Source organism: Suncus etruscus, chromosome 8 (assembly GCF_024139225.1).
Source record: "Suncus etruscus isolate mSunEtr1 chromosome 8, mSunEtr1.pri.cur, whole genome shotgun sequence".
Lineage (NCBI taxonomy): Eukaryota > Metazoa > Chordata > Mammalia > Eulipotyphla > Soricidae > Suncus > Suncus etruscus.
The window spans coordinates 104,898,356-104,970,444 of record NC_064855.1 but is presented as its reverse complement, the minus strand read 5'-3'; the positions used below and the strand labels follow the sequence as shown (position 1 = coordinate 104,970,444).

The 72,089-nt window shown below is 32.9% G+C and overlaps 1 non-coding gene across 1 annotated transcript; it reads left to right on the top strand.

Annotated features, from left to right (window-relative positions):
- The first annotated feature begins 42,206 nt into the window (after positions 1 to 42,206).
- LOC126016554 (small nucleolar RNA SNORA51) lies at positions 42,207 to 42,339 on the top strand. Its single transcript, XR_007498348.1, has one exon. It is a non-coding gene; the product is annotated as a small nucleolar RNA SNORA51 (small nucleolar RNA).
- Positions 42,340 to 72,089: the final 29,750 nt, after the last annotated feature.

Here is a 72,089-nt window from a genome sequence, read left to right as displayed (position 1 = left end):
AGGTAGTCTGTAAAATTTCTATCCTCTTTTCTCTATGGAGATATGTTTTATGGGCCAGCATGTGGTCTATTCTGAAGAATGAACATTGTGCATTGGATAAGAATGTGTATACAGTTTTCTGGGTTTAGAGTGCCCTATATATATATATCTACTAGTCCATTTTCTTACATTTCTCTTTTTAGTGTTAGTATATTCTTGTTGGGTTTATACCTAGTTGACCTATCAAGGGGTGACAGGGCAATGTTGAAGTTTCCCACTATTATTGTGTTGCTATTAATATCTTCTTTCAGATTTGTCAACAATTGTATGAAATATTTTGCTGGTACCTCATTGGGTTCATATTTGTTTAGGAGTGTGATTTCCTCTTGTTGTATATATATACATATATATGTTTATAATATATATATATATATACACTTTGATTAGTATTAAATGACCATCTTTCTCTTTTCTAACTTTTCTGAGTCTAAAGTTTCTGTCATCTGATATTATTATGACCACTCCAACTTTTTAAAGGGATTATTTCTGGATCTACATTCAGAAATTGCTCCCGGCATGATCTGGGTACCATATGGGATGCCTGATTTGAAACACCATCCTTCTGCATGCAAGGCAAGTGCCTTAACTCCATGCTATCTCTCTGGCCTTGCATTTAGATTTCTTAATTCATTTACCAGCAATAGTAAATTAGGTGCATATGTGAATTTTGTTGCTTGAAAATTATATATACATATATATATGTATGTATGCCATGGATGCAAAAAATGTTTTTATCTAAATTCATCCATATGAATTCTGATTTTTTTGTCTATATTAAAGTAGCATGGCCTTTCAGTAACATGTTGAAAAAAGAATACAAAAGTACAAAGCCTTGCCTTGTTTCTGATTTTATTAGGAAGTCACTTAACTTGTTTCACTCATTATGTTTGATGTTTTCTCTACAAAATATATGCATTTCTTTAATTAAGTAAAATTATGGTCAAATCCTAATATCAAAAAAAATATTGTATCCTTTTTCTCAAATTCCCTGATGAAGAAGTATGGGCATTTGTTCTGCATAATTTAATTTTTGAAATGCTTTATTTTGTATGTCATCATTGCAATGAATGTATTTTGAATATTGAAAAGGTCCTATATTACTTGAGTACAATTCATAATGACATATTGCTTGACTAATTCTTTATAGATTTAACTTTTAATATGCTTGATATTGTCCTAATAGACACAACCTGAAAATATTAGTTTGCTATTACTTTTTGCCATCCATTTTTAATATTTTTATTTTAGTTATAGAGTTACACACAGCTTCTAGCCTGTACATATTTCTTGCTAGAAAAATACTTGTAACCTTTGCATTATATCTTAGGCCTTTAAAATTTTTTAGTAAATCATTAACCTCTTCAAATTTTATCAAATGATTTGCTATTCCAGTTACAGATTGTTAGTTTTGATAGCATATAGTTTTAAAGAAGTTGGAAATTGTTTCTTTCATTTCTTTTTTTTTTTTTTTGACCACACCCAGTGGTTCTCAGCTGTTGGTTACTCCTGGGTCTAGGTAAGATCACTCCTGGCAGTCTAGAAAGACAAAATAGGATGCTGGGGGTCAAACCCTGGTGGGGTGTGTGCCAGGAAAACTCTCTACCTACTGACTATATCTCTACTTCTTTATTTTAAAAAACATTGTGCTTTGATCAATAATATAACTATACCCATATTGTAAGTGTCATTTCTTTATTGCATTTGCTTCTAGTCTCCACATTTTGCACTGTTTTTATTAAGAATGTATTGAAATAATAAAATATCACATAATGCATAGTTTTAAATTTTATAATTTTACTATTTTAAGCTGTCTATATATTATAAAAAACTTAATATTTGGGGGGTAGAGATGTAGCACACTTACAAAGGTGCTTGCCTGCACATGTTTGACATGGATATCTTTGATACCCAGCACATATAAGGTCCCCTGAGATTTGCCAAGAGTGATCTGTTAATGCAGAGCCAGTAGTGATGTTTGAGCACAGGAAGTTTAATGACACTAAAAAAGTGGTAAATTGTGAAGAAAATAACATTTAAAAAATGTTAAATCACTTAAAGTAGCAGTTGCCTCTCACATAATAAGCATGCCCATTTCCCCTTGCATACCCTGAGCCCTATCTGTGATAATTCCTGAAAAGAATAGCCTGAAAGGAATTATCCCCTAGCACTGTTAAATATAATTCCAAAACTGAGAAAAAACTTATAAAACAAAATTTAATATTTGTGAAAAGCCTAATACATGGACACATTATTTTATGTATTTTAGCAACAGTGCATTTTTTTAAATTTTTATTGTGACCAAAGTGAATTACAAATCTTTCACAGTAATATTTAAGAAACATAATGACAATGAATGAGGGGCATTCCCACCACCAGTGTTGTCCTCTCTCCATTCCTGTACATGTTTTAATGTGCATTATTGAAGATAGTTATGTAGATAGATGCATTCTTCTGAGCTTTCGAATTAGAGTCTGTAGATGCTTCCTAATAGCATTTAAAATGTTGTCTATAATTATTTTTCTGTTTTGTAATTTTGTTGTTGTTGTTGTTTGGTATTTTTGCTTTTTAGTTTGATTTCTGTGTCAAGCAGGAAATTTATAGAGGTTACACCTGGATTTTTATTAAGGAATTCCTCCTGTTGTGCTTGGGGGACTGTATTGGATTATAGGAACAGGATGCAAGTCAGCTGCTTGCAAGGCAATTGCCCTTCACACTGTACTATTGCTCAAGCAATACTAAGATAATTTTAACTACATATATTTTATTTTAATTTCTGTTGCTCTTGCTAAATTTCTATATTTTTTGGAGGGTTGGATATCACACCCAACAGTTCCCAGTGTTTATTACTGACCACCATGCACATGTACTCAGAGATCACTAATTTGGGTTTCAGATATCAAAATGAGGTACATGGAATAAAGCCCAGATTAGAATGTGAAAAGCAAAGACCACACTCTCTCCTACTTTGAGAATTTTATCATTTTTATGCAATTTTCTTAATTATTTACTTTTTAACTTACATATGTTCTTTGTTTATTACATTATGCCTTCTTTCTCTTTGGGCCTAATGGAATTAAAAAAAATTAGTTTCTAGGATAATACAGTTTCATCAGAGCTCTTTCATTTTGGTATGCGTTCAGTGCTATGCATTTTTCTTGGTATGTATTTAGTTGTGTTTCTCTTTTGTGGCTTGTTGTATTTTCATCCTTTTCCTTATATATTTTTAAAAATTTCCTTTGAGAAAACATCTTCGATCCATAGCTATTTAGAACCATGTTGTTTACTTTCTAATTGCTTAGAAACTTTCCTGCAGTCTGTTTGATATTGATTTCTACTTTGATTCTATTGTTTGCTGCTGTATAATTTTAATTCACTTAAATGTATTTATTATTTTATGGAAAAAAAGCAGTGTCTATTTTGGGTGAGTGTTTCGTGAGCTCTTAAAAATATTCAGTACCTAGGGAAAAGGAAAGAAAAAGGAAGAAATAAAGTAACATAGATGGCTGGTTCAAGGACCTAATTTGACCTCTGAAACTTTATGCCCCCTACCCAGTGCCACAAGGTGTTGTTCCTATTTAAAAACAAATGAATTATAGTGCACATCAACTACCATGTAAGCATTTCTCAGCTTCACAGCTTAATGAGTAATTTCAGAAGAGATTCATTAAGAGTTACTTAAATTCATGGGCACAATTTTATTTGGGCTGAAACTCTGGGGGAACTCACAAATGGAGACAGCCCAACCGACATCCTAGCAGCTTCACCCACCTTTACAGATGCAGCCATGCAAGCAGTTCATTCTAACTACTTTAAAACGGATCTCTACAAAGATGCTAAGTTTATGAAAATTACAGGTACACTGGTTTTGGATTTGAAACATTCAGGATTTCTCTGAGTGGTGGGTGGGAAGCACCTACCCTCCAATTTTGTCTTGCCAGAAGACCCAGACACCACACCTACATTCCACAGCCACCACCAATAAAAATCAGGCCCCAGCTTCACAGTTTCTTGATACAATTCAAACCACACGCTGCTGTGAGACATTGTCCCAATTCTTCAGATCCTAGAGCTACTGGATTGACACCTTCAAATTCCAAAATACTGGAAATCCAGTAGGAACACATCAGATTTGTTGGGAATGTAGGACAGAAGTCAAATAAGTAAACAAAACAGTAACAAAGAAATTTCATCTAGAAATAATTTAGTAATTCTTCAATACCTCAAACAATCCCTTTGTGAGATATAAAATTTTCAAGATTAATTTTACCAAAGTATTTTTTATATTTTTATTAGCTATTTTGTTGTTAATTCATTGTAAAATAACTTATTTTGTACCTGCTAAAGGGTTATATTTGGGAAACTAGGGTGTTGGTGGAGGGAAAGTCAATAGATGTTGGCATATTGAACGTCCAGAGCAACCTATTTTGAACAGCTATATAAACAATTAAAATTAATTAATTAATTAATTAAGGCCATAAAGAGTACAGCAAGTGTGATATTTGATTTATTTATTGGGCCAGTCTGTGTCCAATTCTGGTAATACATATGTGCCCTGAGAACTGCAAGTGATTTTTGAGAAGAGCTTTGCATGACACAACAACAACAACAACACCTAAGACAATGGTGCATATTACCTAACTGGCCTTGCATTACAAAATTAAGCTTGCCAAGCAGAGAGAAAAGGGTTAGGGAGAAATGTAGATGCAGGCTATAAGTAACAAAGACATTTGTAAAGAGCCTGGTGGTGAAGTACAGTACTGTGTATACAAAAACCAAAACCAGGAGAAGAAGGAGCAGAGAGAAACAAAGCAGGTAGGGAAGAGAGACAGGTTGGGTGCAGAGAGGCTGGTTAGCTTAGAAGCCATGTGAGATATGCACATGGTGGTTAGGGCCTTAATAAAGTTCCTGAACTGGAGTGAGTGAGAAATGGCTGCATGTGGGGGTTTCCAGGCAGAGTGCTGATTGCTCTACCTGCAGTCTCCACCCAGCTGTGCTTCTTCTGAGGAAAATGGGCACCAGAAGGGAGCCCTGTCCTACTCTTCTCTGTCTTTCCTGAACTCTGGAAGCTCTCCTCAGACCCCTGGGAAGCGAACCCCAAAGAAACTACAATCGGGAGCAACCCAGCGAGCCAGTGAGTGAGTGAGAAATGGCTGCATGTGGGGGTTTCCAGGCAGACTGCTGATTGCTCTACCTGCAGTCTCCACCCGGCTGTGCTTCTTCTGAGGAAACTGGGCACCAGAAGGGAGCCCTGTCCTACTCTTCTCTGTCTTTCCTGAACTCTGGAAGCTCTCCTCAGACCCCTGGGAAGCGAACCCCAAAGAAACTACAATCGGGAGCTACCCAGCGAGCCAGTGAGTGAGTGAGAAATGGCTGCATGTGGGGGTTTCCAGGCAGACTGCTGATTGCTCTACCTGCAGTCTCCACCCGGCTGTGCTTCTTCTGAGGAAACTGAGCACCGGAAGGGAGCCCTGTCCTACTCTTCTCTGTCTTTCCTGAACTCTGGAAGCTCTCCTCAGAGCCCTGGGAAGCGAACCCCAAAGAAACTACATTCGGAAGCTACCCAGCGAGCCAGTGACTCTCCTCAGAGTCCTGGGAAGTGACCCCAAAAATACAGCATTCTGAAGCTGCCCAGCGAGCGAGTGAAAACTACGCCTGACCAATGGGGCCCGACTGTGAAAAACTGTGAGTGCTGCCTGTGTGTGTCGCTCTGCTATCCTGTTGCTTGAACCTCCTGAGAGTGGGCTGAAAAGAGGCTCCAGAAGGCACTTAGCTCCACTTTGCTATGCAGCCGTGCACTCTTTCTAAAAAAAAGAACACCATCACAAGAAGAAAAAAACCACACTAAGAACTGTGCTGGATCACAGAAGCAAGAATTTCTCTCCAGACTGTCTTCTCTGCTGCGTGCTTGGGCCTAAGATTTGATCCTGTGTGAGGCTTCATCCACGGAGGACTCCCCTACCTTGGAGGCAAGTCGGCCCATCCAGAAAGGGCGGAGCCAGAGAAGTGTGTTGCCTGCATCATATAACCAATGAATACCACCACAACACGTAGAAAAACCCACAATACAAGTGTGACAATGGGGAAACAACGCAGGCCAGCATCAGACATAGAGAATGAAGATGACAATTCTGATGACCAGTTAATGACCAACCAACTAATCAATCTCTCAGATAAGGACTTTAGAATAGCAATATGGAATATACTCAAAGAACTCAAAGAAACCATGAATAGAATAGAACAGAACACTAATAAGAATCAAGAAAATATGAAGACAGAAATCACAAAACTCCAAACTGAAATAACATGTCAAATAACAGGCCTGAAAAAATCAGTAAACGAAGTGAATGACAAAATGGATAAGCTCTGGGACAGGGTATCAGAAGCTGAGAATAGACTTGGTGCTGTGGAAGATGAGATATATAACAATTCGATACAACAGGAGAGACTGGAAAAAAAACTTAAAACAAATGAACAGACAATGGAAAAATTAGTCAAAGAATGGGAACAGATGAAAATAGAGGTCTATGATAAGATCAACAGAAACAACTTAAGAATCATTGGAGTCCCAGAGACCCAGGAAGAAAATTTCCAGGAAGAATCAACGGTCAAGAACATCATTAAAGAGAAACTCCCAGAGCTAAAGAATATATGTGATCAAATCCTGCATGCTCGAAGAGTACCAACCAAAAGAGACCCAAGAAAAACCACCCCAAGACACATCCTAGTCACAATGACAAATCCCACAGATAGAGACAGAATTCTGAAAACAGCAAGATCAAAAGGGGAAATTACATTCAAGCAAGCATCCTTGAGATTTACAGCAGACCTGTCACCAGAAACACTAAAAGCCAGAAAGCAGTGGTGGGATATTGTGACAAGACTGAATGAAATGAATGCTTCACCTAGAATACTGTACTCAGCAAAACTAACTTTCCGGTTTGACGGAAGAATACATGGTTTCACAGACAAAAAACAGCTCAGAAACTTTACAGACTCAAAACCAGTCTTAAGAGAAAAACTGAAAGACCTAATCTAAGACAAGACTGACCAAAAGACACACCAAATTTCGATATAAAGATGGCATTAAATCTCAGGACAATTCTTTCTCTCAACGTCAATGGACTAAATGCACCAGTTAAGAGACACAGAGTGGCTAAATGGATCAAAAAACTCAATCCAACCTTCTGCTGCCTACAAGAAACACACCTGAATAGTCAGAACAAACATAGACTCAAAATAAAAGGCTGGAGAAAAGTTATCCAAGCAAACAACACCCATAAAAAAGCTGGAGTGGCCATACTAATATCAGATAATGCAAACTTTATACTCAGGAAGGTTGTAAGGGACAAAGATGGACATTTTATATTAATCAAGGGGTATGTAGAGCAGGAAGAAATAACTCTCCTAAACATATATGCACCAAATGAGGGGCCAGCAAAATATTTAAAACAACTGTTGACAAATCTGAAAAACAATATCAATAACAACACAATAATTGTGGGGGACCTCAACACTGCTTTGTCAACACTGGATAGGTCAACCAGACTGAAACCCAACAAGAATATACTAGACCTGAGGAGAGAAATGGAAGAAAGAGGCCTAGTAGATATATATAGGACACTCCATCCCCAGAAACCTGGATACACATTCCTCTCCAATGTACATGGGACATTCTCCAGGATAGACTTCATGCTGGCACATAAAACATACCTCCATAATATCAAGAGGATAGAAATTTTGCAGACTACCTTCGCTGACCACAAGGCTCTGAAATTATTTGTGAATTCCAAAGGGACTCAGAAGAAAAACTTTAACACCTGGAAGTTAAACAGCCTCATACTCAATAACCAGTGGGTCCGAGATGAAATCAAGAAGGAAATCAAAAGGTTCCTGGAAACAAATGACAATAAGACACAAACTATCAGAACTTATGGGACACAGCAAAAGCAGTACTGAGAAGAAAATTTATAGCTTTACAAGCACACATCAGGAAGGAAGAAGGAGCTTACCTGAGTAGCTTAATGACACTGCTAATAGAACTAGAAAGTACTCAAAAAAAGGACCCAAAAATAGGAAGACAGAAGGAAATAACAAAGCTGAGAGCAGAAATCAACGAAGTGGAAACCCAAAAAACAATCCAAAAGATCAACGAAAGCAGAAGTTGGTTCTTCGAAAAAATAAACAAGATTGATAGACCACTGGCAAACCTAACAAAGAAAGAGAGAGAGAGAAACTTGATAACTCGTATTAGGAATGAAAAAGGAGAGATCACTACTGATATGACAGAGATTCAAAGGGTAATCAAAAACTACTTTGAAAAACTCTATGCCACTAAAAATGAGAACCTGGAAGAAATGGACAAATTCTTAGACTCTTATAATCTTCCACGGTTGAAAGAAGAGGATGTAGCATATCTAAACACCCCCATCACCATTGATGAAATAAAAATGGTAATCAAAAGTCTGCCCAAAAACAAAAGCCCAGGGCCTGATGGATTCATTAATGAATTCTATCAAACTTTCCAAGAGGAACTACTACCAATCCTGGCAAGACTCTTTCATGAAATTGAACAAGTGGAAACACTCCCAAATAGCTTTTATGAAGCCAACATCACCTTGATACCTAAACCAGACAGAGATGCTACGAAAAAAGAAAATTACAGACCAATATCTCTGATGAATGCAGATGCAAAGATCCTCAACAAAATCCTGGCAAATAGGATTCAATACCTCATTAAGAAGATCATCCACTACGATCAAGTAGGTTTCATCCCAGGAATGCAAGGATGGTTTAACATCCGTAAGTCTATCAACATAATACACAACATCAACAACAAGAAAAATAAAAACCACATGATTATATCAATAGATGCAGAGAAAGCATTTGACAAGGTCCAACACCCATTCTTGATCAAAACTCTCAGCAAGATGGAAATGAAAGGAACCTTTCTCAATATAGTTAAGGCCATCTACCACAAGCCAGTGGCAAATATTATCCTCAATGGAGAAAAACTAAAAGCCTTCCCTCTAAAATCTGGCACAAGACAAGGCTGTCCTCTCTCACCACTCCTATTCAACATAGCACTGGAAGTACTTGCTATAGCGATTAGGCAAGAAAAAGATATCAAGGGAATCAAGATAGGAAAGGAAGAAGTCAAGCTCTCACTGTTTGCAGATGACATGATGCTCTACTTAGAAAACCCTAAAGTCTCTACCAAAAAGCTTCTAGAAACAATAGACTCATATAGCAAGGTGGCAGGCTACAAAATTAACACACAAAAATCAATGGCCTTTCAATAAACCAATACTAATAAGGAAGAAATGGACATTAATAAAACAACCCCATTCACAATAGTGCCACACAAACTCAAATATCTTGGAATCAACTTGACTAAAAATGTGAAAGACCTATACAAAGAAAACTATAAAACTCTGCTCCAAGAAATAAGAGAGGACACGCGGAAATGGAAACACATACCCTGCTCATGGATTGGCAGGATTAACATCATCAAAATGGCAATACTCCCCAAGGCGTTATACAGATTCAACGCTATCCCTCTAAAGATACCTATGACATTCTTCAAAGAGGTAGATCAGGCACTTTTGAAATTTGTTTGGAACAATAAACACCCTAGAATAGCTAAAGCAATCATTGGGAAAAAGAATATGGGAGGAATTACTTTCCCCAACTTTAAACTTTACTACAAAGCAATAGTTATCAAAACAGCATGGTATTGGAATAAGGACAGACCCTCAGATCAGTGGAATAGGCTTGAATACTCATAAAATGTTCCCCAGACATACAATCACCTAATTTTTGATAAAGGAGCAGGAAATCCTAAATGGAGCAAGGAAAGCCTCTTCAACAAGTGGTGTTGGCACAACTGGCTAGCCACCTGCAAAAAATTGAACTTAGACCCCCAGCTAACATCATGTACGAAGGTAAAATCCAACTGGATTAAAGACCTCGATATCCGACCCCAAACCATAAGATATATAGAACAACACATAGGCAAAACTCTCCAGGACATTGAGACTTCAGGCATCTTCAAGGAGGAAACTGCACTCTCCAAGCAAGTGAAAACAGAGATTAACAGATGGGAATATATTAAGTTGAGAAGCTTCTGCACCTCAAAGGAAATAGTACCCAGGATACAAGAGCCACCCACTGAGTGGGAGAATCTATTCACCCAATACCCATCAGACAAAGGGCTAATCTCCAAAATATACAAGGCACTGACAGAAATTTACAAGAAAAAAACATCTAATCCCATCAAAAAATGGGGAGAAGAAATGAACAGACACTTTGACAAAGAAGAAATACAAATGGCCAAAAGACACATGAAGAAATGCTCCACATCACTAATCATCAGTGAGATGCAAATCAAAACAACAATGAGATACCACCTCACACCACAGAGAATGGCACACATCACAAAGAATGGGAACAAACAGTGCTGGCGGGGATGTGGAGAGAAAGGAATCCTTATCCACTGCTGGTGGGAATGCCGTCTAGTTCAACCTTTATGGAAAGCAATATGAAGATTCCTCCAAAAACTGGAAATCGAGCTCCCATACGATCCAGCTATACCACTCCTCGGAATATACCCTAAGAACACAAAAATACAATACAAAAATCCCTTCCTTACACCTATATTCATTGCAGCACTATTTACCATAGCAAGACTCTGGAAACAACCAAGATGCCCTTCAACAGACGAATGGCTAAAGAAACTGTGGTACATATACACAATGGAATATTATGCAGCTGTCAGGAGGGATGAAGTCATGAAATTTTCCTATACATGGATGTACACAGAATCTATTATGCTGAGTGAAATAAGTCAGAGAGAGAGAGAAAAACGCAGAATGGTCTCACTCATCTATGGGTTTTAAGAAAAATGAAAGACATTCTTGCAATAATAAATTTCAGACACAAAAAAGAAAAGAGCTGGAAGTTCCAGCTCACCTCAGGAAGCTCACCACAAAGAGTGATGAGTTTAGTTAGAGAAATAACTACATTTTGAACTGTTCTAATATTGAGAATGAATGAGGGAAATGTAGAGCCTGTTTAGGGTACAGGCGGGGGTTGGGTGGGGAGGAGGGAGATTTGGGACTTGGGTGATGGGAATGTTGCACTGGTGATGGGTGGTGTTCCTTTTATGACTGAAACCCAAACACAATCATGTATGTAATCAAGGTGTTTAAATTAAAAAAAAATAAAAAATAAAGTTCCTGATCTTCAAAAAAAACAAAAAAAAAAAACAAAAAAAAAACAAAAAAAAACAAAAACCAAAACCAAATCCATATGTCTGTCACTATTATAAGTTAATTTCCACACTGAAATTACCTTAGAATAAAGGAAATACATTTTAGTCTAATGAGATTTCAATCATAGAGTCCTGAATGTGGAATGAATATTTTGATGCAGGACACAGATCACTGCTGGAGCCTGCAGAGGAATAGAGGAGAATAAGAGGATAAAGAATCGTAAACTCTTACTTTTGTGAGCAGGATAAAGGGGGTGGAAACTAGCTTGCTATTGTATTTTATAAAATATAAATTATTCCTCAGAATCTTGGGTCCTTAAAAACTTTATTTCTTCTTTCCAACATTCAGTTTTGCAATACATTTTATTATATTATATGTGAAGAAAGTTGTATTTAGTAGAATGAGAACATATGAGGAATGGAACTAATCTATCTTGTTTAAAGCAAGATATATATATGGATTGAATTTTAATGATTCATTATCTTGAATGCAATATTCGTGCTAAATGCAAATGAAAATATATTTATTTTGAGCAAGGGTTTTGCTTGACTTTATAGAAATGCTGTCATGATTCATGCATTTTGCAAAAATAAAAATAAGTCTCTCAAACTTCCAAGCTTGCAGTTTTTATATCTATTATACACTTGCCTAAATAGAAATATTACATGTGGGACTTTGAGAATATTAATTATTCCATTTTCTTCATTAATATTCTTGAGATAAACTCCTGCTGTGTTCTATGATTAATTTTCTGAAATGTAATATCATTTATGTGAACTATTAAGGTATCTTCTGTATACTTTTGTTTTTGTATAGGTTTTGATACCTTACGTTTTAGGTATATTAATGTAATAAAGGAAACATTGTTTTATTTTATATGTTTAAATGATTTTAAAATAATCATAAGATGACAAACATCAAGTTTTTAGCTTGCTTATATTATTTTTAATATACATTTTATGAATTACCTTATTTAAGGAACTTGTACCCCATAGTTGCTCATAATAAATTTATTTCAAAAACAACACTACATGCATGTAAAGTTTCCTCTATCGTTATCCCTGAATTCTAACCTTTTCCCAAGTTTACCTCCCTGGTGGCGCAAAATAATATATTTTATATTACTTGTTTACAGTAACTGTAATATAATTATAATTATTTATTATAAGTAATAAAATTATTTTTAATCTACAACTAGAAAAACATTTATAAAAAATTAATGTATCTTGAAGTCAAAGCAATAGCATAGCAGTAGGGTGTTTGCCTTGTACATGGCTTCCAGTACAGACCTGGGTTCGATTCTCGGTTTTCATATGTTTCTCCTAGCCAAGAGCAATTTCTGAGTGTGTAGCCAGTAGTAAACCCTGAGCTTCACCGGTTATGGACCAAAAAGCTAAAACAAACAAACAAACTAAACAAGGAAATAATTTAATGTATCTTGCAATGAGGTCATTTAGCCAAATTTGCTAAGCAATTTTTTTCTTGTTAATTTTTTCTTATTTGTTTTGTTTATGAACATTTGGTAGTTTCAAATCCACATCGACATCTAAATAGATGTGTTTATTTTGAATAAAAGCATTGAGAAATTTTTCAATTATCATATGACCATGTATATGACTTCAAAGTCCAGGAATTCCGAACTCTAGATATTAACTGTTAGGCTTTCGTGTGACATAGTTTCTGCTGTCGGGCCTCACAGAATTATGAGAAGTTGGGAAGAGTGTGCTTCACTCTCTCACAAAAGTCCTGGAATACTGGCCTACCTGGAGTTTTGGCTAATTTTTATATCTCTGCAGATATCAGTGGTTAATTAGTGAAGAAATACTTTGTGAAGAGGTGATTGTGAGTGGTTGATGCAACTGGGATGGCAACTCTCTTTTGATCCATTTGTTTAAATAATTAATGTGGAAGAATAAACAGAAAATAAATAATTAACAATTTTTCTTCTATATAATCTGGCTTTTTACAAGTTTTATGGGAATGGTAGAAAAGTGTCATTTATTTCTCATTGGAGAGAATGCAGACTGTTAATCAATCTCCTATGGACAAAGTATAGGTATATCTTTTAAAAATTAAAGAAGAACAATTATATGATCAGAAATACCAATCACAAGAATATATTCTCTTTTTCTGTTATTGATATTTATGTATGGTAGTTGTTGTTTTCGGGTACACCTGGTGGACCCCCAGCCTTATTCATGGCTTTGTGCTCAGGGATTGTTTGTGGTGGGCCTGAAGAGCCATATAGGGTACAGAAATAAAAACATTGCATGGCAACTTCCTACCTGCTATACTATCTCTCCAGCTTTTATAAACTTTATTCTAAAAACACATAAGCACAGAATTATACTTATAATCAGTGTAGTACTACTTACCAGAACTAAGATCTAGAGACAACCCGTGCCTAACACTAAACAAGTAGATAAAGAATTAGTGGCACATTTTAATAGTGCTTAGGTCCAAGACTAAGTAAATTCTTTCTTTTTACTACAAAATGCATGAGACTGGAGATTATTGTGCTCAATAAATTACATCAAAAGACTATACTGATAAGCAATGTGTTAAAATAAAACAAATATAAACAATTCAATGTTCAATAAAAACAAATCATAGACTCTGATAATATAACTGAGGTTATCTTAAACATGGAAGGAGGAATCTTTTTTTAAAAATATTTTATTAAAATTTGATTACAAGCATGATTGTGGTTGGGTTTCAGTCTTGTAAAGAAAATTCCCCATCGCCAGTGCAACATTCCCAACACCAGTGTCCCGAATCTCCCTTCTCCCACCCCACTCCTACCTGTACTCTAGACAGGCTTTCTATTTTCCTCATACATTCTCATTATTAGGATAGTTCAAAATGTAGTTATTTCTCTAACTAAACTCATCTCTTTTTGTGGTGAGCTTCATGAGACTGTAACTTTCAGCCCCCCTTTCTTTTGTCTCTAAAAATTATTATTGCAAGAATGTCTTTCATTTTTCTTAAAACCCATAAATGAGTGACACCATACTGCGTCTTTCTCTTCCTCTCTCTGACTTATTTCACTCAGCATAATAGATTCCATGTACATCCACATATAGGAAAATTTCATGACTTCATCTCTTCTGACACCTGCATAATAGTCCAATGTGTATATGTATCACAGTTTCTTTAGCCATTCATCTGTTGAAGAGTACCACCTCACACCACAGTGATTGGCACACATCACAAAGAATGAGAACAAGCAGTGATGGCGGGAATGTGGAGAGAAAGGAACTCTTATCCATTGCTGGTGAGAATGCCGTCAAGTCCAACCTTTATGGAAAGCGATATGGAGATTCCTCCAAAAATTGGAAATTAAGCTCCCATTCTATCCAGCTATGCCACTCCTAGGAATAGACCCTAGGAACACAAAAAAATACAATACAAAAATCCCTTCCTTACAGTTATGTTCATTGCAGCACTTTTTCCATAGCAAGACTCTGGAAACTACCAGAAAGGAGGAATCTTACGGATTGTGCTGGAAGAATATTGGCACATAGTCATTAGAGATGATGACACAATTTTGTATCTCTAAAAAATTTAAATATGAGTATAGCTACAAACTATAGATACCTTGATAAATGATTTTAAAAGAAAAAAAACTATAAGTTCAAGAAATAAAGATAACTTTTTCCACAATGATACACTATTGGTGGCCTTTCTGTCAAAAATAAAACTAACAGTAGAAATTAACTTGATCCAATTCCTGGATCATTTCTGACTTTTAGACTCCTTCTTTATAGTAGTACATTCACATAAAAAAGTACTTGGGTAGTAAATCAGACTATAACTCAGTTATATGTGTAAGTCATTTGTGTAGAAATAGTTTATTATATCAATGATAATATAAATACAAAGTTCAAATCCACAGAATTTTCTTATCAGTGAAGTTTAATTTTTATTGCTGGATTTTTTGTCGTGTTTAACTTACATAGTTAATAGATTCACTACTATTACATATTTACTTATCTTATTTAAGGCAAAAAAGTTTTTCTATTGTTGTTAGATTATTCCTATGCAAAATTTTATTTCCAAATAAATCTCAAATGTTCTCTAAAATTATGCATTAGAATTAAGATTTAAAAGTTATATTGAGTAAAGCAATAAATATAAATCACTATACAATATAAACCAGTAACAATTTTGCAAAAGGTGAAAAAGAGGAAGAGAGAGTGAGTGAGTGAGAGAGAGAGAGAGAGAGAGAGAGAGAGAGAGAGAGAGAGAGAGAGTAAAAACTGCGTCAGATTCAGGTGGGAGGTGGCTGGGGGACAACTGGGATACTAATGACAGGAAATGCACTGTTGAGGAATGTTGTACATGGTATGATTGTAACTCAAAAGTAAAAATATTTTTTTAACTGTGAAGCAAACCAACTTTATTATGAACAAGCTTGTAACCACAGTGTTGAAATAAATTAATTTAATAAAAATAAATTATATTGCGGCCATTTTATTTTAATCCAGTGGAGATGTACTAATAATTAATATTATGTTAAACAAAAACTTTCTGCATTTAAACAAGATGTTGACTAGCTCTTAAATAATTCATAATAATTATTAAGTGGATATTGCTAAACATTTATATATTAATATATGCATAAAGAATTGTACAGTATCTACACACTTGTTATAACTTTAATGTAATTGAAATAAAATAGTTAATCTTTTCCAAAACTGATTGTATTTAATATGTTTATGTGTGACTTTTAAAAATTTAGTGTATATTCATACATTCACCTAGATACCATTAAATTAGAAAGAATCACCTGACATCTACAACAATTTAATTAGTGTCTTTCACAATCATTTTAAGTAAAGTTACCAATGGAGATAATTATTATGTGTGTATATATAAGTATATAGTTATAGATTCTTTTCTCTTACAAAAACAAATACATTTAATTTTTCAGTAGTAGAAAGCTGTATTTAATATTGTAAAGAAAGACATTTGCTCTTCCCCAGTAAGTCGATTCTTGACTGATAATAGAAGACTTGGCAAATAAGAAAAAGTCTAATATAACTTTATTGTGAAAAGTAAAGATTCAACAACAAATAGACAGGAGCTTATTATACAACTTATTGTGAAATTTTACGATTTATTGTGCAGTTCTCTAGAGTTTATTAAGTGTTCCTATTGCCATGCTACATGATTTACTGAGTGATACAGAGGACCATATCATATAACTTGATGGTGAAATTCTGATTTACTATGAAATACTTGTTTCAATCTGTGTCTACAATAGGAAGCATTGTTCAAATGCTTCCTAATTATAGATGAGCTTCATCAGGCACTTCATTTTCAAAGCAAGTGATATCTCTGAGAAAGCTTTGAAGATATCTTTCACAAAAGTAAAATTTGGCCTCTGAAAGAGATCATTTGTCCTAATTTCTGGAAGCTTTTAAGCTTCCTATAGCAGACCTAAGAAAACAAAAAGCTCTTTCTATCTTATTTAATAATGTATCAGTATAACATATTAATTGATTATTCCTATTTTTCAAAAGACTGAAGCTCAATTATTTAAGAAAAAACAATGAAATCACTATATTTGAAATAATTGCTTCCAACTATTTTTACAATGCTTACTTTTTATAGGGCACCTTCACTTATCATTAAACAGAAATTTAAGGAATAATTATGTGATAAGTTAAATGAAAAATTTATAAATTGCCACCAAACTATTATAGTCTTTGATAAGGTGTATTGTATATTTTGATTATTGTATGCCTTAATACATGGGACAATATAAACACAGTTTAATGACTTATAAAATGTTTCTTTAACTAAAGCTATTTTATTTTATATGAGCTTAACAATTATTTATTATCTTAATAAGGAATATGCGATTTAACATTTGAAGCAACATACCATTTTAATGTTTAAATTAACTTATATGGAAGCTAAGGTATGCAAATACAGCTTATTTTATTTAACCAATGAATATACATTGATGTAAAATCTATTAAATGGAAAATATATTGTAATTATGCAACTGCATACATGTCAAAATATAATGCCATTTATAACTTGTGGAATGTCCCACAGGCACCACACAGGAGGGCATATTTTAAAAGATAATCTTATTACAAAGAGAAGACACCAGATTTTTCTGCATTAGAAAGTAAAGGGAAATGCAGAGATCTTGAGGAAACCACACAGCTAAAAGTAAGAGGGGAAAAAGAAGTAATTAAATGGAACAATCATAGCTATAGACTCAAAAGCAAAAATCCAGGATTTATAGGATTTTTATCATTGTAAACCTGGGATGAATTTAGTTGATTGTGTAGCCTCTGGCAAATCTGTTGCCTCTTGGATGTTAACAGGCAATTTGAACAAAGTTCAAAAATCATTGTAAGATACAGATGACAAATAGCTAGACTAAGTCTAAACCATCAGATTCACATGGTAGCATTGCTTTTGTTTATTACATATCATACTTTAGAAAAAGTCAATAAAAGCATTGGCTAAGAATTCCTAACTTATTGAAAATAGAATAGAAGCTATAAAATAGAATATCTTAGAATCAAATTATAAAATAAGGAATTATATTTAAGAAAGGTAAATTTCCTCATTTTTCAAAAATGCAATGAATGACACAAAGATATTGACCATTTAAATCTAATGTGAACTGAATTCACAACAATGTAGACTAAAAAACTTGAGTTGTTTTGTGGTTGTAAGCCTTGATCAGAAACAAGTTGGTAGAAACAAGAATGAAATAGTGCATGAAGAAAAACTGGGTTTTATCTCAATACCTCCAGGACCCCCAATCACAAGGCATGACCCAAATCTCTCCAATGTTGTACCAATTATAGTTTTCAAGCAAACCCTGTGTATATTTTCACAAACAAAAATTTGTATATGTAAAAATCAACAGCACTTTGTGATCTAATATAAAGAAGTTTTAAACCGATTGTGTTGATAGCCCTTTCTTATTTTTTTTGGGCGGGCCCACACCTAGTGACGCTGAGGGGTTACTTCTGGCTATGCTATCAGAAATTGCTACTAGCTTATGGACCATATGGGACACCAAAGATCGAACATGGTCCATCCTGCGTCAGCCATGTGCAAGGCAAAGCCCTACTGCTGCACCATCGCTCTGGCTCTCCCTTTATTTTCTTATTTAGGATCATGTCTCTGTGAGTGCAGATCAAATACACTCAAAAACACATTATTAGGTTTATATTGTTCGTTTTGAAATGCCAGTTTAGGACCATTTACACACTTTGCCAAATATAAGCATTTGCAATTTAAACCCTGAGGGTAGATATTTTACATATTTAATCAAATATTCAAGAAAACTAAACAAGCATTATCTTTTCTATATTATGTGTTAGTACTGAGTAGTAGGAGTTTATTTTCAAAGTTTATCATCTTTTTTATATATTGCTAACATTATATTAAACATAGTCTAATACAGAAGTGACAAATACATTAAGGAGTTTGGAACAAAGGTAGATATGATCCAGAGACCAAATGTTTAAAATCCTTCCAAACTAGCACTAAAGTCTCTTCTGGCCGCACTGATTTTAAAGCATCTTATCCAATGAGGACTCTTTTATAATTATCCCAACTCAATCTACTGAATAGGAGTCATATTATGCATAGAGTACAACACTAAAGCCACTCTTAAGTTACAGTGATAGGCACTAGGAAACACTATAGGATAGCTTGTATTATTTCTTGAATAAGGCTTTTAGATATTGTTATATAATTTCAATTTATGATAGATATAAAATTGAACTCAATAGCAGTCTGTTTATAGTGAAAATGAAAGCCTCAGGGGAATCATATACTCAATAGCACTCAACGGATTATTGAAAAAATAATTCCATGATTGCAATAGAAAACATAGTCAACTACTTAAATGCCTCCTTATCTCATTTGAAATATGCAGAGTTCTCTACATCATAGATTTTACAAGTGCATTATTTTTGCTTACAGTAAAGAAACCATGTAAAGAGCTAAAAACTTAAAAGCTTTGTTATGTTTGTACTGAGAGATTATGCATTATTAGATGTGTAGTACAGGAGTAAGTTTTCATTAAAAGAAATAAACATTCTATTCAGTAAAAAATGCTTCTCTGCTTTTTACATTCTGTAAGATATTGGCTTCCTATGGCAAGATTTTAGCCAACTGGAGCCTTTCCAAGAAAAGTCAAAATGAAATTGGAGGTTGTAGCATTTTAATATCTCTTTAAACTTAAGAACTATTGAAAGTAAGCTGAAATTTGCAAATTTACCAGGTCTCCTGTGGACCCTTGCAGATTGTTGGTAGTTAATTAATTATTTGACAGTTAACAGCTCAGTAGTGCAATGGCAACTTTATTCATTATTAAAATTCCTATTGTGATTTGGCCTCCATTCTTCACTCAGAAAGCCTGGGGCCCAACTGTGTTGATTTTGGGTCAACCAGACCTGATGTTCAAAACAAGTGCCCCAGGATGTTCTTTTGCTCTTTTGTAGTAACAGTATCAGGACTTTCTTTATCAAGTCTACCTGGCAGTGCTTGAAAGTCTCCAGGGCTGTACATGGTGATATTCAGAGATTGTACCATAGATCATAACTTGATCAGGATACATGCATATGTCTGACCCACTGTACTACAAAATTTTTAATAGCTTTGATTATCAAATGATGGACAATATATCAATTTTCATTATGTACCTTGTGTAATTTCCATTTTACTCAAATTCAGCAGAAATAAGTAGACAAAAACATTAAAATGTCACATGAATATTGATTCAAAAAAATAAAATGTAACACATTAATATTAACAGTACATTGATTTTTTTTAAATCTTAAGTATTTTATATGTTATATCCAAATAACAAGAATTGAGGTTAAAACTCAATATTTTATTTAACTTTGAGGTTTGTAGTGGTTATATTTCATTGCAGAATAACATTTTGTAGAAAAATAGAAATGCATTCATAGTTATTTAACCAGATATATGGATGGATCTACTAATAAAACTATGTTTCTAGAATATTAATATCCAATAGAAAAATATGCTACCCAGTGGTTTTTATATTATATAAATATCTGTTTGTTTAATAATTGAATTTACTTCTAATATAGAAGGAGACTTATTGAAAAAATATCCTAAAGCATTTAAATTGTGTGCGCTCCTATCTAAATTCTTCTCATATATGTCTCTAACTCTAATAAAAATACTTACAAGTGGATACTTCTCACTATATTTTATGCATAACTAGACATGCATGTGGATCCTTTCCTAAAATAAAAATATATGCAAATATGAGAGAAGGATTGAATTAATATTTTGTTAATAAATGCTTTATATTGACTATATCCTTACAAAAACTTTCAAACTGATATTTCTCTCCAAAAATTGTAATTAAACAAACTTCAAAATAAATTGTGTTGCAGAATGCTTTTGCAATGTGTCCGTTCAACTTGTAAATTATTAAACCAAATGATAGGAAATGCTTTATTTGTATTAAAAGTAATTATTTTACATGAATAGCATTTATACATTTGACTCAACTACCATATTTATTATAATTTATTTTATAAAATCATTTAGTGTTGGTCCCTCATATTTTAATTAGTTTTGTATTTTAGGTAAATTGGTTATAATAACTTGTATGCTCTTTTTCGATGACAGAGTTACTGCACTTGCATTCTAAAAAACTACACAGAATCCTCTACCTTTGTCTATGTTTGGGTAACTTCTACTCTGCACTTTGCCCCATTCCCAAAGTTCTCTCTTCTTGTTCACTATGTTTTATGATATAAATTTCACTAATAATAAGTCATAGCAAATACATTTTCATATTCATCTTGCTCTTTATATGTCAGTTTTATGGAAGTATACGTTCATCACCTTGGTCCACTTTTTTAAAGGTTATTTTATTTGTTTTTGTTGCTTTATGCATAATGAGTATATCTTAGAAATCTTCCAGTACATGGTGTGGTGATTATTTTCTCTAATTCTCCTGAAGATAATTTTATTTATTTGTTTTTATTGATGATTTTTATTGTGACCAAAGTGGATTACAACTCTTTCACAATAATATTTCCGGTACTTAGAGGCATGATATCATTTTATTTTATCTCATTTCTTTCCCCATGCAAATGGGCCCTGTGCTTAGGAATTACTCCCATTGTTGCTTGGAGACCATAGGGAAAAGAAGATAATACTCAGGTTGTCTGTGTGCAAAACGAAGTTCCAAGTTCACTGTTATTGCTTCAGCCCCTCATCACACAAAAACACATTTTAGTTCAATTCAGTTTGTTTTTTAATTCTATTTATTTTAGTTTTTATAGCCAATGAAACTCAGTCAGTGTAATAACCGAGTTCAATAGCTCTGGAGAATGTTTCCTATGTTTTTCCTCATCAACATAATGTATTGTGGTCTCTCTCAAAATGTTTAAGCCATTTTAAAATATGTAACTTGAGAGTTCAGTTTTTTTTTTTTTTTTGCTCCTAGCTTGTGGGGCCATATGGGATGTCGGGAGATCTAACCACTTTCCATCCTATGCTAGCAGAGGCAAGGCAGACACCTTGTTAACATATAAAAATATATATTTAGGTATTCTGTTTCAGTAAGATTAGTTATAGTTTCAGTTATGAGGTTTTTCAGCAATGTTTAATCTGCTCAATATTTACTCAATAAATTTCTATTTTATTATTGTTTTCTCAACTCCAACACTACCTTTGATTTATTCTTTTAACTAATATATTTCTGCACTCTTTATGAATAATTCTTTTTTTAGGAACTGAAACATTTTTACAGTTGTAAAATCAATAGGTTTTTTTCACCTGTGAATAGTGTAATCACATACATTCAATTTACACTCAGCATTTCATATACTTATTAATTAATATGCATTTCCTTCCTTGGAATTATACTTTTCTAAATTTACATTAAGAACTGAAAGTTATGTTGAAATACAGATTTGGCTGTGTTCCTGTATATGCTCTCCTCATTAGTTATTGATTTTTAGATCAGCTAAATCTTTTCAAATACAGATTATAGACCTTGCGAGGTGGTTGGATGAATTTTTATGACTAATATAGTCTATATCTGAAGAGTAGTATTCTGAGGTTATTACTTAATGCTCTGGATGTTCCATGAAAGTTTTCACTTTCTCCGCTCAGAATTTTTTTGTACATCTCAGTTCAGAGCTTTCTAGAAATCCTTCTTTGCCTTGTGGTTATATATCCAAAGTATACCAATTTAGGGTACATCCAAAGATGTATGTGGGCTCCTGTGCTTATCTTCTGTTTGTTTTTTTTTTGGGAGGGCACACCTAATACTCATGGGTAACTCCTGGCTATGAACTCAGCAATCGCTCCTGGCTTGGGAAACCATAGAATGCCAGGGATTGAAACTAGGTTCTCTCTGGGTAAGCCACATGCAAGACAAACGCCCTACTGCTGTGCTATTGCTCCGACCCCATCCTGTGCTTATTTTTTCGAGAATTTTTTATTTAATTCCACCATTTATAAATCAGTTCAGTGTATTAATTACAAAATTCTAGTATTTTTCTATTAAAAAATTCTACTATAAAATTCTAGCATTATTCTATTTTAATCCTATCCCAATGTATCTGTGATTGATTCTGTATAATGTTATCCTTAACTTTAATAAGAAAGTGACTCTAGTGTAAAATCCTCAGCTCCCCAAATCCAGGTGGTAGGAATTAATACCCATTCTGAGTATGTAGAGTATATGGTATTTAGTTGAAGCTCCCTCAGTAGCGCATTTAGCACCATAGTACTCACATTGCAGGCAAGAAGTTTTTCTAAATTCAGCTTGTCTTGTTCTTCTCAGGAATCCTACACCAATGCCAAAACATTCACCTTAAGAACAGAACATTAATGCCACCTTACATTTTTGCCTTGTTTTGTATGTATAAACACAAAACGGATGCATTAGTGACTATGAACTGGAAAAAGTGCCTGTGTGCTCAAAAAGAGTTTTAAGTTGAACTAAATTCAAATAGAAAAATGTAAATTCACTAGTAGCATCCTCTATCTCTGAAGTCTGTTAAAATGTATGAAAAAAAATCTATGGAAAGCAGAAACTCAATGTGCTATTGTTCTTTAAAGCACTTTTTAAAAATTCTAGCAGTTCCTATTTGCATTACAAGATATAATCATTTGTAAAATGGAAAGTATTGTACTAAATGTTCTATGACCTCACATGTGAAAAATAATCAATGGAGAACCCAAACAAAAAATCTAAAATATATAAAATATTAAATACTATGTAATACATTGGAATTTAAGTAATATGACATCGTGATTTTGACACAGGTTATTGCAACTTAATAGAAATAGACTTATGCAACATTATGGGATCATTATGATATTATTATCAGTGAAAGAAATACTGAATAAAATATACTCAATAATTTATTACTAGTGGAACAGAATAAAATGAATAGATATGTGCAGTTATTAAAAATTAAATTTATTTAAATAAATGTTAATAGAAATATGAAAGTTTATTTGCAGAAACATAATACTGGAATGTTTTTGTACTACATTTTCTGAAGTTTTGGAAATTTTCTGTTTTTTATGATTGCTTTTAAGTACCAATAAATCAGAAAGTCATCATCATCAAAAAAAGAAATATGGTAAAATTTAAAATTTATAGAAAAATTAAATTATATTAATATTAGAAAAACTTTCTCATAGAAGGTATTGCAAATTATAAGGAATATTATGTTCAGTATATGCAATTTAATAAAGGCTTATAAAATCTTTCATAAAATGTTGAACTGAAATCAACATAGGACTATTATAAATATATACATGATATATATGCATATATGTATACTTGTTTATGTTTATGATTTATATATTAAAATATGTATATAAAGTATACCTGTTTATGTTTATATACATGTATACATACAGGTATACTTTATATGCATATTTTTTTAATATTTAAAATGTAAAATTAGCACATGCATTCAAAAGGTGGACTAAAGTGTTAATAGTTTGGACATATTTTTAAAGTTTTTCAGACACCAACCAAATCAAGAAGAATAAAACTAAAATAGCAATCACAAAATTCTAAGTGTGGATGGAGATGTGAAGAAGATAAGCAGTTCTTCTAGCATGGTTATGGGTGTAAGTTGAGAGAAAATTTTAGGTAGCAGTTGGGCATTCAGCCAAAGGTAAAGATAAGGATATCTATTGACCCTTCAATTTCAAACCTTTTGTATATACTCCAAAAAATTACTTGCCAGATTTTATTATAAAGTTTACTGAAGTCTATTTTAGCAAAACATATCCCTCAATTATTTGTCAGGAATTAAACATATAAATGCATTTTGTCTATAAAATAAATTTCATTTTAAAAACGTTAGTAAAGAAAATAAAAATATACACAGGAAACATATTACTCAGTTATAAAAGTATTTAAAAGAGAAAACATTCTGTTGATAGATACATACTAATATGGTAGAAATATTAAAAAAGGCAGAGGGATAACTTGAATGTATTATTTATTCTGGTCAGGTTAGAGATAGTGAAAGAGAGAAGGACAAGAAATGTTCTCAGGAGAAATATGTTTACAGCCTGTTTGTGTTTTTGGAACAAAAACATAGTCTCTCATGAGGAATAGTCATTAGCCAATTTGTCAAGAGATTCTGAATTTTAATCCTCTCACTACTGAGGCTACCATATTCAAGACACATTAATCCTTTAAGCTGTAGATTTTTTTCAATGTGCCATGACTCTCTACTCTATTTTTTACTTGAACACTGCTCTACAAAGTATATATAATTTATTTGTTTATATAAATCAATCTATTTTCCAGTATGTATGTTAATTTGAAGACTGGAAATAATCAGTTCTAATCTTAGTTGCGATATTAAAAAATCTTTTTTCAAAATTGAAATGGACAATTTTAACCATTACTTCTCTTGGAATTGTTTCGATAACTTATATAGTATAATATCGAGAGGATAAAGAATTATACCCTATGGATAAGAATGCCACAGAATAGTAGACTGCTTTAGTGGTCCTCAGGAGTGATATTTTATTGTCTTCCATATTGGAGAGAGGAAATAATATCTAGGTGAAATTTTAGGTGTAGTTTCCCTGAAGAGGCCACCTCTTCATCTGGAGACTGTTTTCTATCATTTTCTTTTCTTTTAGGAAGAATGAAAATACCTCTCATAAGCAGATTTTAGGATAATAGGATAAAGTCCCTAGTTTGAAGATAAGAAGTACATTGTTGTTCACTTTCATTATAGAGCATAAGTTTTAATGTAGATAGAGGAATGGGTATTATCAAGGCAGCTTCATAAAGGACAGATGAGGCTTTTGCCTTTCCACTATAAACCATTCTGTGAACTATTATTCTACTATAGATGTAAAAAAGGAGGTCTTCATCCCTAGCTGCCTACCACATGATGTTTTATGTTATTAATATTTATTTCATTTTGGGGGCAGTGAGATCCAAGATGTACTTAATATATTTCATGGCCATCCACTAATGTCTCCATGCAAAGCCCTTAAGATGGTGTTGATCAGACCTAGTGGCACCAAAAATTACTTGGGTCACCTTTTCAGTACTTGGGGTGGAGAAGAGATTGCAAATCAGCTCTTCTGGTTCTTCTGGGGGAATCTAGGGCACCAGAACTCATTAAACACATAGCTAGTAGCTATGTCTTAATTGCAGTGAAATATATTTCACCCTTGTTTGTCTGGGTTTTATTTATCTTTACTTTTAAAAATGATAAAGCTTCTCTGTCCTAAGAAAATTATTTTCTTCCAAGATACAAGGAATATTAAAATTATTTCAGGCCAGAATATACTATGGGGTGTTAAGGAAGAGAAAGAATGAGTAGATTTACTACATAATTTGAGATTTGAGTTTAGCTACAATTCTGAGCAAATTTGGAGTTCTATGACTTTTTTAGTAGTAGGCTCATTCTAATTGTTCGGTGATTAAGCACAGTGGTTAACCTGAGCTCTTAGGGAAATGTAAAGTACTTCTGGGGTAACTGAATTGCAGACTGCTGGGTTTTTTTTCCCTGGGAAATTATGTGTTTCTATACCTGATTTACCTTGAACAAATCTTTCTTATAGAAAAATTATTTTAAATTCCAAGGTATGGTGTAAAACACACGAATAAAAGTATACTTTTTAAAGGTACCACTTGGTGCTAGTAATTTAATATACAGAAATTAATTCATTTTAAGATGCAGATAAAATGGACATAACCAACACATTTATTTTCATAATAATATACTGTCTCAAATCAACATCATCCTTATGTTGTAACAACGAATTACTGTGTTTTCTTGATAAACAGTGTCTTACCCTAAAATTTGTTTTTGGAATCAAATTCAAATGTGATGGATATTTTTCTAACATTCTATATTATTAAAGATATATATATATATATATATGTATATATAAAATGGTGTGACAAAGCTAGTGAGAAAAATGGTGCTATATAAAGTGAGACAAGAATTCTTGATCACAGGTATAAAAATAAATTCCAATTACTTTATAAAGTATCTATGTTGTTAAAGTTATTACTGAACAGTATAAAGCATGAAATAAAATCACAACATAAGGTTCATACTTTATCACAGTAGAATTATATTATTTTTATAATAACTTTGTATATGTATATGATTTTATGTAGACCCATGTAAGAAAACATGTCATATATGTTTATTCATTATATATGTAAATAAAATATGTCATATTGCTTATAATATTTCTTATAATCTATTTATAGGAAATTGATCTGTTAACATTATTTTGAATATAAGTAAAGAGGGAATTTATTCTGGGAAGCAGAAAAATACAGTTATACACATGTTTATAAAAATTCACATTTAAAAAATGCACATTTTTCATTTAATAACAAAATATCATGATTTATATATGCTGAGTTCCAAATATCTACTACTTTAAAGGAAAACAATAATTTTGAAATAAGGGGAAGGACATCATTTTAGACAAGATGAAAGAACTTTATATAATAAATTTAATGACTGAACACACTTAGTAGTGGCTAATACTCATGAAACCTACAGTAAACATTAAAAACAAGGCATGCATAAAGTTTAACTTATACTGTGTTGTTTATAAGAATATAAAATGCTCTTTTTTTGAAAATGAGATTCACTTTTAGTGTTTCAAAACTTTTTCTTTCTTCAAGATTTGAAAACAGAAAAGCACAGGCCATAGATAGTTATAAAAGCATAATTGCAAAAATACATTTATATGGTTGAATCTTCCGCATCTACATCCCAAGAATTAAACACATATTTGTTTTATATACTTATTTTGTAATCAAATGTAATGAATTTATTATTTTTGTTTGTCTTATTTGTGTCTACACCCACTGGTGCTCGATCAAGGCTTACACCTGCTATGTACTGAGATCACTATTGCTTGAACTCAGGGGATCAAATTTGACATCGGACATCAAACAAGGATATATTTCATGCAAAGCACATTCCTTACATATTGCACTGTTACTCTGGCCCTCAATTTCATTTTAAGAAAGTAAAACATCAGAAGGAGAGGGATAGACATAGAGTGAACTTACTCACATGTGGGCATAAGAGTAAAAAAGATAGTATGATAATAATTTATACAACAGTAGAGATGAGGACTAGAAGGACCAATCTATGGTAGGAAAGTTTTGACAAATCAAATTATAAAGGAGTGCAGTTAGGGTAAAGAGGGCACCACTATGACAATGACTAATCAAGGTAACTAATCACTAAATGTAAATAATTACTCTCGATTTAAAAGTGGTGATAAAAGAAAATAAAAGTATATGCATGATACATGACTCTTCATTAATAATAGTGTAAACCACAGTGTCAAATGGAAAAGAAAGAAGAGAGTGAGAGACAAAGAGAAAGACAGAAAGATAAAATATCTGCCAAGGGAAGGCAGGCAGGGAGGTAGCGGGGAGAGGAGTGGAGGGAAACTGGGGACATTTCTGATGAAAAATATGTACTGGTGAAGGGTGATGTACATTATATGACAAACTCAATCATGAACAATTTTGTAGACACAATGATTAAATTAAAAAATACTATGAATTTTAATCTGTAAAATGTTCCATCTCATCTGTTTTAGATTTTATGCACCCACCAACAGTATAGTAGGGAAAATAATTTTCAAAAATACCCCCTCTAGGAACTGAGAAAGAGTATAGCAGTCTGATTTGTGACCTATGAACATTACGCAGTACTAGCCTGATGTCCCAAACCTGACGAAGTGGGCCTTTAGGTCTTCAGAACCACGAGGCTGTCTGTATAATATTTGGCACCACAGGGCTAAGCATTATAGTGAACTTCTGATCTGATTAGCAGAGAATAGCTGGTGGGGCTATGGCCCTTGTGAGCTATAAGAGCTAGAGATTGTTCCTCACCAGAAAGGCGAAAAAGAAAAAGCCAAAAATAAAACTCTCTCCAGTTGTCCATTTCACCCCACCATTCCTCCCTTTCTCCTTTTATTTTGATGGCCATAATTTTACACTTTAAAAATGTAAAATATAAAATAAAATGTGAAAGCCTTATGCTGTTACAAAATTTGGATTGCCACCATTTCTTACCATTGTAGTATAATATTCTGGACAATAAAACCTGTATATGTGTTTTTAATCAATTTACATAAAATAATAATTTTAACAAATAGATCTACCGAAGTACTAAATAACTAATGATAAAAGAATTCCTTAAATTTTTTCACAAATGGGGTCAGAGCCTTGGTGCAAGTGGTAATGTGTTGGCCTTGCAGGCTAAACGTAGGACAGACGGTAGTTCGATCCCCTGAAGTCCTATATGGTCCCACCAGCCAGGAGCAATTTCTGAGTGCATAGCCAGGAGTAACCCCTGAGCATCACCAGATGTGCCCCCCCCAAAAAAAAAACTCAAAATTTTCACAATTGGGGAGCAAAATAGGAATTAACTGTAAGGTAATGTATGAAAAAAATAAAATTATATAAAATGGAGTCAAATAATATAGCACACTGTGTTAGTTGAAAGATGGTCAATATAGAATTTTATCTACATGAAAGTGTATCTTAAAATAAAGTTAAATAGAGGTAATATCATATGAATCAATATGAAAGAACTCCTTCTGAAATTTTTAACCATAAAAATTCTATGAGACATATAAAACTATTTGATTAAATGCTAATATAAATTATCATTAATATTTAACACTATTGTATTAAATCCTAATCTAAAATTAAAAACTATTATATTAAATGCAATTTACACTTTAGAATTAAGAATAAGAAGCTTTACTGAGAAATATATTTAAGTGGTATAAAGGTGTTGACATATTAAAATTTATTTATAAATATTAATCACATTTTAAAAGAAATATAACACAGATGATCGATTTTATAATATTTTGATAATAATATATGTCAGTTAAATAACAAATTGGGGTAGAGACAGTATAACATTTCATTATTTATTTGCTTTATTTAAGCATTTTGATTAAAAAATTGTTCATTATTGAGTTTCAGTCATACAATGTAACCATCCTTAACTGCACCCTTCCAGTCATGCATCTCTCCTATTTCCTTCTCATTTCACCTCACCCCTTTCCAGCTTTAAGGCAGCAACTTGTTTCTCTCTTTCACACTCTCTCTTCTTTTCCTTCTCTCTCTCTCCCTTTTTACATTGTGGTTTACACTTACAATTTATTTTCTACAGTAGCAAGAACCACAAAGATCATTAAAGGACATACTGAAGCATGGATATGCTGATATTAAATGTAATACAGAAAGAAGTATTACAATAAAAAAGTAGAAGATAAAAAAAGGGGCCGGGCGGTGGCGCTAAAGGTAAGGTGCCTGCCTTACCTGCGCTAGCCTAGGACGGACCACGGTTCGATCCCCCGGCGTCCCATATGGTCCCCCAAGCCAGGAGCGACTTCTGAGCGCATAGCCAGGAGTAACCCCTGAAAGTCATCGGGTGTGACCCAAAAACCAAAAAAAAAAAAAAAAAAAAAAAAAAAGAAGATAAAAAAAAGAAAAAAACATTTTAAGTGAGTTCAAATATTAATTGAATTAGATTAAAACATTAATTTTATGCTTTACAAAGGATTTTAAAATGGGATAAAATTAGTATATACATGAATTAAAATTAAAAATTTAAAATATATAAGTGAAAGCATTTATAAAGAAATATGCAAAGCACATGTTCAACATAAGAAACATTTTATTTTAAAACAGAACAATTTATACTTCAATAAATATTATTAGCAGATTTAAGAATATTAAATAATATCAATGTTATAAAAGACAAAATATTTGTACTTATTAAGTATTAAAATATATATTTAAAATTAAGCAACGAATGATATGTGAAGATAAAGACCAGTTAATTTTAACATTATTATTATTAGTTTGGGGACCATGCCTGGCAATGCTCAGGTCTTTCTTATGGAAATACTTTCAAGGTACCATATGGAGTACTGGGAAAGAAAATTTATCGCATAGAAAGCAAGTATCTTACCTGCTATACCATCTCCATCCCCAAAGTCAAGTTTAAGAAATTTTAATGCTACCTTTTTCATAATTTCTGGTTGTTTTTTTTTTGCAGGCCACACCCAGTGACTTTCAGGGTTTACTCCTGGCTATGTGCTCAGAAATCACCCCTGACTTGGGGGATGATATGGAACGCTGGGGGATTGAACCAACGTCTGTCCTAGGCTAGCAAGAGCAAGGCAGATGCCTTATGCCCTGCACCACGGCTCTGGCTCCTCATAATTTCTTAAGTGGTGCTTACATTAATGAGCCAAAATTTAGAATATTTCTGTAACAATAGTTGTTTTTTTTTTTTCCTTTTTAGGCCACATCCTGTGATGCTCAGGGGTTACCCTTAGCTATGGGCTCAGAAATCATCCCTGGCTTGGGGGACCATATGGAATATTGGGGTGATCTAACTATGGTTCATCCTACGTTAATGCATGCAAGGGAAATGTCCAACCACTTGCGCCACTGCTCTGGCCCTATTTTTAAAGATTTTTTTAACTAAGATAATAATAAATAGAATGATAGAAATACTTGAAAAACTTTATGACTTTTATCACAATAGTAAAATTGACAAACCACCAATATTTACCAGCATACTATTGGTGCATTTACTATTAAAAACTGCACATTTATGAAAGAAATTATGCGTAGATATATTTGCAACAATATGAACAAATTTTCCTTTCTTATCTCTCATCTCTCTGTCAATAAGATATGCATCAGTAAATGATAGGTGAATGATAGAAATCTGGCACCATTTTCTATCTTCTGTTTTATCTAGAATTTATTTTTCTTAATGTGTTTGCCAAAATGGTTCTTTATTCAAAGGATAAAGCTGCTCCATCAACTTAAATTGATCACATATTATTAAAAGGTAAAGAAGTAAGCATGAGTTTACCTCCAGGATTTCTTACAAAGCTTCCAGTTTATTTTAGAGACAGCAAAATGTAAACCAAACCATCTCTATTTATTTAATATAACACCGGATATGCTGAATAATCTAAATACAGGAATAATATACTGTTTTCTTGAACTTTTATTGACTCCTTTAGGAAATTCAATAGTTTTTGAAGTACTGAATCACATAATATAGTGATAATTGTGGGTTCTACACTTGGCTATTTAGGAATTACTACTACTGATTCTTTGCTCAAGAATCACTCCTGGCAGTATTCAGAGGACCATATGGGATGCTGGGGATTGAACTCATGTTGACCACGTGCAAGGCAAATGCCCTACACTCTGTACTATCACACTCACCCCATCATTCTCCTTTGAGTAAAGTTGATACAATAATTAAAAACTGATTATAAAAAGGTAAAAATAATAATTGATTTGTCTTGTATATAAGAAAACCTTTCCATCAGGGTATAATTTTCTTTTTTTATTATGCTCTTAATTTCTAAAATGAATGGGTTCATCCAATTCAATACTCTTTCTGCTTCCTTTTTTCCAGCGAATAAACCCTGAATTTATTTTTATGTACTCTATTTAAACACCTTGATTACATACATGATTGTGTTTGGGTTGCAGTCATGTAACGAACACGACCCGTCACCAGTGCAACATTCCCATCACCAATATCCCAAATCTCCCTCCTTTCGGGGTGGGCAGTGGCGCTAAAGGTAAGGTGCCTGCCTTGCCTGCGCTAGCCTTGGATGGACTGCGGTTCGATCCCCCGGTGTCCCATATGGTCCCCCAAGCCAGGTGCGACTTCTGAGCGCATAGCCAGGAGTAACCCCTGAGCAACACCGGTGTGGCCCAAAAACCAAAAAAAAAAAAAAATCTCCCTCCTTTCCACCTAACCCCTGCCTGAACTCTAGACAGGCTTTCTATAACGCTCATACGTTCTCATTATTAGGATAGTTCAAAATGTAGTTATTTCTCTAAATAAACTGATCCCTGTTTGTGGTGAGCTTCATGAGGTGAGCTGTAACTTCCAGGCTTTCTCTCTTTTGTGTCTGAAAATTATTATTGCAAGAATGTCTTTCATTTTTCTTAAAACCCATAGATGATTGAGACCATTCTGCGTTTTTCTCTCTCTCTCTCTCTCCTAGGCATATACCCCCAAGATGGAAGGACATTCATTCCAAAATACGTATGCACCCCACTATTTATTGCAGCAATCAGTATAATAGCCAAATCTTGGAACCAACCTCGATGTCCAACAACAGATGAATGGATCATTAAGATGTGGTATATATATATATATATATATATATATATATATATATATATATATATATATATATATATATATACAATGGAATATTACATGGCATTTAGAAATGATACAATCACAGACTTTGCAGCAACGTGGATGGACCTAGATCATGTTATGTTAAACGAAGTAAGTCAGAAGACAAAAGAAAAATACAGAATGGTAGCATTATTCTGAAACACCTAGAACACATATTTTATACACAACTAATACTTAACAATCAAATAACAGGGTTTAACATGGTAGAAACTCCGAACACTGTAATAGTCAACATATATGTGGGAGCAGTGTCCAAAATACATGAAAAAGGAATAATGCAAAATTTTGATTACACAATATACCATAAAGAAAACAATAACAATAGAAACGGCAGCATAGAGAGAACAGGTAGGTAATCAGACTTCTACAACAAAGGCCCACAATAATCCCTTGGAGTTCGTATACAGGAACACAAGTATAGAACACCAAGGGAAATCACGGACTGCAATGGCAACATACCATAACACTACCTTTTAATGCCTTTATCTTACTATATTTTAAATAACCTCTCAGCTTTTCTGTCCACAGGCGCCCTTGGATACAAAGGGCAGACAAACTAAGGTGGCAATTCGGGATACCACACAGGATACCATACCTTGCATGCACTACGAGATGGCCACGAGAAAACTCTTTAACATACACTTTATCTCTAGGTAATACTTCCATTTAGGAATTGAAGCACGTGATCATTCAGATCATCGAAGCAGTACCTGAGACATACAGACTTAAACCACAGGCTCGATTCTTCAAACACTTTTAATTAAACCATCATTTTCTTGCTATTCTCTCCTCTCTTCTTACTATTTTTCTTTTCTTTTCTTTTCTTTTTCTCTCTATTCTGCTTATTACTTTTTTCTCTTTCTCTTCCCCTTTTCTCTCTAAGGTATTTTCTCTTTTCTCTTCCTTCATACCCTTCCCATATACCTTCCCCTTTCTCCCCTCCGGAAATCCAACTATCCCTTTACCCCTCAATCCCATCCAGATCTTCCACCATATTAAAATTTTTCACCCTCAGTCCTTATTCTATTAGGCATCAAGATCGACCTCCTACTCAACGAACCAGTACCCTGCACCCAGGTGAGGGGACACCCAGATAAACCCACACCTCGTCTCCTGAAAGAAAAGACAGCCAACTCCCCTGTGGACTCATTAAATCTGTACAATGCTTTGGGGAGTATTGCCATTTTAATGATGTTAAACCTGCCAATCCACCAGCAAGGTAGGTGTTTCTATTGTTTGTGTGGCACTATTATGAATGGGGTTGTTTTCTTAATGTCCATTTCTTCCTTATTAATTTTGGTGTATAAAAAGGCCATTGATTTTATTGTGTTAATTTTGTAGCCTGCCACCTTGCTATATGAGTCTATTGTTTCTAGAAGCTTTTTGGTAGAGTCGTTAGGGTTGTCTAAGTAGAGTATCATGTCATCTGCAAACAGCGAGAGTAATTGGAAGTTACCTATGTCCCCTGAACCCTCTTTGGGAGTCCATTATCTTAGAAAAGTCATAAGAAAGTAAGAAAATGTTTTATATTATTATCCACATAGAATTAGTAATATTACTTATCAATAGCTTGATGTAAGAAAATTTTCAATGCTATAAAAGAATAAAATATGAATATTGAAATCCTCATCTATTGTAGACACTACTTGGTTAACATACAATGCTAAAATTTGTTCATAACTTTAATGTGGACATCAAAATAGCAATTTGATTTGATTTTTCGTCAGCATTTAAAACGCTGTTACAGGTTCTTCTCTTCAAATTATATAGATGTACTTTACTTTTATGTTGCTTTCAGAATTTCATTACTAAATTATTTTTCTAAGTGATAATATTTTCATGGTAATTTTTTATTAAGAACATTTTTTCTACCTAATAAGTAAGCACTTAATACATAATGTAAACTAATAAACGTTCAGTTTTAGACTCTGGAATTTGCTTTATTCGAAATGGAATGAGAACATGTCTTTTCCCTAATGTCTCAGTGCAAAAGCTCTGTTTTAAATCCTACCATAGCTGAGAAATAGAAGTTCCCAGAGGGGTCCACAGACAGTTCCTGGCTTTTCTAAAACCATTTCAAGCAATAAGCCTCGAATGATATAAATTCTACTTCTTTCTGAGGATGGCTTTATTTTTTCCTATTTAAGAAATTATTATATTAAGAAATAAACCCAAAAAGAAGTATTAAAAGGATTATAAAATTTTCTTAATACTCAATTCCTACATTCCCAATTCCCCATTATTAACTAGCACAGCTCATTCTTAAGCAGCTCTTGCAATTGTAAAAGCATGCAACAGAAATGGAAAGGGAGGAAGAATGAAGTTTAGAACAGTTATTATTTTATCAGGAAAGATAGAGTGAGATTATCCTTTCTAATAACTTAGCTCTACCCTGTAGCTAGTACAATAGAAAAAAAGATGAAGAATGCATCAGTCCATATTGCTGTACTCAGAACATCAAGTTAAAAAAAAAAGGATTTCCAAAATGTGCATTAAGATTCCCAAGGAGCTCTGAGACTTCTAATTAGTGTAGGATAGAACTGAGCTGATAATTACTAGCAAATCTTGAAAGATATTTCTGCCCAAATGGTTAAATACATGTAAAGTACATGTATTAAATGGTTAAATGCAAATACATAAATCTACATATATACACAAATATTCATATCTATCCCAGTGAATAAGTGGATATGACTTTAGCTGTACATTTTTCATATGTTAATTTGTGCAAAATTATGGGAAATCAGTACCTCATTTTTCTGAGGTCTTTTTTCTTCATCCTCCAAGTAAGCAACTTATTTTGCTGCTCGTTTCTGTAGTTCACGTTTTATTTCCAGCTCTCATATTCTATGACATAACTCCTTGAGGTATTTTATTTTAGTCTGATAGAGCTCCTCTCTACTCTGAGTTTACATTTTAAGTGTTTTATTCTATTTCTCTTTTGTTCTTGAAATTTTAGTTTATGGAACTGTTCCTGTGTGTACATAAAGAGGGGCATCCTTGCCTTGTGCCAGATCTTAGAGAAAATTTTTTTCACCATTGTATATAATATTTGCCATTGGATACTGGTAAATGGCTTTGATGACATTAAATTTCAGTAGTTGTAGCTTAGACGTTACAACTTAGTGATTATAAGTTCTCATGCTTTCAGCACTTTTGAGTTTGTGCATTGGATATAAGTGAATGTAAGTGAAACTCAGAGCCTTGTTGTTCCATTCCTTCCCTTTTTCATCTTATTCCTTCCTGCCTTGCTTTGTTTTCTTATGTGTACTTTTTCTCTCCCTAAGTTCCAGGCTTGATCTAGGCATCCTTACTTTACTATATTACTTTTTTTTTAATTTTTTGGTCATTGGGTCACAACTGGCAGCACTAAGGGGTTATGCCTGATTCTGTGCACAGAATTGCTCCTTGGCTATATTGGGGGATCATATGCTATACCTGGAATTGAACCTGAGTAGGTGGCATGCAAGACAAATGTCCTAGCCACTGTGTTATCACCAGCCTCAATATAATACATTTTCTTTCTTTTTTTGGGGGGGGGGGATCAAACCCAATGGCGCTCAAGGGTTAATCCTGCCTCTGCCCTCAGAAATCACTCCTGCGAGGCACAGAGGACCATTTTGGATGATGGAATTTGAACCAGCATCCGTCTTACATCAGTTGCTTAAAAGGCAAACACCCTATGGCTGTGCTATCTCTCAAGTCCCTTTATTACATTTTTAATATAATTAATATATTTATTTTTAATTATATATTACTTTACTTAAACACCATGTTTTACATAGCTGCTCATAATACATTTATTTCTGCCACTCCATATTGCAAAGCCAGTCCCACCACTAATGTAAAAATTCCCTTCACTCTAGTCCCAAGTTGCCCCTTGACAAACACAACACAATTAATACAATAATATATTGATTATTTTGCTTTGATTGTTTACAGATAAATGATATTAAAATTATCTTTAAAAAAACAACAGTGAGAAGAAAATCGTGAATATTACCATATCTTGAAATGGGGTCATTAATTCATCATCAGAGGGTTTACTAAACTATTTGTTTCTAGTTGTTCTTGCTAATATTTGTTGTATTTTTGAATATTATGTGGCTTTGAATCCACAATGTTGCCTAATTTGGTGTTCCTATTTGACAACTATATTAAAAATTTTAGAGTTTCCCCATGACAGAATATATAGCCATATGGTCATGAAAATTAATTTCAAGTTCTGTGACATATAACAGTGAATGTTGAATTTGGCTTCAGTTATCAGGTCTTTCAGAAGTATAAGAAGGCAAGGAGGGTAAGAATTGCCCATACTCATTCAGAAAGTACCTAGTGATGCTAGAAGAGATAACTGTATACCTGAGGGTTTGCTTTGCTTGATGTCTCTGCCGTGATTAATTGTAATGAAGTGAAGGTGGGTCTCTGTGAAGAATAAAAGTGGATGGTGAATGCAGCTGATGAGGCTTTGAGGCTGCAGCCTACCTTTGTCTTGCCCTTTTTCACCGACAAACTTGTATATCCAAGATTTTTCACCAATTCCTTTACATTTCTTATGAGAATAGAGTCAGTCTATAGAGCTGGCCAAACAAACATGATAATGAAAGCTGATAATATAATTATGTTGTACTCCAGATAATTTCATCCTGGGCTTGTCTTTCTTTAGTATATATATATATACATATATATATATATCATCAGATTTATATATATAATATGAAACTAATAACTACATTAGTTATTGAAAATAACTAATTGATTGAAAATTGAAAAATTTCCCCCAAAATGGATAATTTTCCAAGATATTTGCTTGATTAGAATAGAGAGATGTAATCTGCGAGTTTATGTCACACATCTCATCTTATATTTATGCATGGGATTAAAAAATGTGGGCTTTTTAATGTGATCATTGATTTCTACCTCTTGTTTTCTATTTAAAAACACTTTTGAAAAAATTTTCAATGTGTGACTTTTTTATAGATTAACTATGGACTTCTTGAAGCATGCATAGGACAAAATGATGAAAAAATAGACTTACCCTTCAGAATTTTAGAACATACATGACAAAAACAAAAACCTTGGCTAGACAATTTCTGCACAACAGTAACAATTATAATGTATGGACCAGTGTGTTTATTCTGGTGACATATAGTGTAGTTTCTGCTCTGTAATCTTCACAGAATTCCTGTGAGATTTTCCTGAGTCCATTCTTCTATAGTCTAATGATTGTCAAGAGTCCCAAGTACTTTCCCATTAAATTGTTTTGCTTAATATTACAAAAAGCCATTGTGCCTTTGCAGCCAATTAAGAAGGTTTTCTTTTCTTTTTTTTTTTTTTTGAGGTCATGTAAGTTGATCCATGATTGAAATGAAACAAATAAAACACAACTTAAATATGAAGCTATGTCATATATTTATCCTTGGTTTAGTACAGCATGGACTTATACTAATTGCATTTTTTTATCTTTGGTTTACTACAGCATGGATTTATACTAATTGCACTTTTTTATCTTTGTAATTAAATATCTTTTTACTATTGTTAGCTCCAGACTCGTGATCTTATCCACAAAGTCTGCTAGTAAACAAGTCAGTAATGCAAACACAGGGATAGTTTAAATGTATGCTGGGCTGTATCTCTCCTAGACATCGATGACCCAAATGGGACTTGCAAGATCTTTTATATGGCTGCTGAGGATTCAAATAGGGGTAAAGATACAGTTTATTAGTACATGTTGTGTCAGCAAATTTTAAACTGATTGTCTGAAGTAATAGAGAAGAGTCTCAGACTACCACTGGCATCAGCCACCTTAGTGTGCAGTTATATAAGGATTATCGCTCACAGGTACCCAGTTGTTGCTAGTTTATCTAACGTTCCTTGTATATGCTCTTGAAGTTCTTGGAACAGGCTGTTCTGGCTTAGTTCCTTCTGCCACTTATCTGAGGCCTGCTATGGCTGTCCGTATATCTAAAGAAAAGTACAGTTACCAAAGCAAAACAGAAGCAGTTAATACTAAACTTACTAATACTAATACTACCTTCTAATACTGTTAGCCAATGTTTTAGATGTAACATTAAATTCAGTCATCAAATTTAATAAATATTGGTTATTTGTTTTCAATGTTTGTGGATTTTTAATCTATAATGACTTCAGTGATGAAAATGAAGACATAAGAAAAGATTAATGATAAATTAAACAGTGAACAGCATTCATTTCTACTTTCACATACTTGGTTTCTCAATTTCTCAGTACCTTTCTAAATTAGAAATTACACTTCATTAAAATTAAATCACACTTCATGAACAGTAATTCCACAAAATTTTGTTACGTTTATAAATGAATGTTATGATATATCATTATTATAATCACTCTATTAATATAAACTGATATTTTTTGTTTCTTGTTTTTTGGGGACAACACCCAGTGATGCTCAGGGGTTACTCCTGAATATACTCAAAAATCCAGAAATCACTTCTGGCTAGGAGGACCATATGGGAAGCCTGCAATCGTACCAAGTCTGTCCTTAATCTGTCATGTGCAAGGAAAACATCCTACCACTGTGCTATCATTCTAGCCCCTAAACAGATATATTTTATAATATAATATACCTGTGCACATTAATCTTTTGAAGATACCACAAAAAAGAAATTGTCAATACACAAAAGACAGTAGCGTTTTTATATACAAACAATGAAGTTGAGGAGAGAGAGATTAAAAATACAATTCCATTTAAGATAGTATCAAAAAATATCAAATACCTAGGAATCAACCTTACAAGAGAAGTGAAAGATCTATACCAGGGAAACTTCAAAACACTTCAGAAAAAAATTGAAGATGATCTAAAGAAATGGAAGAACATCCCATCCTCATGGATAGGTAGAATTAACATAGTCAAAATGACTATTTTACCCAAATTGCTATATAGATTTAATGCAATCCCTATCCAAATCCAGACACAATTCTTTAAAGAAATAGAACAATCAATTATAAAATTCATTTGGAACCATAGAAGACCCAGGATAGCTAAACACATTCTGAAAAATGAGAAGTTGGGAGGTATCTCCTTACCTAACTTGAAACTATACTATAAAGCCATAGTAATAAAAACAGCATGGTACTGGAACAGAGACAGGACCTCAGACCAGTGGATTAGAACAGAATTCCCAGACATAAACCCCCAGATATACAGCCAACTAATATTTGATAAAAGAGGCAAGAATATGAAATGGAACAAAGAAAGCCTATTCAACAAATGGTGTTGGTACAACTGGAAACTCATATGCACGAAAGTGAAAATCGACCCATATCTCACTCCTTATACAAAAGTCAACTCAAAATGGATCAAAGATCTGGAAATCAGACCTGAATCTATAAAGTTTATCGAGAATAAAATAGGCAGAACACTCGAAGACCTTTATATTAAAAGGGTCTTTGAGAATGGAGCACCAATGGCAAAAACGTTAGCATCAACTATAAACAAATGGGACTATATCAAACTAAAAAGCTTCTGCATGGCAAAAGAAACCCTACTTAATGCAAGAAGACAGCTAACAGAATGGGAAAAAATCTTTTCACTTGATATATCAGATAAAGGGCTGATATCTAGAACATACAAAGCGCTCAGAAACCTGAGTCCTTCAAAACCAAACGAAGCCATAAAAAATGGGGAGACGAAATGAATAGACATTTCTCTGAGGAAGAGAGAAGGATGGCCAACAAACACATGAAAACATGCTCACCTTCACTCATCATCAGGGAGATCCAAATCAAGACAACAATGAGATACCACCTCACACCAGTGAGGTTGGCTCACATCAAAAATAATGGGAACAACCTTTGTTGGAGAGGATGTGGTATGAAAGGAACTCTCATTCATTGCTGGTGGGAATGCCCCTTGGTCCAACATCTATGGAGAAAAGTCTGGAGAGTGCTCAAAGAACTCAGAATTGAGCTGCCATTTGACCCAGCAATTGCTCTCCTAGGCATATATCCCCAAGATGGAAGGACATTCATTCCAAAATACATATGCACCCCACTATTTATTGCAGCACTCAGTATAATAGCCAAATCTTGGAACCAACCTCGATGTCCAACAACAGATGAATGGATCATTAAGATGTGGTACATATATACAATGGAATATTACATGGCAGTTAGAAATGATACAATCACAGACTTTGCAGCAACGTGGATGGACCTAGATCATGTTATGTTAAACGAAGTAAGTCAGAAGACAAAAGAAAAACACAGAATGGTAGCACTATTCTGAAACACCTAGAATACATAAAAAACAAAAAAAGGACATTGAAGAAGCATAACTGCTAGAACCACAAAGAAAGACTCCATAAACTCCATTCCCTGATCTGCACAGCCACCAAGATCTCTAGAAACAGGTCTGATTTTACCATCCAAGATAAAGTAGAAGTCTTCCACATACCACGAAAGCAGCAAGAGGAGAATAAATTATCTATTTTTTTGACGTCTTTATTTTGGTGTGGAGATTACGGTTGATGTCTCCAATATTATTTTATTTTATTTTATTTTGTTTTGTCTTTCTCTTTCTTTTTTGCACTTGAGTATGATTTGATTTCAGAACCGAGATTATTGTGTGGTGCCTGTCTTTATTGTTGTGGTGCTTATCGGTTATTTAATTCGATATTTTTTTTTTGTGTGTGTGTGTGTATTGTTGTGGTATTTTAATTACTTTTTTCACATCCTCTCTCAAACTGAGGTTGGAAGCCTCTAGACAGGACTCTGCCTATTTTCAGTATATTTGATTTTTGATTGAGAAGAGGACATATTAGGTGATGGGTATTCCCCTGATTTAATGTGAATATGTACCCAAAATACTACAGTGAAAGATATGTAAGCCATTATGGAAAAAAAAATTGTGTTTTTAATCAGAAACTTTCTTTGACTTACATGTATTATTATTATATTAATTATATTATATGTTATGTTATGTCACTATATTATGTTATATTAGTTTACCTTATTAGGTTAATCAATTTTGTCCTTTAAATGAATTCTTACTTAAAAAAAAAAAAAAAAAAACAACTTTAGTTTGCCCTGAAGAAAAAAAAATAAATAAAAGATAAAATAAGGCCTCCCAATTCTTACCACAGGCTGTGTTCTTTACACTGGCTGTATAGAAAGAGGAGGTACAGTAAAGGCACCCCATATACACCTCAACACAGGCCCCTTGCCGGGTATGTATTGTGAATTGGGGGACAAAAAAAAAAAAAAGAAATTGTCAATTTTTGTTTAATACTTTCTGATAGCAGAAAAAATGATTCTACCTTTACAAATCAAGGTTTGATTTTTGTTTATTAAACTTAAATTTAATTTTACTTTGAGTATTTTTGTGTATTTATTTTATTTAAAATGTATTACTAGTTATACAATGTTAATATATTTATGCATAGCAATATTTTAAATTGATGTATAGGTGTTTTACTAAGTGTGAGAAGTATGAGGGCTAATTTGGGGCTAACTAATTAGTAAATTAATTAACGAGTGAGGGTATTTTTTTCATTTACATAATAAAGAAAAGTTTGTGTTGGAGTTTCAGTTTCTGGAATCCATTTGTCTCTAATTTTCATTATGACTTTAGCTAGAAAATGTTATCAGATTAATATAGTGAGATGACTAAAGCCTAATTACCATAACTGACAAAATATATGTTCTATGTGTATTCATATATTAGCATACATCTTTCTTTATATGTGTGTTTGTGTCCCAAATACAGTGTTAAGTAATAGCAAACTAATTTGAGGGTAGATAATTACACAAAACAAAAGATGCAGGCTTCAAACATGATGCCCTTAAACAGGAAATCTAAGTATATGCAGTACTATTGTCAAGTCATTTAGAAAATGAACACAGCATTAATGCTAAACTCTGCTATAGGAAAAAACATATTATAGTTCCCAGCATTTCTTTCTCAAATGATATTATAAGACATTTTGTAATCTAAATGACATAATATGAAGAGCAATTGGTTGTCATTTGAGACTAGTGTTAGGCATTTCATATATCAGCTTAATAGATTTTCTTATGTGCAGAATATGAATCAGTTCTTTGCATGTATGTGTCCATACATAAAGAAAAATTCTCCAAAAAGTTTCGATTTATCATCAAAACACATCCAAGGGGAAAAGAGATTCCTACCATAAAGCATTATTCTGAGCAGTGGGTGAGTTGGATGGAAATGCTTCAGAATCATAGCAGTGTGTGAGGGAGATAAAACATTGCTATGCAAATAAAAATTAAAATGAAATACCGGTTCACACGATTTGATTATTCTGAGACTTCATCTGAATTCAGTGTTGGAGGCAATTTTTAACCCTTTTGATACAAATAAATAGCAGTGCCAAAGTTGAAAGCCAGATAGCAGCAAAAAATACACAAATGAGTCAAAACAAGGATTGCATCACATGGCATAAAAAACAAACAGATGGACCAAAACACAGAATTCATTTCAATATTTCAGGGGAAAAACTAATCACATGGATTTTACAATGAGTCAGGAGATTAGATAGTATTAGCCACATCAGTGTCATCTAGAAAACACAGGGATAACTAGAAAAAAAAGAGATTTTATTGGCAAAGAAACAAATTAAGCTGGGAAACATGTTTATCTGGCAAACACTATGAAATAAGCTTGAAAAAGAGGAAGTGAGGCTTTGATTTTATGAAAAGTCGATCTGAGGCACATTCTCTTCTATTTGCATTACAATCTGTGATGTGTGATTTATTCGTGATAACTCTATATATGAATTTCCTTACTTTTTCTGAAATGAATTTAATTTAGCAAAAGTAAAAATTCGATCTTGTGCTTGAAAATATAAGAATGTAAATTAGGTGAATCTAATATAATTAATAAGAAGCAAGCAAATTAAATGGTAAATTGAACCTGTCGTTTAAGTAATCATAAATTTTAGATAAATAAAAATGATAAAGCAGCAACAATTAACTATTAAAATCAACTACTATATTATTATATTAGTCTTCATATTATAACTTAAGACAGGAATACAATTTCTAAAAATTATTGTTGATGATAAATACATTATTAATTGTAAATATACATAATAACTTGATTTTGAGAGGCAGATTCACTATCTGCAGTACTTAGTACTGACTCAGTGCTCAAAAGCAACCTCTGGAGAACTTAGAGGACCATATGCAGTGCTGGGGATTATTACAAGGGCTGGCAGGATGCAATGCTAGAGACCGTATATTTCTCCAGAATAAAGAACTACTATTTTGATATTGGTTGACCTAAAAATAACATGGAGTCAATGGTTTATGACATGCAAGTTTCTTCCTTAATACAAAATAAAACTAAAACTGAAATGTCATTAATGACACTAAAATTATAAACCACTGCCATCAACTCTGAGTTAAGTAGCAATGATTCTTTTTTTTAAATAATTTTTATTTTGACCAAAGTGGATTACAAATCTTTCACAGTGATATGTTAGGTACATAGTGACATTAAATCAGGAGTATAACCCCACCAATGCCCCTAATGCCATCATGCACCCATATTCTCCTTCTTTGCACCTGGGCTGCTAGGATAAGTGGTCCTCTCTGTGTCTAGCTTGCTGTAGATTGGGTATCGATTCTGTTGTCGTTGGCATTAAAGTTTGATAATTTTTTTATTTCTACTCAATGTTCATATGATTGTTTGGTGTTGGTGCCTTCCATTATTTCCCTCTTAAGGCAAAACAAGATGGTTCAAGTTATGGGTTTTGTTTGAAGGAAGAAAAAAAAACAGAAAAGAAAAAGAAAAAAGGGGGGGCAAAAATCAAACGAGCAAAAAACGGGAGGAATACTTCTAGAGGCTATGAATATTAATTTAAGAAAAGAGAGGGGAAAAGGAAGAAAAACATAACAATAATACAAAAAAGAAATCAAACAAAAAAAAAAAAACTTGAAAAGCACCACAGCGATAAAGACAACAAATAATAACCACGGTCCTAAAATAAAAACAAAGCAAAACAAAAACAAAAAGAAGCAACAACAATTACAAAAAATTAATTTGTGCTACTTTTTTTTTGCATAGGCACAGTAAATATTGGGGAGATTAGAAAGGGAATTCCATTGTCCTAAGAGATACAGGGTTTCTCTACCCTTGACGTATACTGTCATGGGTATAACTACAGGCTCCGTACATGCTTTTATTCTCTCCCCTAGGTCCCTTTGTAATGTCTGGAAACTTTCAGCTCAGTCGTGGATAATAAAATCCGGCCTTTATAACTACAGATCTTGATATTTGCACAGGTCATAGGATGGTGCCTAGGATGGAGTCTTTCTTTACGGTTCTAGAAGTTCTGTTCCATCACTGTTGTTTTAATCAGTCTTCTGTAGTTGGTGGTCTTGGTTTTTGCACCAATAATAGGACAAAGCCTAGTACAGAGTCTTTTAATATGTTTCCAGAAGTTCTGCTCAGTTGCAGTTGTCTAAATCAGACCCCTGGAATTAGAAATGTTGGCTGTTGTACAAGATCGTAGGCCAAAGCCTAGATTAGGGTCTTTTTTTATTGGTCCCAGGATACGTTCTGCCCAGTCATGGTTGTCTCAGTCAGTTCTCTGTAGTTAGCGATCTTTGGCTTTTGGACAGATCAAAGGATGATGTGTTTTCTGATTTCATTTCATTGTTAGGTGGTGAGGTAAGACAACCTGAAGTAGCAATGATTCTGACTATTCTTACTGAATATGTAGATTTAATTTTGAGATAATTAGTTAAATTCCTTACCAAATTTTCACCTCCTGATCCTTAAATATTAAACAGCCTAATAATAATGGTTTTTCACATTTAGTGTTCCTGAGGTATCTATCTAAAAGTGATATAACTGAATCATATGGGAGCTCAATTTACAGTTTTTTGAGACTTTTTGTTTGTTTGTTTTTTGTTTTTTTGGGCCACACCCGGCGTTGCTCAGGGGTTACTCCTGGCTCTCTGCTCAGAAATAGCTCCTGGCAGGCACCGGGGGACCATATGGGACACCGGGATTCGAAACAGCCACCTTTGGTCCTGGATTGGCTGCTTGCAAAGCAAACGCCCCGCTGTGCTATCTCTCCGGGCCCAGGGTCTGTCTTTATTTTTTATTTATTTTTTTTTATTTTGGTTTTTGGGTCATACCCGGCAGCGCTCAGGGGTTACTCCTGGCTCTATGCTCAGAAATCACCCCTGTCAGGCACAGGGGACCATATGGGATGCCAGGACTCGAACCACCGTCCTTCTGCATGAAAGGCAAACGCCTTACCTCCATGCTATTTCTCTGGCCCCTTTTGAGACATTTTTATAATACAATTGAATTCAAATATATTTTCATGTGTTCTTTAAGTATTGCTCCTAAATTGTCATTGTAAAAGATACTTAATGCTTTTTAAAATGTTGAGAATATTATGGCTTTGAGATTATATTAATATATCTATTAAGCTAATCAATATTTTTATTATAAGTTAATATACATATTATATATATTTATATATAATATAAATTTTACATTAATACTGCCTGTCCAATAATTAATTTTCCAAATGTAGTAAAATTATGTGTCCTTTTTTCCTATCAAGGAGGTTACACAGTTATTTGAAATTCAAAAATTTTTCTAATAATTTTAATATATTTTAATATTCTGCTCAGAAATGAAAATTAGAAATGATAGGAGTTAAAGGAAGACTCAAGAGGAAAACTCTCTTAATTTAAATTCTGAATATGTCACTGATTAGCATATATCTTGGTAAAAGTTACTTAGCAAATTAATATTAGTCTAATTTTTACAAAGTTAGAATTATGGCATAATAGAAAAATTATATATGGGAAGTTGAAAATTCTCATGTAGTTTCTCATAAATAAATTAGAATGACTAGTCACGACTTTGTTTTGTTTTTGTTTTGAGAACACACCCTTTGTTACTCAGGGCTTACTCCTGGCCATGTGCTCAGAAATAGGTCCTGGCTTGAGGGACCCTATGGGACTCCAGGTGTTCAGATCACAGTACATCCTATGTCATCTGCGTGCAAAACAAAGGCCCTACTAATGCACCACAGCTCTGGCCTCAATACAGATTTTACTGTATGCAATAATGTTTAAAGTAATGAAAATATTCTACAATTTGGAAAATAATATTGCATGCTATGAAGTTGTTCAATTTTCACTCATCCTCAAACCTCTTTTAGCAGGGTAAAATAAAATCAGTAGTATTTTGGTAGCAATTTATTGTATTAATATATATTAACTTATAATAAAATATTGATTAGCTTAATAGATATATTAACATATTTTCAAAGCCATAATATTCTCAACATTTTGAAAAGCATTAAGTATTTTTTACAAGGACAATTTAGGAGCAATACTTAAGGAACACATGAAAATATATTTTAATTTAGTTGTATTAAAAAAATGTCTCAAAAAACTGGAAATTGAGCTACCATATGATTCAGTTATATCACTTTTAGATATATACCTCAGGAACACTAAACCTTAATTGCAGCTCTATTTACAATAGCCCAAAACTGGAAACAACCCAGAAGCCCAACAACAGATGAGTGGCTAAAGAAACTGTGGTATATATACACAATGGAATACTATGCAGCTGTCAGAAAAAATAAAGCCATGAAATCTTCGTATACATGGAATGACATGGAAACTATTATGCTGAGTTAAATGAGTCATAGGGAAAAAGATAGACACAGAATAGTTTCACTCATCAGTGGGATTTAAAAACAAAAGACAGTATGATAATAATACCTAGAGACAATAGAGGTGAGGTTTGAAAGGACTAGCTCATGATATGAAGCTTACCACAAAGATTGATGAGTACAGTTAAAGAAATAACTAGTATGCTAATGATAGTGAGTGAGAGAAATATAATGCCTGTCTTAAATTTTAAATACAGGCCGGGGTTGGGGGAGGATGGAGATGAGAGACATTGGTGGTAGGAAGTTTGCACTGATGAAGGGGGAGTGTACTCATTTTTGTGGCTGAAACCAAACTACAAACATGATTGTAATCATGGTGTTTATTATGTATTAATTTAAATTTAAATTTAATTAATTAATTTAGTTAATAATTAATTAATACAATAAAAAAGAAATGCAAGTTAAAACAACTAAAATTTCAAGTTATTTCAAATAAAATGGCAAAATGTATAAAGTAGATTAACTCTTTTTTTTTTTTTTTTTTGGTTTTTGGGCCATACCCGGTAACGCTAGGGGTTACTCCTGGCTATGTGCTCAGAAGTTGCTCCTGGCTTGGGGGACCATATGGGACACAGGGGGATCGAACCGCGGTCCGTCCAAGGCTAGTGCAGGCAAGGCAGGCACCTTACCTTTTGCGCCACCGCCCGGCTCCAGTAGATTAACTCTTTAGTGAAGGTTAGTATAGAATTACTAACACTTGTACAATGATGGCAGAACTATGGGCTGCTTCAGGTCATACAAATGTATTACCTATATAGAAACCTTATTTTTCAAACATATTCCTGAGAAATTCTCATATGCTATAATACAGAAATAATATCATTGCAATTTTATTTTGTTAATAAAAAAATCTAAATTAATCTTTGATTTTCTGCCACGAATAAAACTAAAAACATTAATATCCAAGAGTACTGTATGGAGTACTATTTTCGCATAAACAAATGTGTATAAAGTATATTATTGCAATGCATAAACTGGATTTAGCTAGAACTGGATAAAATTAATATCTGAAAATGAAAGAGCACATGTTATACTAACATATTTTGATTCGACATAAAATTCTCTTATTTGTTGATATTCATAAACACATACATATAAAAGATAGTATCTGCATTTTATGTACCTTATAATAATTTATGTACATTATCTTGCTCCCTTCCCTCTAAGAACTTTTAGTCAAATTATTTATTTAGGCTATGTGCATTCTGAGGTTTAATTTTTATATCTTAAATAACTAAGAATATCTGAAAAATATAGATTTTCAATCAATGTATATATTTAATGTTCATTTTAAAATTTTAGATAATTTACTTATTGATTCAGTCGTTCATTGTCTACCTTATATAAAAATAAATTAAAATAACATATTAGAAAGCTTTTAACAAAATTATTATGAGTTCTCCCATCACCAAAGTACTGAGTCCTCTTCTAATTTGGTCTTCTCCATCACACCCTGAGTCCTGTCAAGTTTGATAATTTTATTGAAATATTAAGTAGTTTTTGCATCACTAAATATGAAATAAAGTATTTTAGGATATTTTCATTTACCTTATGATATTATAAACTTTTTGAATTACATTCATTTAAATCAAATGCTTTGACAAGTACCAGAGCAGAAATCTTCCTGATGACCAATAAGTAAGACCCTAGTCTAGGCTAAGGCCTAGAATTTGTACTAAAACCAAAATCTCTAAATTCAGAGGTGTGACTTTGACAACAATGACTGAACAGAACTTCTGGAACCATAAGCAAAGACTCTATACTAGGCTTCATTCCAGGATCTGTGCAAAAAACAAGATCATTAATTACAGAAGATTGACTTCAACAACCTTGAGAGATCAGTACTTCTAGAACTATAAAGACACTTTCTTAGATTTCGTCCTAGAATCTATGCAAACACCAAGTTCATTTACAGAAGACTGACTACAACAACAATGATGGAGCAGAGCTTTAGAACCATAAAGAAAGACTCTATCCTAAACTTTGTCCTAGGATCTGTGCAAATACCAAGATCTCTAATGACAGAGGACTGATTTAGTCAGACACAACCGAACAGAACTTTTCCTGGCAACATAAAAAGACCTTGAAGTTCGATAATAAGCATGTCAGAGCCTGTAATTGTTACATGGCCTTATGCTTTAGGAATGAAGAAACCCTGAATCTCTTAGGCCAAATTCAAAAGGAATTCCCTTTTGAATATCCCCAATACTTACTGTGCCTATGCAAACAAAACAAAACAAAACAAAAAACAAATACTTGCCACACTAGCCCTCCTCATTTTTTTCTCTTTTTCTTTCTTTTTCTTTTTTTTTTTTTGTTCTTATCACTGTTGTTCTGTTGATGATTTCTTATTGTTATTGGGCTTTTTGCCACTGCTGGTTGTTTTTTGTTTTTGTTTTATTTTGTTTTTGTTTCCAACAGAACCACAGAAATTGAATCATCTTGCTCTGCCTCATAAATTGAGGGGAAAAATTGGATGGTACCAGGAGCAAACAGTTGGTTAAAATTTGAGTGGAAATAAAAAATGATCAGACCTAAACACCAAACCCAAAGTCAACAACAACAGATTCAATATACAATAAGCTATACAAAATAGGGGACAAGTTATACTAGCAGTCCAGGGTGAAAATGGGGAGTTAATGGAAGCATGCGGGGAACAGGGATGAAGAGAGAACAACACTGGTGGTGGGAATGATCCTGATTTACTGTCACTATGTACCTTAAATAATGTGAAAGACTTGTGATTCATAATGGTTACTATAAAAATTATATTATAAAATCTAACTAAAATTCATACTCACTTCCATATCATACCAGATAACTCAAAGATGAAAAAGTATTCCTTCTTTTTCTGTGTGTGTGGTCATACTTAGCATGTTTTAAGAGATAAGCATGTGTTAATAGATCACTCTGGAACCAAATAGGATACTAGGAATAGAAACTCAGCCACACCCATACAAGGTAAGTGCCTTACTCATCATACTATCATCCATCGAGCCCATTTTATTTTCTAAGCGGTAATTGTTAATATAACGTTGGTATTTTGTTTCAGGCACTCCTTTGTTTGTTCTATATACTAACTTATTTTTATAAGAAAATTTGATAAGATAATAGTTATGCTTTTGCAATAAAATATTTGAGACATATATACATGTGTATATATATACTTAAAATACTTACTATATGTATAATTATATATATGGTATTCATAGAATCATGTTTCAGACAAAATAACCTACATTTCATTGCTTATTACATCTAATTCTACTACAAAGTCAATACTGAGCCCAGCCAAGTTCCCAGTAGAGAACTCTAAACAAATAGCTGAATAAAGCAATATAAGGTGAAAAAAATGTCTTGGTGGCAGTGAAAAGTACAACTTCTAATAATCTTAAAATGTGATAGTGTTAGAATGTATTCAGGAGATATAATTATGATCATTTTAACATTAATTTAATAATGGCCACTGATTCCAGAGATATAATTTTGAGAAAACATTTAATATTTCTAAAGTCCAACTATGTTTTTTCACTAGTAATCACATAAAATATTTTTTGATTGTTTTGGGGCCATATCCAGTGGTGCTCAGGGGTTACTCCTGGCTTTGCGGTCAGAAATGGCTCCTTGCAAGCTTTTGGACCATATGGGATGCCATGATTTGAACCACCATCTGGCATGGGTTGGATGTGTGCAAGGAAAATGCCCTACCAACATGTATCACTCTAGCTCCATAATAATAAGTATCATATTTGAGCTACAGAGGTATAACAGCAGTGAGGGCACTTGCCTTGCATGCAGCCAACCTGAGAATTAATTTCCATCATTCCATAGGGTCCCCAGAATCTGACAGGAGTTATTTCTGTGTGCAGAGCCAGGAGTAACCCCCATAAGAGCTGCTGATGTGACCCCAATTCAGACAAAAACAATAATTTTCATATTTATTGATCTTTATATTTGTTAGAAGTATGGAGGCATGACCAATACACAAATAATACTGGTGAAATCCTCCCGTATGTATTCTGTACAGTCCTCTAAGACTACTTTTAAGGTAAGTCTATTAATGTACCTAACCTAAGTTTAGAAGTTTGATTTTGTTAGCTCCAAAATGGAGATCCATCCCATAAAGAAGAGAGGAGAGGAGACTAACAGTCTGCAAATGCATAAGGGAGGTTTTACCAGCATGCCCTTGTCCAACGATGACCCTGACAATAGTTCAGAAGTCATTTTTAAAGGGAGACTTGGGGATTTCCACAGTCATAATTGATATTTAAACTATTGCTTCTCTTACTGCATCAGACAAATGCATAGGTTTGGCTGCATGTTCAGCAAAAGGAGATCTTATCTTTGCAGAGATAGGAATAGTGTTCAGTTTTTAAGTTCTTCTGCTATCTATCTGAGTCCATTCTGCACCTTGTGGTACTATCTGGACCTAGTATGTGCTTTGATCTCGCAAGGTCAGGTTTCAGAAATTAGTTATTCTTCAGGGCCTAGTCATTCTGCCACATATCTGAGGCCTGTCATGGCATCTTTATTTCTAAGGCAGGGTTTACAGAAACAAAATAGCAGTTAGCTCCAAACTTACATTCCCTTCTAGCTTCTAACAAATTAATATTTAACCATCTATAAGGACCACCTATAAACATGTCATAATTTAATGATACCAAGCTCTACCCGAGTTTTAAAGTAGATATTTTAGTATTGAATAAAAACATATTGAATATTTAAAACAAATTTATTTTTTTTATGTCATGAAATGTTCAATAGTATTGTCTTGTGAATAGATTCAATAAATTACTTAGCTTTCAGACATCATTTCTAACCAGGCATAAATATTCTGCACTTTTAGTCTTTATCAGAATATAATTTGTTGATTTCATATATTTATGCAATGCATATATATTTCTAATGTAATTCATTGTGAAAACAATGTTTGAAGTTAAATTTCTCTATCTGATTATATCAGTTTAATTAAATTGTGATACAAAAATTTTTTTAGAATGGAGCGTAGATTACAGCCAAAATTCTATTATGGCCAAAAAAACTAATAATGAACAAAGTTTACTAATATTAATCAGAAAATAAGCAAATAAACTGAAAAACAACAAGCGTTCAGTTCCTATCTATAATCAACTTGCATTTTTTGGAATAGTTTTGTTATTATCTGTGTTAATAAATGTGAGTCATAATAAATATCCCCTCTAATATTTATATAGACTGACCCTTACAAGAGAAAAGAAACAAGCTGCTTTTAGTAAATTCATGAAATTGTGAGAATAAGTCCGGATACAAATGTTTTATTATACAAGCAAGTGATACTAGAATTAAGATTTAAATAATTACAAAACTATAATGAAAAAATAATATGAGATGTAACTACTCTTTTAAATAATTGACAAAATTTCAGCATTGCTCTTTATTCTATTTCCTAATTTAATCTAATTTTTCAACGCTAGGATTAATTCTTGGACTTAAAGTGTTTTCATTCTAAATTGGAATGAAAGAAAGGCAAATCACAATAGGAAATGCATAAGCAGTTTCATTTTCATTTATTTCTTTTATTTTTCTGGATGAATGTTAGGAAGATATGAAAAGAAGAATGAATGATAGAAAATATGAGTGTATAAAAATGTTCATAAAGAAAGCAAGAGATAAATGTTTTAGTCATGAATAAAAGACCCTAGATCACATAGTTTTGCTTAATCCTATATGCATTAGGGCTATTTATAGGTATTACTATGTCTTTTATATATATTAAACAAATAATTGTCTCTTATGTCCATGAACTATTTTTTTTACATTTTCTTAAAGGGTTGTCTTTTTTTAAATTAAAAGTAGCATATTTGTTTTCTATATGCAAAAACAAATAATATACTGATCAAAATACTTGTAAAAGAAAGCTAACATTTTAATTTACATTTATTAAAATTCATTAGACAACTAATGGCAACTTTTGAAACAAGATCAGTGAAAATCTAAATAATGACCTGCTTAAAATTAAAAAGCTTTAAATTGTTATATGCACAATGTTAGTCATTAGTTCCTAATTAACATGAATTCCTAATTACCAAGTCTTATTTTTATTAAACATGCCACAACTTTTGAGTAGAAAATCAAATCATAATTATGTATTATGTTTATTAGAAAAATATAATTTATATTCATTGAAGATCTATTACTATATTTTAAATACTAAATATTTAGATTTTGAATATTCTAAAATGTACAATATAAATTGATACAGTGGAGGCTAATGAAATCAAGTATTTGGGGGTGGTGTTTTGCACACACCCGGTGGCACTCAGGGGTTACTCCTGGCTCTGAGCTCAGAAATTGCTTGGGATCTGTCTTGGTTGGCTATGTGCAAGGCAAATGCAGTATCACTGTACTATTGCTCCAGCCCCCAATAAAGTATTTTTTTAACATCATTTGTTTTTTATTTTATTTTTTATTTAATCAACATTATTACATACATGATTGTATGTGGGTTTCAGTCATGTAAAGAACCCCCCCCCTTAGCCAGTGCAACATTCCCACCACCAATGTCCCAAATCTCCCTCCTCCCCACCCAATCCCTGCCTGTACTCTAGACAGGCTTTCTATTTCCCTCGTACATTCTCATTATTAGGATAGTTCAAAACGTAGTTATTTCTCTAACAAAACTCATCCCTGTTTGTGGTGAGCTTCATGAGGTGAGCTGTAACTTCCAGCTTTTTTCTCTTTTGTGCCTGAAAATGATTATAGCAAATTTTTTTTCATTTTTCTTAAAACCCATAGATGAGTGAGGCCATTTTGAGTCTTTCTCTCTCTCTCTGACTTATTTCACTCAGCATAATAGATTCCATGTACATCCATGTATAGGAAAATTTCATGATTTCATTTCTCCTGACAGCTGCATAATATTCCATTGTGTATATGTACCCCAATTTCTTTAGCCATTTGTCTATTGAAGGGCATCTTGGTTGTTTCCAAAGTCTTGCTATGGTAAATAGTGCTGCAATGAATATAGGTGTAAGGAAGGGATTTTTGTATTGTATTTTTGTGTTCCTAGGGTATATTCCTAGGAGTGGTATAGCTGGATCATATGGGAGCTCAATTTCCAGTTTTTGGAGGAATCTCCATATTGCTTTCCATAAAGGTTGAACTAGATGGTACTAACAATGATCTTAAAAATACTTTAAAGTATTTTTATTCTTATTATCAAATAAAGTATTTTTAAGATCATAGTGTAAAACCTCACTAATGTAGTGTTACTTGATATAACAAGGTGGCAGGCTACAAAATTAACACACAGATATAAATGGCCTTTTTATACACCAATAATAATAGGGAAGAGATGGACGTCAAGAAGGCAATTCCATTCACATTAGTGCCATACAAACTCAAATATCTTGGAGTCAAAGACGTGAAGGACCTATACAAAGAAAACTATAAAGCTCTACTCCAAGAAATAAGAGAGGACACACGGAAATGGAAACACATACCCTGCTCATGGATTGGCAGGATTAACATCATTAATATGGCAATACTCCCCAAAACATTGTTCAGATTTAATGCGATCCCTCTAAAGATACCCATGACATTCTTCAAAGAAGTGGATCAAACACTTATGAAGTTCATCTGGAACAATAAACACCCTCGAATAGCTAAAACACTCCCAGGGAAAAGGAAAATGGGAGGCATTACTTTCCCCAACTTTAAACTGTATACAAAGCAATAGTTATCAAAACAGCATAGTGTTGGAATAAAGACAGGCCCTCAGATCAGTGGAATAGACTTGAGTTCTCAGACAATATCCACAAGACATATATAGTTATTTCTCTAACTGCCATCACCACTCTTTGTGGTAACCATATAAAGGGCTGTTTCTTCCAGCCCTCATCTCTATTGTCTCTGGGTATTTTTTACAATACTTTTATTTTTCTTAAATATCACATATGAGTGAGACTGTTCTCTTTTTTAAATTTAATTTAGTTTTATTTTTTAATATATTTTGTTTTAGTTTTTTTTTGGGGGGCCACACCCATTTGATGCTCAGGGGTTACTCCTGGCTAAGCACTCAGAAATTGCCCCTGGCTTGGGGGGAACCATATGGGACACCGGGGGGATTGAACCAGGGTCCTTCCTTGGCTAGCACTTGCAAGGCAGACACCTTACCTCTATCTCCACCTCGCCGGCCCCATATTTTTTAATATAATTTTTATCTTAATCATAGTGGCTTACATATATTCACAGTAATATTTTCGGTACATATTAACACTGAATCAGGGGAATTCCCAACACCGAATTGTTCTCCCTCCACCTTTTTTCCCATCCTGCCTTCCATATTCTCCACTCTCATCCCCAGGGCTGCTAGAATGAGTGGTCCCTTCTGTGCCTAGCTTACTACTTAGTGATCTTACACCTGTTTGGTCTTGTTACCTCCATTATTCCCCACTCTAATTGGGAGGAGGAACTATATAATTCAAGTTATGTGGTTTTGTTTGAAGAAGAGACAAGTAATAAAATGGGGTAAAAATCATGTACCCCAAAATTGGGCGAAGTCCTTCTGGAGGCTCTCATCCTTGGTTTGAGAGATGAAGGGGAAAAAGAAGGTGAAACATCACAACAGTACAAAAAAAGTATCAAATAAAATATCCAGTGTGCACTACAGCAATAAAGATAGCACCACATAATAACCATGGTTTGGAATAAAAAACATGACAGAGCGCAAAAAGGAAAAAGAAAAAAGAAGAAAGAAAAATAAATAAATAAATAAATAAAAATGGAGGTAACAACTTCAATATCCACACCAAACCAAAGAAATTGACAAAAACTAGATAAATAAATAAATAGATAAAAAGATTATTTTGTGCTTTTTGTCTTTTTTTTCCCCTCCTGCAGAAGCACAGTAAATATTGTGAAAAAAATTCGAAAAAGAATTTCCTAGGCCTAAGAGATACAGAGTTTCTCCACCCTTGAAGTATATTGTCATGGGATTAACTATAGACTCCTCTCAAGTTCATTTACTCTCCCCTTGGTGCTTTAGTGGTGTATGGAAGACTTCTGCTCTGTCCTGGGTGATAAAATCAGACTTCTTTGTTTTTTTTTTTTTTGTGGCACTTGTAAATGCTCACAGTTTACTGCTGGCCCTGAACTAGGGAATTACATTGACTCCTAGCAGAGTTTCAGGTCATATAAAGTACCAGGTACTCACCTGGCTTTATTGGGAACAAAATTAATACCCTAGTCATTGTAGGAAAACTCCAGCTACAGAGAAAATTATTTAAATTGTAAATGCTAAGTTGTGGCTATGCAATAATTCATTGAACTGTTAGTGAGAAGAGATCACACACACACACAACACACACACACATACACAAAAGAGAGAGTTGAAGAAGCAAAAAGCTTAGGAGAGGAAAGTGGCTAGATTACAAAGATATTAACATATTATGATTAAGTTGTGTAAGGCTAGAGTAAGACTTGATCTTATGCAGAAACTTTATAATGTATTCAGGTTCTTATTTATTTTATTCCATTTGTCATTCAACAAATGATTATTCTATGAGGAGAAAAATTTAAATATTCATGATATTTAATGAGGTAAATTTATAAATGAGCTTTATGAGTGTGAGTGTGATTTTTTTTCTGTAACAACTTTAAAAAGAAATTGTTACTATGGGGGCTGGAGAGATAGCATGGAGGTAAAGCATTTGCCTTTCATGCAGGAGGTCATCGGTTCGAATCCCGGCGTCCCATATGGTCCCCCGTGCCTGCCAGGAGCAATTTCTGAGCCTGGAGCCAGGAATAACCCCTGAGCACTGCCTGGTGTGACCCAAAAACCAAAAAAAAAAAAAAAAAAAAAAAAAAAAAAAAAAAAGTAAAAGAAATTGTTACTATGAGGCGCTATCTAGTCACATTATCTATGTTAGAGTCCTTTAGATTTAATATGAAATCCTTCACTTGCATAATGTTGGCATTTGCTGATATATGTAAAATTAATTCTTGATCACAGTAAAGTAGTGGAAGGGAAACAATTTGCACAGTAAAATATACCTCGTAAATATCAAATACATAAGCTAAACTCGAATAAAGAATAAATAATTCTTTTCTTATTTAACTATGTAACAGTGTTATATTTTTGAGATAACATTTATTAGCAATAGTAATATTTTGTGTGTATTTACTTAAATTAAAGGTGCATTAAAATACATTAGTGCACAGAGAGGTTTTTATTCAATGGATAAAGGCAAATGAGAAACAAAATGTTTGGAATAATATATTTTGTGGAAGCAAATTAAATTTGGCATATAATAGGAGAAAATTAAAATATAATAGTAATTGTTATTAAAATTATTATTAACAATATGCATGTGTCACTTATGTTTATTTAATATACGTCCTGTTTGAATGTTAAAAAATTATTTTTAGGAAGGAGAGTTAGCACAGCAGTAGAGCGTTTGGCTTGCATGTAGCCATTCCAGGACAGATGGTGGTTCAAATCCTAGCATCCTCCTGTGCCTGCCAGATGCAATTTCTGAACATTGAGCCAGAAATAACCCTTGAGCACTGCTGGGTATAACCCAAAAACAAACAAACAAAAAATAGAAAGTAATTTTTATAAATTAAATACAAATAAAGTAACTTTTTTTTGAAATTTCAGGTTAAATATGTATAATTTTATTAAGTAAATCAAAAAATAGACTTTGTATGTACAGATATATTAAAGTCTATAATTTACTCCACTTTTTTATAATAAAAAACCCTAATGAAGCTTTGTAAAGCATATAAGCATAGGAAGAAATTACTTGGTTCTAATGTATATAGTATCTTTGACAATAAATTAGATCTCTTTTCTCTTTGTCTTTGAGTCATATCTAGCACTACTCAGTGCTTAAACCTGGATCTGTGCTCCGGATTCACTCCTGGCTGAAGTCAGTTTCCAAATGAGAACTGGGGAATAAAATTCAGGAAGCTGCTTATTAGGATTGTGCATCACCCACTAAACTAGCTCCTAGGACACCCTTATTATAGTTATTATATTTGAACAATGCGGAAATAGATTCTAACTGGATTCATTATTATGCTAATTAATTATATGAGATTCATTCTTTTTTCTTGTCATAATTAAATGATATCCATCTATGAATAAAATTTAGAAACCTGTATTTCAAAGGGCACATTTAGTTGATATATATATAAATAGCTCAAGATATTTTCCTAAATAAGTTCAAAATACATCAAAATAAAATAGATTTAAAGTAATCATTATTTGTGTGTATTGGGAGGAGGTTCAATATAAAATAAAGACCTATTGAAATAGCTTCCATATAAGCAAGAATAAAACGGATATATGATCTAAATCAACTTTGGCAATGTTCTCTGAATAAAGCAAAATCAGACGATATTTCAAACATTTATTATAGAATAAAAGAGAGAAATCTCGTAATAAAGCATGAACTTTAATTTGTATGATACACATTTCAAGTCTTTCAGGCTCAATTGTACCTTGACAACAAAAATACCAATCATATCTTTAGAAACCAACAGCTTAAAATCCCCTCTGGGAAGAATTGTGCAGAGCAGAACTAAACATCTCTAAAAAGTCCCATTACCAGAATAAAGTCAATATTTGATCTATATGACTGCTCTCTGGACATGTCTCTTTTACAGGTCTTGCTTTCATTTGACCTAAAGCAGCTTGAGCAATGAAAACAATGCTGCAACCCAGTTGCTTGTCAAACACATCAGTGGTTCTTGCTTATTATCAGAGTTGTCCATGGTATAGTAGCGAAAACAAATAAAAAAAAGCTATTCAAAAATGTAAAAGGAAAATCTGACATATTACAAAGCCACAAAAATTTTATAAATTTCTCATATATTTATCAGACCTCGGAGGCTATTGATCTGTGCAAGACAATGTGAATGGGAATACCTCAATAATCTAACTAAATATTTGGCTTATTTCTAGCTATGTGGAAGCAACAAATGAAAAGCAAGAATACCCAGAAAGATATACTAAGTACAAGGCCATAAAGAAAAATGACCCAAAATGGACACATGAAACTGAACCCCAAAAGGAGGCAAACATAATATTTCACAATTTTGAACAACACCTTAACCAATTATATCCTAATTGCAACTGTAACTGAGCAGCACTTAATAAATTTAATGAATGGAAAAACAATACTTAATGTAGATATTCAATCCAAGAAAAAATCTAAGCAACACCAATATTAATAAATCATAATTTATGAAGAGAAGTTTCTGAACTTGTCAAATTTTGAAACTCTATCCAATGCAAAATTATTTATCCTTTTCTGAACTGAAGTATAAACACATATATATGACATATAGAGACTCTGCTTCTCCCACGTACAAGAAAATTACCAATAAAACATTCTATAATAAGAAATAAAAATTAGATTATTGAGAAAAAGTTATAAATAAATATTAATACTTTCAAATAAAGAAAACCATGTATAAAGAAGGAATGCATAAATGATATCTCAAAATAGTCTCAGAAATAACATATTAATGTAAAAAATTTAGTAAATTTGATCAGTTTAAATAGTGAATTTTTTGTAGTTTATGGATTAGGAAGGAGTAGAGTAACTTAAACATGTTCCTTGCATGCAACCAAGCTCAGTTACAAAGCCAACACCATATACTTTCTGAGCATCACTGGGTGCTGACCTGGATGGAGAATCTGGACTACTTATGTGGTGACTTGGGCAGGTCCAACCAGCCGTACCTGAGCAGCACTGCATTATCCAGCTGTTCTAATGAGCTGCCTGGAGGTGTGTAAGGCCTCCTGAATTGTGCTTTGGAGAGAATCCTCTATCCACAAATTCTGCAGTTGAAAATACAAAAACAAATAAAAAAATTTGCTAAGGCAGTTAAAGAAACTTAGATAAAATCAGGGCACTTAAGGAGAGATCAATAGAGATTAACAAATTTAAGTACTAGAAATTGTACAGTTGAATAAAATACCAATATAGTATCAGCAAACCAAGATAGGCATAATTGTATCAAAGTGTTTTTAAGAAATTAATGGTGAAGTGTGGGGCCAGAGCAGTGGCGCAAGCCATAAGGGGTCTGCCTTGCCCGTGCTAGCCTAGCAAGGACAGCGTCCGATTCCCCGAGTCCTATATGGTCTCCCACGCCAGGAGTGATTTCTGAGCACACAGCCAGGAGTAACCCTTGAGCGTCACTGTCACCGAGTGTGCCCCCCACCCCCCAAAAAAAAATGAAATCATTGGTGAAATGTTACCAGCTTTGATTCAAAGTGTTAGTATACACAATAATGATTCCCCACTGAGTTGTGGTTAAACTTAAACAATAGCTACTCCCATTCTTCTATAAATGTTAAAAAACTAAAATCAAAGAGAATGCTTTGAAAATTATAAAATAATTTATTGCTTAATAATTGAAATAATTAAGAGACAACATCATTTGAAACCATGAAAGAGAAATGACATGTCATATTCAAAGCCTAAAAACAGTAAGTTTTGAAATAAGTTATATGCAGTAAAACTATATTTTTCAACAGGAAAGTAAAACAAGAATATCAGGTTAACTCATAAAATAACTTATTAACAGAAATTCTTAAATTATTTAAGAATTATTATAATTATTATATAAAGAATTATAATTCTTTAATCATCTTGAAGATTTTATGAACTCAAGCTGTGATTTTTAGGGTTATAGCTTGATTGTATTAAGTGATATAGATCAAATTCTCCAACAGTAGTAGAAAACTGTGAAATATGGTATGTTCTCAAAAATAATGTTTTAATGTTACATCCCATTAAAACCTTGAAAGTACGTGAATGAGGTAACAATATGCATAAGCATTATCAATCAAAATATTTTAGGGAGTTAGAGATAGTATATAAAATATGATTATGACTTTGGATTGATCTGAAATACCACATATGATACCTTAAAAGCCCGAGAAAAACTTGACATGGCCCAAGTAACAAAAATAAATAATGAAATGGAAAGAGAATAGATGCATTTTCATGTAAAGTATTAGATTTTTTAAATTAAGTCTTCATTATATAAACATGAACAATAGAATTACTAACCACTTACCACATGATCACTATTACTCCTCTCTGCCTAATCGATGATTCATAGATTTTTTCTAAATAATGAATTAGTCTTTCTCCTATCACTAGAAATAGCAACACCTATAACTTTAAATATTCACTGACATTAAATATGTGCTTAAAAATGCTGACATATTCTTAAAAAGAAAAGAAAACCAAGATGCAATTATAGAGGAGAAAACATGACATTTCAATGTAAATAAAACTTAAAAACAATTTTCCCAAACAACTAAAACAAGATTAAGTAGACAATAAAACTAGATTAAGTAGTATAATAAAAATGTACACTTCAGGGCCGGAGTGATGGCTCAGTTGTAGGGCGTTTGCCTCACAAGCTACTGACCCAGGATGGACCCTGGCATTTCATATGTTCCCCCAAGCCAGGAGCGATTTCTGAGCGCATAGCCAGGGGTAATCCCTGAGCATCACCAGGAGTGGCTTCCCCCACAAATATACACTTCTCCAAAAGTCCATCGAAAACAACTTTGAACATGGAGATGCTGATCATAATGAGTTTCTTTTATTGTAGGGTCAGATGTTTCCTAGCTAATGCTCAGGGGATGATATGGTGTTCGGATAGATCTGTGCTTGCTTTTTACAAAATATTTGCTTATTCCAAGCTTTTATAATGTTTGTCTAGTCTGAAATAGATCTTGAATTTGAATCAACCAAGGATTTCTTACTAGTAATTCAAAAATTTCAAGTGAGAAAAAGAAAAATTCAATTGGATTTAAGTAAATTTCACAAGTTTATTTCAATAGAGCCAATAAGCATCAAAATATGGAGTAAAAAGGTAAGTTTTTGTGCTTACCTTCATATGACTGATCTGAGTTTAATTTCTTCTACTGCATATAAACTCTGAACTCCTCCTGGAGTGATCCCTGAGCACAGAGTCAAAGGAAGTTCTAAACATAGTTGGGCATAACCCCAAAACGAGAAAACAAAAACTGTAGATATATAATGACAAATTATTTATCTAGAAAGGCTTAGGCATAGATTGTAAGAATTTATAATCCAGTGCCAACAAATACTATAATAATTTAATGCACAACAAATGTAAGTGTATATTTCTCTGAAAAAATATTCAAATGGAAAATTATTACAAGTTATTATGCTTAACATCTGTAGCCATTAAATAAATGCATGATGAAACTTCAATGAAATAACAATTTTACACATAATAGAAGACTACAATAAGAAAAATAGAAAATTGGGAACTGTTAGTGAAAAAGAAAATAGACCAATAAGTATTTGAGGCTGTATGGCTTTTTAATGCTTATGTTGTGTTCTAAAATTGAAATGTTCTTATCATTTACAACTCTTCTAATGTACAGAAAATATAAATTTTATGTTCTAATATGATAATTATAATATGTGAATTATTTCTTAAAACTTTATTTCATCTTTTAATTGCTCATAGACAAGGGAATAAAATTAAAGTTGGAGTAAGTTTGTTAGTCCAATTCTCAACACAAAATGTTCAAATAAGACTTTGAATTAAATAACTTAAATGCATAATAGTATTTTAAGCTAGTTAGCATTAATTTTTTTCAGAAAAATGTTTTCTTTTAAGATGAAGTACAGAAATTAACAGTTTTTTTTTTAATTTTAAAAATACCCTGGATCATACAGCCTTGAATTTGGGTTTTTAAATTAATTATTTGATGTTAATTTGGTTTATTTTTCCCAATTCTTAAATCTTGGGATATATTGTTGAATGTTTTAGAAGATCTTATCAGTTACTTTCAAGAAATCAATTTTTATTACACACTTTTTACCAACTTACTCTGTATTTTTCTCTCCAGTCCATTGGACCTTCTATAATCCTTGTGCTCTGATGCCCTCTTAATTTGATATCTTGAAGTCCGGAGTTTGAATCCAGGAGTTCAATTTATTAAGTTTGCTCCATTGCTTTGTTTCTTTATGTCGTCCACTTTAATAAAATCTTCCAATACTTGCATTTCCAATTAAATACTGAAATATTTATATATAAACATCACTAAAAATGTAATCTAACTCCAGTTCATATTTTAAAACTGTGATGTTGATGATAAGCAAAAGTTAAAAAAGCAAAGCCAAGTAAATAGAGAAAATTATATGATTTATTCACATTGAAAGTACTTGATAAATGAAATACACAATGGAAATTTATTATAATTGTACTGTTGGCATTAAATAGAAAAAGCCTAACATTTTTTGGTAATTAATTACTTGGCAAAATATCTTTTAAAGCATAGACCATAAATGTCTTACTTATACTATATGCCAGTTTATAAAATTGTACATGAAGATAACTAAATTAATTACATTTGTTAAGGCAGATAGTAAGAAAAAAATAATCAATGGTTGGAGAAGTATTAACATTGAGTGAACTATATATGCTTTCACCTTGACTAATAGTTATTCAAACATCTTGATAATGCTATTATAAAAAAACAAAATCTAGATAATAGAGTACAGATAGTGAATAAACAGTATTTTATATAATTATTCTGCATCATGAGGTCTAGAAGTTGAACAACTTATAATTTAATGAATAAAATCAGTATGTTTCTATCTCCAAATAATGCCAAAATATAGATTTATTCATGTTTATTTCTGTGTATGATTTTATCTGCCACCTATGTCACAATGCCTTAGGTATTTGTATATAGTGCCCCAATAATCTTCTAATTGCATAAATATATGCAATTCAATTTTGCTTATTTATACAAACTGCCGTTCACTCATTTTCTACCATTGTAAAAGAATTTATAGCATGTATATGCAATACGGTTATAAGTTTTTTTGGAGGGTTGCAGTAAATAGGCTTGAGTTCATCGATAATTGCTCAAACTGAGGTTGAAAGCCTCTAGGAGGACTCCACCATTTTCATTTATTTTTCAATAAGTATATTCACAAGTCTTCTATGAAAAGGTATTTGTTTGTTACATATTTTATTTTATTATATTCTTTTTGGGGGAGTTTTGGGTCACACCCAGTGACGCTCAGGCTATGTGCTCAGAAATCGCTCCTGGCTTGGGAGACCATATGGGACACCTAGAGATGGAACTGTGGTCCGTCCTAGGTTAGCACTTACAAGGCAAGAGCTCTACTGTCTGTGACACTGCTCTGGCCCCTATTACTTATTTTAAAAATAAAAAAGTACTCTAATTTCACAAAAATACATCTACTTTCTGTATTAGAAAGTCTCTAATTTCATATATTGAGTTATCTTAAAAACTGACTTGGGGAGGAAGAGTTACATCTATAAAATTTCAAAGAATCTTCTTTTAATATTAACTTGTTTTAAACACAGTTATATGTTATTAACAGATGCTTAATTTCTGTCAAAAACTTGCATCAAGAGTACTAGTATTAATATTAAATGTCCTTTTCTTAAGTCCAGGAACCCACAATTGATCTAATAAATCATGTCAAATACAGCAAATAATGCTACAGAAGAGCTCTGTGTTGATATAGATATAAACTTTGGGGAGGGAGATAAATAAGCATTATAGATCTTGGTTGTTGTTGTTATTGTTGTTGTTTTTTGGTTTGGTTTTGGGCCTCACACATCTTACTCCTTGTCCTGCACTTAGGGTTCATTCTTCGATGAGTTTGTGGGACCAGTTAGAGTGCTAAGGACTAAGCCATAGTCCTCAGGACTCTCTCCAGCTACAGATATTTGGTTTTGTTTGTTTATTTCTATGGATGCCTGTATCTTCACTGCCCCACAAAACTAAAAAACCTGCAATTTGTTCCAAACTATATATTCCATCCTTCAAAGCTACTATCAGCATCAATATCCTTGATAAACCTCTTTAGGATAAATGCAATAACTTGTTTATTTTCTCACAGATTTTCTTATTTCAATCAGAAGCACAAGGGGTAAATTATGGAAGGAACCATATGGCTAACAAGCAGATTATATTGGTTATTTACAAACAACCTCAGGGATCTTCAAGGTGATGATAAAGGGAATTAACACTCTTTTACTCCAAGGCTTCTTTCATAATCAAGACTATGGCAGAGAATAAAGTTAAAGATTTAGAGCACTGACTTTTCATTCAATGTCTTCTGATTAATGTAAACATTGACTGCTACTTACACATAGATGAAAAAATACTGTATTTCTTTTAAATTCTATAGCACGGATATCTTCCAAATAGGAATCAACACTGAAATATATATTGCTATATCTCCGTCAAGAGATAGTATCATAGGTATGGTGCTTGCCTTGAACAAAGTTGACCCAGGTTAAATCCCTAGAATTACAAACTGTCTCTAGGGACTTGCAGGAGTGATCTCTAAGTGCAATGTCAGAATTAGCATCTCAGCAGTCAAGTGTTGCTCCCAAATTAAAAATAATTGAGAAAATAATAGTATATTTGACTTAAAAAGCTGTATATAAAATTTGATTTGGGGAAAGTTAGAGATCCCACTGGACCAGAAAGAAGATCTGAAAATAAAAGTTTCAGAAGTACACAAATGATTAGTATGTGTCCCTCACATTAGTTTTTAATTTATTTATTAGAGTGACATTCAGCTCAGACTTACATTTATATGGATCCAAGAAAGTAATATATGCCTAGAACTGTTGAATGTTCTAAGTTTTACTTACAAGTTAGAATTATGGTCAGCTATGTTCTTATGGTTGGTGACAGAAGACTTGAGAGTCATTAGCTTGGGATCATATCTTGTCTGTTTTAGCTAAAAGTACATAAAATGTCAGAAATATCTTGGAGGAATTCTATGAGCTTGAACACTCACAGAGAATCCTGTTCATGACCAGGTGGCACTTTTTATTTTCCAGGCTCAGTAAGTTAAGTTAAAATATTTGAACCCCAAGTTTGTGAAGTTCCATCATTTTTTAATTGAATAACAAGAAAATAGGATATTTTTCCTTTAGAAGAGGTGATTTTTTAATTATATAACAGATAGAAAAAATATACTCTTTGTTTTTTAAAAATACCCTGTCTTGGGACCTGAGCGATAGCATAGCTGTAGGGCATTTGCCTTGCCCACAGCAAACCTATGACAGACCTGGTTTCAATTCTCGGCATCTTATATGGTCCCCCAAACCAGGAGCTATTTCAGAGCGTATAGCCAGGAGTAAACCCTGAGTATCACCGGGTGTGGCCCCAAAACAAAACACAAACAAAATTCCCTGTCTTCAATTTTATTAATTATTTACTGTAAAAAGTTATTTAAAAAATTTAGTACAATATAATACAATATAAGACACCTCTGACCTCAGCATATTCAGAAATATGACCTATTGATTTTCAACAATATTAAATGAAATGACGTATGTTGCTGTTGTTGAATGTAGCAAATTATACTCCAATAATTTTTTGGAGAAATACAAAATTTTTATAAAACAATTAGTAGATTTAGGACTGACATGAAAACAGCTCAGTTACAAAGGGACAAATATATTGTAATGATTTATTTTTTCACTGTCAATCCCTATGAGCAAATATTAACACATAAATTTGAAATGCTAATTATGGGGAGAAACTATATTGTCAAAAACATTCACAGACATAGATAAAGATGATCCTAACAGGCTGTCATCAAAAATTATTTCAAACTTTTTTGAAGTTGGATCTAATTGTTTTCATTATGATTATCCTGGTAGCAACACTATAATTTCTCTCTGCTTCACTGCTGAGAAGTGAACAGCATTCAGAAATATCGTGATGTTTCTTTAAAAATATTTTTTCCCTTGGGATCTGTAAGTATTTTCCTCTACATATTTCTTTTGGATAATTTGTTGAAAGCAAGTAACAAAACATTTTTGATGATTCAATTTATAGGTAGTCAATCACCATTATCATTTTTCATTCAGTTTATATTTTATTTCTTCACATGCCCTAAGACAATTACTTACTAATTACTTGGATAAGGCATAAAGAGACTAAATGCCACACTTCTCTTCTTTATGGACATAAATTTTGATGGCAGAAAGCTCAACCAGCATTCTGTGTGTGATAAAACAGATTGCAGCTCTCCGCTCAGTCATTTCACAGCTTTATACACTTTTTTTGTGAAATGTGAATACGAGAAGAATTCATTTTTCAAGATGAGATACTGAATCTAGTCAGCCTTGAATGGATTTGAGTTTGACGTGGTAGCCTAAATATTTCAGATTACTCAGTGCAGGAAGGACACAAAGGACATTAATGTAAATTCTATGGCATATGAAGACAGAGGTGCATTGGAGAGTAGGATATATTAAAGTGACAGTCTTATGGGGCACTGATGTCTATACAGTACATTTTCCCACTGGCACAATTTTTAATATCATTAGCTTTTGATTTTGGAGACTTGGTCTTGAAGCACAAAACAGGTAAATAATAATCTAGAAATTTAATATGATAAAAATGATTCACTGAAGAAAGATAAAAGAAATTAAGACTGCTATAAATGAATGGACAACATTGCAGATGTAATAAATATATCATTGTGTCCTGAACAATGTAGAAAGAATGCATATTCTTATCTGAAGGCTCTTATTGACTACTGAAATCAATTTATAATTGTATTTCATTGAGACAGTATGTGTTGAAAGGTAAAGCAAAAAATGAGTTTCTAAAATAATAAAAAATAAAAAATATGGATTTTATTAGAAATTTCTGTTTTGTTATAATCCTTTAATGACCTTGCTATTATAGATAATGGTAAAACTTGTGTGTTACTGTGTCAGTTTGACAAGTAAAGGAACTTCACTCCATTTGCGTGAACTGTAATTAAGAGGGCATTTATTGATCATGTTAAATATTTGAAACTAGAAGCTTGTGTCTTTAAAGTCATGTGTTCAGCACACAGATGGAAGTAATTCTTGAAAATTACACAGAAAATGGAAATGACTGAACATGGGTCTTCAATCTGAGACTAAATATTCAGTATATGTGTAGGAAAAATCTGCGAGGAAAGAATGTTAAGTGATTTATAGCACGTCAAATATAAGTTTAATCATTATAACACAACTGAAAATATAAATAATGTCAGGAAGTAATGTGAAAGAATTGAGTGAAAATACTCATTATGCAATGATTATCAAGAATAAAAATATATTAGGGAAGCTAATAGAAATAAAGATTTCAGGTAAATATGCTAAAGCTAAAGTCACAAAAAGTAAGTGTTGGACTTTAGAAATTTTATGAAATTAAATAAACTAAAGTAAAATGAATAATGCATTAATACAAAAGATAATTAGAATATCATTGGATTATATGAAAAGACTAAGCAGAAAATTTACTCTATTCTAATAAAAAGACATAACAACGATTTTAAAATAACATAGAAGGATTTCATTCTTCTAATTGTATGACTCAAATCTTGGTGACCTGAAGAGTTTTTGTTGGATTTATAAGCAATTACAGTAGATAATTCGAAAGAAATCTCAGATCTATGTATGAGTAGAAGGATATTTTGTTAAGAGTCTTGAAAAACTCATGTTTGTAAATCTTCTAAAAAGAAGCGGTTATATTGAATTTCTCAATTAGAAATAAATATCTTTGAAAACTATATATACCTGCACTAACACTTTATGTACTTTTTCTATAATATATTTAGAATTTGAAAAAAATGTTTCATTTGGAAGCCCTGGGCAATATAATCTTAGTAAAATTCTATGAGATTTGGTTTTCCAACTTTTTCTTTGTTGGTTTTGGATCACACCCAGCAGTTCTAAGGGGTTACTCCTGGTTCTATGCTCAGAAAGAAGAAGCACAAACCATTTTATGTAGTTGTTGGTTGGGGTTTATTGACTGTCTTTTTGTTGTTGTTGTTGTTGTTGTTATGTTGTTTGCTTATTCAGTTTTTCTTCGTTGTTGTTTTTGTTTTTTGTTTTTTGTATTTTTCTTGTTATTGCATTGTTACTTTTTGTTTGTTATTGTTTTTATGCTTCTGTTACCTTTTTCTTCTTTTTTCCCTTTCTTCTTCTAAATTGATATTTATAACACCTGGAAGGACTCTGCCTAGTTTTTTTTTTCCTGTCTTTCTTTCTTTTTTCCTTTTTATTTCCTATATCTCCAACAGAACCACATTGCTTCAATCATCTTGTTCAGCCTCATAAATTGGGGGGGGGGGTGAATGGTACCAAGTCCAGGCACTTGCATGAACATTTAGTGGAAATAATAATCAGACCTGAACATCAAACACAAAGTCAAAGGCAACAAAATCTATACCTAATCCACAGCAAGCTGTACAAGTGGGGACCAGTTACACTAATATTCTGGGGGGTAATGGTGGGAGGTATGGGATGCATTCTGGGAACAGGGGTGGAGGGAGGACATCACTGGTGGTGGGACTGCCCCCTGATTCATTTTTACTATGTACCTTAAATATTACTATGAAAGATTTGTAATTCACTTCGGCCACAATAACAATTAAAAAAAAAAGAAAAAGAAAAAAGAAATTGCTCATGGCAGGCTTGGGGACCATATATAATGGTGGGATTCGAACTTTCATTCTCTGCATGCAAGGCAAACACCCTACCTCCATACTATCTCTCCAGCCCCTGGTTTTCGAACTTTACATCTGCCAACCAATACTCACTCAAAAATAATCTTGAATACATTTTTACCAATATACAACATTGACTTTTTATTTTATTTTATTTTATTTTGCTTTTTGGACCACATCCGGTGACGCTCAGGGGTTACTCCTGGCTATTCTCTCAAAAATAACTCCTGGTATGGGATGCCAGGGGATTGAACCATGGTTTGTCCTAGGTTAGCACATGCCAGACAAATGCCTTACTGCTTGTGCCACCGTTTCGGACAACATTGAAGATTATTAATCCATCACATCATTAACAAGAGCACTTGTGTTTATTCACCATGAAGGTCTGAAATATTTTCAACTATGGCTGAAGTTGTAACTGTTTTCCAGTAGAGTTAAGTAACATTTAAAAATTTGCAAATATCATTATAATGAAGTAATTTAACTGATTATTTTAGGGAAATAATAAAGCACAGATACATTGTTAATGTATGACTTCTTTTATGCTGCTGAGATTTATAACTCTAAAAATGTAGGTGAAATCTACTGGAATTTGGCCATGTACAAATGTTTTCTACATCTGAGGCAGTTAATTTGTAAAATAAGGATATATATTTGGCTGGCAAAAATCAAATTAATGCTTGTGAAATCAAATTAATGCTTGTGTTAACCTCAGGGCTCCAAGCCTAACTAGATATAGATAAAGTAGAAAATCAAGAGCTTTAAATATTTATATATGCTGTTTTCCTAAATAAATTACTATTATTATTATTACAAATTACTGAACATAATAATTTTTAGATGTCTTAAGTTTAGGATAACAAAACAAAACATTAGCTATAGATTAATAATTTTAAAGATTCAACTTTTAGAGAAACTCTGTGACTTTAAAAATAAAATGTTACAAATATTGAGTAATGGAAAGGGTTGGAATAACTAGATTTTAAACTATTATAAACAAATACAGGCTAATGGTTGGGGCACACCATATACTGCTATATGAGAAAAACAAATGCAAATTTACTATTCTTTATATTAATGAGTGATTTAGTAACATTTTAATGAAGACTCAGTAAATACTTAATAAAAAGTTTCAAATTCTTATAGGTTAATTTTAAATAAGTTTGAACTATATTAACATGAACTTTATAAATAATCTTTAATTTCCTGTGTATATGATAAACATATCTAGAAGCCCAGAACATACTATTTTTATTTGGATTTATTTGGATAAATTTTAAATTTATTCAACAAATGACTATGTAGAGTTTCTTTATTTCTGTTGTTTGAGTGGTGTTTATTTGTCTTTGTTTGATTTTCAGGGCACACCAATGGTGTTCAAGGGTTACTCCTGGCTCTGTGCTTAGAAATCAAGTCTGACAAGCTAGAGCAGACCCTTTTTTTGCTGTATGCTAGGCACATGTCCTTTTTCTGTGCTTTAGCTTGAGCCCCAGAGTTGTTTTGTTTTGTTTTGTTTGCAGCGTCAGCTTTCAAATCCAGAGCCTACACATATGTGGCAAGTGATTACTACTGAGTAAAATTAGTAAAAATGTTAGTTAACGTATAATAAAACTGAGTATATATAATCATATTCTAAATAGCATATCTCTGCTTGTCTGAAGAGTTCATTATATTAACTTTATTCCTCACTATTTTTAAGAAATTAATTTATTAAAATAATTATTTTGA